Source organism: Peromyscus maniculatus, chromosome 3, assembly GCF_049852395.1.
Source record: "Peromyscus maniculatus bairdii isolate BWxNUB_F1_BW_parent chromosome 3, HU_Pman_BW_mat_3.1, whole genome shotgun sequence".
Classification (NCBI taxonomy): domain Eukaryota; kingdom Metazoa; phylum Chordata; class Mammalia; order Rodentia; family Cricetidae; genus Peromyscus; species Peromyscus maniculatus.
Window position 1 is genome coordinate 90,921,849 of NC_134854.1, and position 72,089 is coordinate 90,993,937.

The 72,089-nt window shown below is 38.4% G+C and overlaps 1 long non-coding RNA gene across 4 annotated transcripts; it reads left to right on the top strand.

Annotated features, from left to right (window-relative positions):
* Positions 1-10,937: 10,937 nt before the first annotated feature.
* LOC143272168 (uncharacterized) lies at positions 10,938-48,053 on the top strand. 4 transcript variants are annotated; one of them, XR_013049604.1, is made up of 4 exons: positions 10,938-11,018; positions 12,206-12,476; positions 15,188-15,273; positions 17,277-17,413. It is a non-coding gene; the product is annotated as an uncharacterized LOC143272168 (long non-coding RNA). The 4 variants fall into 4 exon arrangements; XR_013049606.1 differs by lacking the exon at positions 17,277-17,413 and adding exons at positions 18,728-18,840; positions 47,677-48,053 and having other exon boundaries at positions 10,971-12,476; XR_013049605.1 differs by having other exon boundaries at positions 10,982-11,111.
* Positions 48,054-72,089: the final 24,036 nt, after the last annotated feature.

Here is a 72,089-nt window from a genome sequence, read left to right on the forward strand (position 1 = left end):
CAGGCCCAAGCCTCTTCCCCTGGACCAAGCCTGTGTAAGGTGTCCCACCATAGGCAGTAGCCTCCAAAAAGCCCACTCATGCACTATGAATGGATCCTGATCCCACTTCCAGGTGTCCCCTTAAGCAAATCAAGCTTTATAACTGTCTTGCCTATTCAGAGGGCCTAGTCCAGTCCCATGGAGGCTCCAAGGCTATTGGAGACCCCCAAGACAGATGCATAGATCACCCTGGGTAGGAGAAATGGATGAGATTTCCATAAGTAGACCAGGAGTGAGGGAGGCAATGGAGGGTAAAGAATGGGGGATGAGAACATAAAGGAACAGAATGGTCAAGCTGAAACAGGGTTGGGATGGAAGAGCAATGGAAGAAATACCATGATAGAGGAAGATACCTTGGGAATAGGAAGAAACTGGGTGCTAAGAAAGTTCCCAGAAATCCACAAGGATGACCCCACCTTAGACTACTATCTATAGTAGAGGGTGCCTGAACTAGCCTATCCCAGTAATGAGATTAGTGAATATCCTAATTGACATCATAGAACATCTATCCAATAACTGATAGAATCAGATATAGATATCCACAGCCAAACACCAGGCTTAGCTCCAGAAGTCCTCTCAAAGAGAGAGAAGAGCAATTCTATGAGCAAGTGGCACCAAGATCAAGATGGGGAAACATACAGAGACAACCAAACCAAACTAGGCAGAACTATATAAAGCTTTTATTCAACAGAAATGTGTAAAATCCCCCATTCTACCTCAGATTCACTTAACCCAGTGATTGCCTTCAAGTACCTGCACAGATACTCTTCCATTGCATGAAGTTCATGACTGAACATTAGCCATTCTTTCACTGGAATGCTTCTGATTTTGGTTCTCTAAATTTGAGTTAGTCATGTAGAATAGGACATGAAGATGAGAAAATGCTCATGCATACTGAAGAAATTTTTATTACTTACATTTAGATATTACTACTGCTATCTCCAAGTAAATTAAGATGTCCATTGTATCTGCTAGAGTCCAATGCTAAAACAACTACTTCCTTAATAAAACGGACCACTGTTCATTCCAATAAAACTCTCAACATGAGTAAGTCTAACATCCCCAGTTATTTCTGAGCTAGGATATACTTAAGGAAAGATCACAAACATATTTAACTGAACTCTAAGGCTGAAAGCTGCTTTTATTTTACAGTGAGGAGCTATTGGTTCGTGTTTTATGAGAATGACACAGTATTGCTCTAAAATTGCAACAAGTGGTATTGTGACTCTTAAGGAACTTCACACAGAACAGACTTTTCTATATATTATCCTTACTTAAAAAATATGCTCAAGGCTGATTAATGACTCAAGTGAAATTCACATACACAAAACTTAAACCTGCTGAATTGACAGCTCCCAATTTAAGTTGAATCATAATCAGGTCTTCTAGGTAATGTGACATATCAATCAGTTAAGTCCTACATTAGGTGTGCATACTCAGTACTCTGAATAATTCTCAGTTGTAAGATATGCAAAATATAACACACACAGAGATACACACACACACACACACACACACACACACAAATCTAGAAGAAGATAAAGGGACATTTTGATATCCAGTCTTCTGAAATTCTTCTTCAAAGGGACAAGCCTAAGGAATTTACATTGTTAATCAACCCCTAAAGGATGTAAGTCTATGACATCTGAGGCCTTTCACTTTTTTAATTCATCAAGTTAAAATTACATAATTGTCATCATCATGGTATATGGTGGGATACAATATGGAATGCTCAGATGAGATTTATCAGCATTTTGTGTGAGAAACAGCAAGGGATTCTACATAACTCTTTATCAAAAAAGAATGTGGGGTGCTGTGCTTTCAGACAGCTGCAACATTATCAAACAACTGCATTAGATTGTTCTCACTACTCAACTTGTGTAAAGAAAAGCATGCTCAGATGTTCCTTAAGCATAAACAGTTCTTCAGGTAACCAGCAGAGGGAGACACAATAAACTCAGAGAAAGGCCAGCCATCCAGGCAGTCTACACACCTGACATTCTGATTACTAAAAGCAAATGAACTCAGGGAATGCTGGAGAACAGGGGGGATGAATGATTGTAGGAGCCAGAGAGGACAAGGACACAAAGAGAACATATCTCAGAGAATCAACTGAGCAGGGCTCATAGGGGCTCAGAGACTAAGCAGCAATTCCAGAGCCTACATGGGTCTGCTAGGACCTCTACATACATGTTGTGTTTGTTTAGATTGAGTTTTCTATGGGAATCCTAACTGTGGGAATGGGAGTGTCTTTGACTGTTTTGCCTGGTCTTGGGACCTTTTACCTTCTACTGGGATGATTATCTAGCTTGATATAAGGGTTTGTTCCTAGTCTTTTCCAGCTTGTTATGACATTTTCAGTTGATATCCCTGTGAGGACTACTTTTTTTTCTAGAAGAAAACAAAGGAGCAGTGGATCTAGGAGAGATGGAAAGGGTGAGAGAGGAATGGGAGGAGAGGAAGAAGGAGAAACAGATTGGTATGTATGGTTGCAGAGATGAATAAATAAAAATAAAAAATAAGACAAATGAATTCAAAATCATGTAAATAAGATGTTGGAAACTCAGGACAAGCATTTGCAGCTGAAGGCTCTGGACCACAAGTGTTCTCTCAAATGTCACCCATTCCCACCCACATCAGTTACAACAGCCTTAATATTCCTTCTAGAAGAGGTTGATGGTGTGTAAGAGTCTCTAAGCAAACAGGACCAACTGAAGGAAAAGTTGAATCACAGTTTATGCCCATCCAACATGCCTCACTTTCTCAAAGTTATTCACCATCAGAGTCAAGGAACTGAGAAATGTGTTCTGGTTAAATTCATCCATTTACTGTTATGTATTGGCCCTATTTGTCTCTAATTTGAGGTTATTTTAATTCATTCAGCAAATTTACTAGTATATATTCAGCTGCCTCTTCTTTTCTATTTTCATCTTCTTCAAACTTTCATACTCTTGTGTCTTTTTCAATCACTCCAGGGCTCTAACCCCTAGTTAAGAGTAAAAATCTTGTGTGGACTCTGTATACACAGATCATAATTCTATAATTACTGAATCAAAGATTGTCACATGGAAAATTAAGTTTTAATATGTTTCATCTTCATGATTGTTTTGTTTCAAACTACCTAACAAATATTTGCTCCACCCCTCTACTTTCTATTTAAGCTAAAGTCGAAGAACAAAACTATTTGAAAAGAGGTAAAGTGACTTAAATCCTTTAGAGCAACAGTGTCCTTTACCTTCAGCTGCAAAACACAAGCTCTGTGGTGCTGTTGATTATAAATACAGAGAATCTCTCCTAACATGTGTGTATTAATTGTTTATGTATCTCAGTTACAAAATTACCAAAGAGAAAAAAAGACTAAAAGATTTATTGATTCCTGCATACATTCTCGTAGTATGCTTCCACTCCAAACCATATCAGGCTGCCTGACTCTGATACTGACATAATCAGCATAAGACTACATAGAATTTGCCTAAGTTTGAAGGTCTCTCAAGGGAGGAGAAATACATCCTACTGTTGAGAACTGGATATATGTCAGCTTCATCCAGGTACTAGCAGGTTGTTGGTTGCACTTTTCAGTGTAGAGGATATGCCTATGGAACATTCAGAAACCATTAAGATCATTTATTTGTAGGAATGTCTGTCTCCAAACACTGATACTGAAACGTGGCCAACTTCACAGATGTTCAAGTTCTCACAAAGACTTACATGGGAAGTATCTTAAATGGGAAGTTATGTTTTCTGTCCCTGTGAAGAGACACCATGGCCACAGCAACTCTTAATTCATTATCATCATGGTGGATAATTATAGCATGCAGGCAGACATGCTGCTGGAAAAAAAGCTTAATGTTCTACAGAATGATGTGCAGGTAACACGACATGGTCTGAGACACTAGGCATAGCTTGAGCATATATTAAGACTTCCATAGTGGCAGCCCTTTCTCTACCATGACCATTCCCATTCCAACAAATCCATAACTCTTAATAGTGTCACTCTCTTTTGGGGCCATTTTCTTTTAAACAACCACATTCCACTCACTAGCCCCTAAATGCTTATAGCCATATCATAATGCAAAAATGCATTCAGTCATATTCAAAAGTCTCTATAGTCTAACTGTTTTGAGCCTACAGAGGTTTCCTAGTGAGATCTGAGCTTGCTTTACCCAGCAGGGTATCATAAGGAGATAGATTGACCTCAGCCATGGTTACCAGGTATTTGGAAGGGTGGGCACTTGGCTGTACTAGGGGGAGGTCTTTTGCTCCACCCCTTGACATTCCTTTTTAAAAGCCCTTTCGAAGAGACAGGAGGTGCCAGTAGATTAGGATACAGGCCCTCCCGACTCTACCCTGTGTTTATCTGTCTTTCTCTCTCCCCTCTCTATTTCAATTTAAATCTCTTATCTGTCACTCCTCAAGAGTACCTTAGGGGTGGGGGGGAGGAGGGGATGGGCCCCTGACTGTCCCAAATTTATATTAAAAATCTAAAGTTCAAACAGTCTTCTGAGATTCATGCAATAGTCTCCCTATAAAGTCAAAATCAGAAAGCAGGACACATACTTCTAGCAAACATGGTACAAGATATATATTACTATTCCAAGATGTAGGACTGGAAGCATAGTGAGGAAACACTGGACAAGAGAAAACTGTAACCTCCAAATACTGAATCTCCATGTGTGATTTCAAAGTGCTCTTCAGATTTCCAATTCCTTTCAGCTTTGTTGACTACAACATACTTATTTCTCTTGGGCTGGTTACATTCCATGTTAGCAGCTCTCTTGGGCAGATATCCCACAACACTGGCACCTCCAACACCTTTGGGTCTCCAAGACAATCCTAACTTTACTTTCACAGGTTCACAAAATGGTTCTCTAGACACCCATTCAGGAACAGCCCTGAAACATAACTGGCTCAGCAGCTTTCCTTAGTCACAGAATGACATTCCATAACTTATTTCTTCTCTCTCTCACTCTAAATCCAGAACCAAGTGGCTGATGCTGCCAAGTTCTGCTACTTGTGGGGATTGGAACATGCCCTGCTCCTTGTTCAATTACATCTTCACCAGCTTTCTGTTTTTTATGTTTCCTTCACTGTGTAAACTGGGCTGTCCTGGAACATGCTCTGTGGATCAGGTTAGCCTCAAACTCAGATAAGTGCCACCTCAGCCTTTGGAGAACTGGGATTAAAGTTGTTCACCATCACATCTGGCTCTAAGCTTATCTTTAATTCCTATTCACAATTTGAAAAAAGCTGGATGGGCTCTTATCCTGAGGTCACCACTAATTTCTTTAATTTTTTAATCTGTTTTTCTCCTTGAAAACAGGACATAGCTTCACTTCAATTACTGGTACTCCTTTTTCTCCTCAAGAACATTTCTTTAGAATGTTTAAGTTTTAAACATAAACACTTACAATTACAACTCAAAATTTAGAGAAAATTTTGCAAGACAATAACGTATGAACTATGAAAATTACTTGTTCAAAGACATAAATATAAAAATATGAGTTTAGAATAGAAGAAAAATGAAATATAGAATGAGTGGAGTGAAAAAAAACTGAGAGAGAAAGAGAAAGGAAAAGAGAACAAAGAGTTCTGTTACAGCTAAATTAAAAATAAACTAGGAAAGACACAAGGAAAACCAAGAAATATATTGAAGACCTGACAGGATTTACTAAATATTAAAAGTTGATGTGCTGGTTTCCTCTGGTAGTAACAGCAATGAAGAAGCTGAGGTGGAAGACTGCTGACTCAGGGTCTACCTGGGCACTAAAGTGAAAGCTTATATTTAAAGTTTTTCTCTAGTTTTGAGGTTCCTAAATGTACACAGCAAAATATTGTCACATCTACCCCCATTTCATCCCACTGTTCATCTCTCTATAACACAAGCCCCTTCCCAAATTTCTCTTTATAATCTACCAAGTTCAGTTAGTGTTGTCCATCTGTGCAAGGAAGTGGGGCCATCTGCTGGAGCATGGTAATCCTCCCAGGGGCCAAATCCACTAAAAGGATGATTCTGCCTTTCCAGCATCTACCTCACTGAAAAATGCCCAGTGTAGCATTTGTCCTGGGGATTATCCCCCTGTTCCACATCTATGATAGTGTTTGTATGTCATGAATTTGTGTAGGGCTTATGAGATGAGCACGGCTACCATGAGGTCATGATTGCAATAGCCACATCCTGTCCAGAAATAACATTTCACAGTACTCCTCTCATTGTTTTACCTTTTATATTTGTTCTACCCCTATTCCAAGGCAGTGATTGAGCCTTGGGGGTGGGAGGCTTTAAATTAGATGTTTCATTTTTACCCAAGCACTTAGTTTCTTAGTCTACTCATCATTCTCACTGTCACATATTTTTCCACTGACTTATGTCCAATGCAGAAAGGAGCTTCATTGACCAAAGTAGACAGACACAGGCAAACGACATGCCTGGAGAGTTATATATTTACACATATATAATGTTTTCCCTCATCACACACCAAAAGGGTATTTTATATAGCTATAGTCCTTCACTAGAAGATACTTGGTTCATACCACCTGGATTTCTTCATGTCCTGTTTCCAAAGTATATATTGTATTCATCAATAAGGTCCTAGTCCCAAGTTCTATTGGGAATCCAAGATCAGTAGCAATAGCATTTAATATTTGGAAAGTTTCCATGTTCAGATTATTTTACAGTTAACACAGATTCTGTAAAGTACATATATAACAGGATAATAAGCTCTAGGACACTTCTGTCAGCTTCTGTGAGAAGAAAACTCAAGAAACCATTTTTTCAATTTCAAGCTTCCTTTGAGCTAAAGGGAAGCAGAAAGCTGAAAATTGAAAAATAATATCCTGTGTTGTTGACTGCATGATATTGGATAACCAATTGGTGTATATATGGGGGATCTACTCCGGTTAAGACCTTTTCTCCCACTCTCAGAATTCCCCCAGTTACCCATAGTTTTTTATTTAGAATGGAGTCCCCTCAAGATATCCCAGTTCCATAATTTGTATGTCTGCTGGAGTCATCCTTGTTGAGTCCTATTTAGTCAAGACCCCACTAGACCTCATGGATTCAACCTCCCTGACATTTCTAGGAAACACAGTCTCAGAGACAACTTTTAGTTCCTCTGGATCTTACAATCCTTCTACCTGGTCCAGAGTAATCCCTGAGCTACAGGTGCAGAAATTGTGTTGAAGATGGATCATTTGGGATTACTTCCCACATGATCTCCTGATCTCTGCATTTTGATCAGTTGTGGTTTTCTATCTTTGTCTCTATCTGTTGCAAAGAGAGATTGCATATTTTAAATCCAGCAGTATATGAATTGAACAAGTTGTGCTTATGTATTTAGAAATATAAGAAAAAAAGGTGTCTATAAATCTGAGAAAGAGCAAGGAGGGTACATGGAAGGTTTAAAGGAAGAAAAAAGAAGTGGTAAAATCATTTGAATATGTCATAATTTCAAAACCTAAAAATGACTATATAAGAACACAACCTACATCTTACATCCTACTCAAGATCAAAGAGAGGACAAGTATTACCAATAAAATAATTAAAGAGGTCCATATTTTAATACAAAAAAACTATATGGATTGTGAGCCTTTATCCATTTGGCATTCTATCTCCCTTCTGGGAATCCAAAAATATCAGATATCCTAGGTGGAGGAATCTCAGGGAGGGCTATACAGAACATGTTCTTTTAGAGTTGAATGAGAGATATATTTAGCAGAGATATTCTGTTTCCACTCTTATTCATGTGTCAATTCAGTGCCCAGAAGTCTCTGGAACAAAACAGTAAAGCTTATAGGATGACTGTCTTCTTCCTTATCTCATGCTTGCTACTAAGAATTGGGTGCCAATTAAATCCAGGATGTCAGTTCATTTAAACAACTAATGAACATGGCCTTACATCTTTAGAGCAATTATTCACTCATTTACTCATAAATCCTTGAATATCTTAGAGCAAAGATGCTGTGCAAGCTGCAACAACTCATATGTCATTTTCAATAAAAGTCCTCAACATTTTTCTCACAACAACCTTTTTCTTGCTGTCCTCTCTTATTTCATGGACCTCAACTTACTGGTGCTACATTCTTTGGTTCACCTACATAATATTTTGTATTACAAGGCCTGCAAAATAATGCATTTTCAATTGCAATCTGATTTCAAATATTAACTAGTTAATATACCATGGTGTGTTGTATCACTTGTTTCTGAGCAGCAGCAGCAATCTACAACTCAAAGGCAGCTACATAATCATAAGAGGAAACAATGTCTTCTCAATGTGCCATATTTCTAAAACTACATAGGATATTCTACAATTATTTATGTTGTTTTATTAAATGACTAGTACCAGTGTCACCATTAGTAAGTTCTACATTATTTTAGCTATGTGTAACCTCACTGTAACACAGGGACTATGTAGTATCTATGAATACAGACTTAATGTGCTCTTAATATCTCATACACTTGAGATACTTTAACACTGTGTCTAACACTTTCCCATTAATGTTTCTTATTTCATGATGGAACAAGTAGGAAGATATCTGTGTATGTGTCTGTCTGTATAAACATTATTCATCATTATGCCTCTAAACACCAGAAGTAAAGAATAGCCCCAATCTTGGCTTTTCAAAGGCATTTTTTTCCAAGCACACTATTATTTGACACTGATCACTGTAAATGACTTTTCCTCTTCACTCCAAATTGATTATTGCCCCACCCTGCATTCATTTTGGACATCTTAACAGTAGAGAACACTGGCACACATCTACTCACTCAAAATCACCAGCCTTATATCTGTAATCATTGTATCACAAGAAAACAAAAACTCCCAAGGCTCTTGATCCACTTGGCACCCAGAAAAATATCCAAGTCTCTGCTTCTTTCATTGACAGCAGTCAAGGTACTGACAAAACCAACAGTAATTTCATTGAATGTGGTGAACCAACAAGTCCACTGTCTTCAGAAGTAGTGACCAAACCTCTTCCAGAACTCTGGATTCTAGCAACATTCTTCCCTGGTTCAGTAAGACTCACCTCTGTTGGAAGTTTTTTGTAGTCATCATACCAAAGCTGAAAGAAGGAACTGAATTGCCACATAGGAAAGATTGGATATCTCTGAGGAATCAAGAGATGATTCAGCATATAAGCCCATTTGTTGCTCTTACAGCAGACCTGGGTTCAATTGTCAATATTCACATGGCAGCGCACTGTGGGGGTGACCAAAGCAGCTTGACCACACAGCTTCCATGACAGGGTTAGAAGTCCAGACTCAGTTTCTGGCAGGCAACACCTGGACCTATGAAAAACCATAAGCTGACTCCACCCAGGGAGGAACTGCATCTTAGGGGAAATATCTGACCTTCCAAACATTCCCTATACCCTAAACAAATGCCAACCAATCAGGGTCCTGAAGCCTGAAATCCTCTCACCCCAACCTCTGCTATGATAAAAATACCACTCTGCCTGGGCTTGGAGCTTTCTGTTCTTATTTCTACTTCAGACAGAGAATTCAAGCACCAAGCCTAAAATTTTTATTTATTTATTTATTTATTTATTTATTTATTTATTTATTTATTTATACAGGATTTGTTCTCTCTGGTGGACTTTTGGGGGTCCTGCAATCTGGGCATAACTTTTGGGGGTTCATCCTGGCATCCCTCAAACCCCCTGGTACTACTGCACTTAGAGCCTGAAGCAGGCTGTTAAGTATCTGTCCTATTTGTCTGTGTTCAGTTTCATTTCTGTGGCATGGCTAATTTGGTCATTGTGATCAGAAATGGGTAAGGGCTGACACACTGGAGGACCATGATCACAGGGTGCTGAAAGATGTTCCAGACCCTGGTAGTAGGGTTGGAGAGCCCCACATCTGTTTGATTGAGGACAGCAAGCCTCAGATCTGGGTTTGAATTTGATTTGTTTAGACAACTCAGGTTGCTATCTCATTACTGGCATGAGGCCAGCATCTTCATTTTGGGATGGTCTCCAGGCATCAGGAGAGCTGTTTTGCTGTCTTGTGTATTGTAATTTTGTTCTTTTCCTGACTTACAAAAACTGTAGACTCTTATTTTAGGGTTTTTGAGTTGCTTAGTTGACACTGTTTCCTTGAGAAAAAGTCCTGTTTGCCTTTCTGTTGGAATGTCCTGCTTATATGAATGTATAAGTGTGTGAGAAATGTAGCCACAAATATGTGTGTGTATTTTATGCCTGGGCTTGTGTGTGTGTTGACACTCATGATAGAAACTGTACATGGAGAGCCTTTTGTGCCAGATAGCCAAGAGAAGGGACAGAGGGTCCCTTTAGTTGAACTAGGACAGACTAAGAGTACTCCTATCCAAAATGCTTTTCTCTGACAGGGAGCACAGGCAGCAGTGGGCAGAGGAGGACACTATTGTGATGTACCGTGGAGGGCAGTGGCCAGGGGCCTCGGGGGCTGTTAAGGGTAATCAGCATGGCTGAGTGCTAGGGCAGGGCATGAGCACAGTATGGACTGAGATACAGTGGATTTGAGGCCAGAACCCTGCACAGGGAGCCAAAGGGTGGAGATTTTGTGGCAAGGCACAGAGCATGCATGGCCTCATGTAGCAAAGAGCACATCTGACCCAGGTGCACCATAGAATTTAGGGCTAATGGAGAACAGCCCCCTCGGGGGTCATAGTCAAGGAGTGGCCTACAGTGTCTCTCCCCCAGAGGGGCCCATTCAGGGCATGGAGTAGCTCACAGTCTGCCACTATCCTGCACGTTAGAATATGAGGTTAACAACAATCTTTTGTTCCCATGCTGCACCTTCCATGCTCATGGGAGAGGCTCCTAAGACCTGTCCTGGGAGCTGCCTACTAAACCTGACCAAGACCGACTCCAAGGAAACAATGGAATGTCACTGCCTATGGTTGCTAAGCTATGGTAGCTATGTTATAATGCTGTAGCCAAGGCTGCTTTGATCATTCAGATCCAGTAGATTCTTTGTGTTGGTTCAGTGAAAGTTAATTCTGGTTGGTTTTCATTTTTAAGCTAGCTGATGATTCTTCACTGCAAAATGTTTATGTTAAAAATGAAGATATGCACATGTGTATGTATGTGGACATGTATGTGACTTGAATTTAACTCTATATGTATGCTAGCTTTAACTGTATGTATATGTATGTAACTTAGATCCAACTGTGTGTATGTGTGCAAGTAATTATTGTTTAGAAAAACATGTTTTAAACAGCAACCATGTGGCTTTCCTCCATTTTGGTTGGTGACATCATGATATAGACAGCCACATGGCTGGCAGCCATCTTTTACTAAGGTTATAAAGATCTTTTCAGATTAATAAAAGCTCACTTAGAAATTTACACATAAGTACTTATGTCTTTGACAAGTATTCAACAGCAAGCTTATAGAGAATTTAAATAGATGACTAGATGTGATTAATAAATAAGGTATTTGATAAATATTAAAGCTGCACCTCCATGTGTTTATATTCAAGAATGTACCTTGCTCTGGCAGCTAATCTTTGTACTTTAAGTGTCATCCAGGCAATATTCACCAGAAAATGAGATGTTCATTTCTTGTGATGCAGCAAGACAATACCTGGGCAAAGGCTTTGGAACAGCTTCTGATTCATTGAGTCTTGACCCTTTAGGGGTGAAAAAAAGACAAAAAACAAAACAACCCCCCAACTTTTTACAGGGGTAGCTTAGGACTACCTGTATGTCAGATGTTTACATTGAGAAATGAATAGCATTGGGAAAGTGGAGAACTAGTGGCTTGGAGAATGTTTCTCCTTACTCAAGGTCAATTCAGGCTTATTAATGTATGTCTAGCCTCTTTGTCTTTGCTAAATTTGTTAAGCTTAAGCTATTTGGATAAACTGAGTGATATAAATATTTTATATTGATACTAAAAGGAACTTAGTGCCCTCCCTTTAACATATGGCTATTTTGTTTTGATTTCTTTACTGAACCCATATTTGATACTAGAAGAGTTTCAATTCAACATCATTGTTTTTAAGGCTACTTACTGCAGACTGAGAACACAAGTAAATAATCATCTTATAAATAATCAAGTTCTTTAATTGTAGACATGCTAAGTACTGATGTAATTAATTACAGGGATAAGCTTTACTTAGTCCCTTGTATATGTTTTCAAGGTTGAACTTAAAACAAGTAACTAGAAATAAAGTTTGTTTTTTCAGATATACCTGGACAGCCCTCATACCACAGAGATCTGCAGAATATGGCATTTAAAATGTTTAACTAATAGCTTATTATATCAGACATACTCCCAGATCCTAGTAGTGACCCAAGGTTTCCAAAGAAGATTATGGGGTACAACAATGTCTCCACCTGGATTACGGCATGCTGACCACTGAGCAAGATGCCCTACCTGCTGCCAGGAACTGGCCCAGACTGTGAAAAGGCAACAGGACACTGAAGAATTGATTGTACTCCTTTTGCCTAGACAAAGTAAGATCAGTCTCTCCTGTGACCTTCTTCCACAGGAAAAATTCTCCTTTATGTGCCTGAAGGCCAAAGATTGATGCTGTTGTGATACTTGTGCCTCTAATGCTATAGAGACCTGCGTATGGACTGGGACCTGTCATTTATAGAATCAGAACCTGCTCAGTCTACACTTAAATTTTTTTCTTCTAGGATCTCTGATAGTACTGATGGCTAGGCTAGCTATTACTTTCTCAGCTTGGCAGAACTAGATAATCAGATCCTACAGGTCTTTCACTTGCTTAGATTTACCCCAAGGTATTTTATATTATTTGTGGCTATTGTAAAGGGTGATGTTTCTCTGATTTCTTTCTCAGCCCCTTTTTCATTTATATATAGGAGGGCTACTGATTGTTTTGAGTTAATCTTGTATCATGCCACTTTACTGAAAGAGTTTAGCAGCTGTAGGAGTTCCCTGGTAGAATTTTTGGGGTCACTTATGTATACTATCATGTCATCTACAAATAATGCAAGTTTGACTTCTTCCTTTCTAATTTGTATCCCCTTGATCTCCTTTTGTTATCTTATTGCTATAGCTAGAAATTCAAGTACTATATTGAATAAGTATGGGGAGAGTGGACAACCTTGTCTTGTTCCTGATTTTAGTGAAATCACTTTTAGTTTCTCTCCATATAATTTGATGTTGGCTGTTGGCTTGCTGTAAATTGCCTTTATTATGTTTAGGTATGTTACCTGTATTCCTGATTGCTCCAAGACCTTTATCATGAAGGGGTGTTGGATTTTGTCAAAGGCTTTCTCAGCATCTAATGAGATGATCGTTTGTGTCTTTTTTTTCTTTCAGTTTGTTTATATGGTGTATTACATTGAGAGATTTTCATATGTTGAATCATCCTTGGAACCCTGGGATAAAGCCTACTTGGTCATGGTGGAAAATTGTTTTGATGTGTTCCTGGATTCGGTTAGCCAGTATTTTATTGAGTATTTTTGCATTAATGTTCATGAGGGAAATTGGTCTGTAGTTCTCTTTCTTTGTTGCATTTTTGTGTGGTTTGGGTATCAGTGTAACTGTGGCCTCATAAAAAGAATTTGGTGGGGTTGGGGATTTAGCACAGTGGTAGAATGCTTGCCTAGCAAGCACAAGGCCCTGGGTTCAGTCCTCAGCTCCAATAAAAAAAAGAATTTGGTAATGTTCCTTCTGTTTCTATGGTGTGGAACACTTTGAAGAGTATTGGTATTAGCTCTTCTTTGAAAATCTGGTAGAATTCTGTGCTGAAACCATATAGTCCTGTGCTTTTTTTTGGGGGGGTGTTGGTAGACTTTTAATGACTGATTCTATTTCCTTAGGGGTTATTGGTCTATTTAAATAGTTTATCTGGTCTTGATTTAATTTTGGTATGGGGTGCCTATCCAGAAAGTCATCCATTTCTTTCAGATTTTCCAATTTTGTGGAGTACAGGTTTTTTGAAGTATGACCTGATGATTCTCTGGATTTCCTCATTGTCTGTTGTTATGTCCCCCTTTTCACTTCAGATTTTGTTAATTTAGATGTTCTCTCTCTGCTTTTTGTTTAATTTGGATAAGGGCCTATGTATCTTGTTGATTTTCTCAAAGAACCAACTCTTTGTTTCATTGATTCTTTGTATTGTTCTGTTAGTTTCTATTTCATTGATTTCAGACCTCAATTTGATTGTTTCTTGGCATCTGTTTCTCCTGGATGTGTTTACTTGTTCTTGTTCTAGAGCTTTCAGTTGTGCTGTTAAGTCACTAGTGTGAGATTTCTCTAACTTCTTTATGTGGGCATTTAGAGCTATGAATTTCCCTCTTAGCATTGCTTTCATGGTGTCCCATAAGTTTGGGAATAAGCTATAGCCAGCTGGTTAACTCATTTTTAAGAAAAAGTTTGCATAAGTCACAAAGTTTTAAATGTGGGTCGGAGAAAATGTCTGAAGATATGAAAGTCTATGCAAGCTTTGAGGATCTAGAATTTTTTAAGATATATAAAGGTCTGAGGATATGAAAGCTTATAATCTTTGAGGATCTTGGAAAATATTTTCACATATAGATGCAAGTTGTGAAGATACAAATAAATGATTTAGATTATGAGAAATGTTTTGGATTTCTCTCCACCTCTATGATATAAAAGTTCAGAGCCTAACATTTAATAAAGTTCTAATAAGCAGGTAGAGCAATAACTACTTACTGTTCAGCCACAAGCTCAATTTTTTAGATTTATTTTGGTTGTCATCTAAATAGAAACTTAAAAGTGCTTCTCATCAGTCCAAAACAAAATATCTCTGGACAATTTATACCTGGCTTTCTAGACAGAAGGAAAATGCACAGGTTTTTATCACAAATCTGTAGTTCATCTAGCACTCAAAGGTATGAATTCACTTCACCTGCCTTATCTATGATGTGGATTTCAGTACAGATTGGTAATACTAATGTATCTAACTTTTATGTCATTTTGTAAGCTAATTCATACAGGCCTCAGAGGATTAAAAGAGTTATAAAACTTGGATCCACTTCGCAGAGGTCAGAAGGATTCCAGATACGCACAGCTCAAATTTTACCCACTTGTCTATCCCTAAGAATGGTATTTTTCACTCTCCTGTTCTTAGGAGTCCAGCCCTTCCCAATTACTAAGAATTTGGGCCTAAAAGTTCCAAAAAAGTTCATAAATTTTAACTTCTCATCCTACTTTAAATTTGTCTCACCAGGTTTCTACTTGGCTGGCAGACAACTCCAAGCTTCAGTTCATGACTACACTGCTCTAGATGACTATGAGCTCTGGACTTGCTAAAAGGTGATGTGGATTATGGTTATAATTTACTTTGCTGAAATGTGATTTTATTTATATATTAACAAATAAAGTTACCTGGGGGTCAGAGCTAATAGCAAGCCATAGCAGAATCCAGGTGGTTGTGGCACACACTTTAATCCCAATCACATGACAGGCAGATCTTTTGTGTTCAAGAGTACAGATAGCATGGAGACACATGCCTTTAATATCAATACCAACCATGGAGGACCTGAAGTTCTGTATAGACAAGCAGTGACTTGGAGGTTATGTGGTTGGGTTTACAACCAATGAGAAGGCAGAAGAGAAAGGCAATAAAAAGACAGACACACAGGAAGTAGGTCTCCTTCTCAGGGGAAGGACAGCAGTGGCAGTGGGTGGTAAGTAGATGGTTTTAGTCTCAGCACTTGGCTACCTCTCTGACCTCTTGTGCTTTTAACTCTACAAGTAAATGCTGAAAGATCAGAGAGTGTTTCTTATTTAATAAGACCATTACAGCTACAGTATGGTATGCAATATTTATATTATTAAAATAGAATTTAAATGAAAACCATTAAATGTGGCAAATAAAATGATTATATCATGTGGTGGTTTGAATGAGAATGCCCCCCATAGGATCATAAATTTCAATGCTTAGGCGTCAGGGAGTAGCACTATTTGAAATTAGGAAATGTGGCCTTGTGGGAAGAACTATGACTGGAACTGGGCTTTGAGCTTCAAAAAGCCCAAATCAGTCCAAATGGATTGCTCTTCTTGCTGCCTACAGATGAGTATGTAGAATTCTCAGCTACTGGCCCAGCCCATATCTTCCTGTATGCCACTACCCTTCCCTCCCTTACAAAGGACTAAACCTGTGAAATTCTAAACAAACACTGTTTGAATGCTTTTTTTACAAGAGTTGCCATAGTCATGGTGTCTCTTCACAGCAATAGAACATTGACTAAGAAATATAGTAAAGGAGACAGTTTAATAGAAGAATATGTATCAGTTCCTGACTGCTTCAATGGATAATTTTCAGTCAAAAAGGCAGAGGAGTTCTGCAGAATCAAAATAGGTTTTCATTCATCTTTAACACCATTATTACTGGTTGAAGAGAACGTTATGTTCACCATTTTCCTCACATTGCAGTATCATTGTTATTGCAGCTGACGGAGCCAGAAATCCATGACCAGTGAGGTGTAGCCATGGTACTCATGCTCCAAGGCCCTCAGCTGCAACAAATAATGAGTTCCTCAGCATTTCTCTCTCACAGACATGTTACAGGTTTGGCAGCTGGGTCACTCCAAGTAAAGATGTTTTTGTTAGGGTGTGAATCACTGTGGGAGGAGCATATGAACCTTGCATGCAGTAATATACTCCCAAATCCTCAGGCTCCACTCTGCTGATCTTGAGTGTGAAGTCTGTGCCTGACCCACTGCCACTGAACCTGTCTGGGACTCCAGAAAATCTGTTGGAAACCTCGTATATCAGGAGCTGTGGGGGCTGGCCTGGCTTCTGCAGGTACCAGTCCAAATAGGTGTATCCATCACTAAGTACAAGGCTCTGAATAGACCTGCAAGTGATAGAGGCTTTATCTCCAAGGCTGACAGGCAGGGAGAGTGGAGTTTGAGTCAAAACAACATCCCCTCTGGAAGCTGAAATAAATACAGACAAGAATAAAGTCATGGACAAACTAAGTTGATTTTTTTAAAAATTCATTTCAGTTTAGATGTTTATATTATATAAAATGTTTTATACACTAAATTTGCTTTTTAACAGAACAAGTGAACTAACAGCCCTGAGAGGCTTCTAGCTGTTATTTAGACCGGCCCAGTCCATCTGTATCATAATCTTCATTGTAATACAGATTCCTTCCCATCTGGGTCCTCCCTCTCACAGATGTAATTCTCACAGGCCCCATCCTGGAGGATAACATCCATCTTCCCTACATGGACAGAACCCATGCAATCAGCAGTGAGACTCAGGACTCATCCCCACTACCCATCCTCAATTCTCATTGTTCTTACCAGGAATCCTGAACACCAGCAACACCAACATCATAACAGGCAACTTCATTTTGAGGAGGCAGTCTGAGGAGACTGATCAGTCACTACAAGAAGACTACTTTTATCTCAGACTAAGAAGGGTGGGTCCTCCCTAGGGAGCAATATGCAAAGGCCTGGGTTAGTGCTGCAGTACAGGCAGAGGGAAGAGTTATGAGGATTTTCATGATGGCTCCTCCTTCTTTACCAGTGTCAGAACAAATAGATAAAAAGAAGCAAAGCTCTTTCGATGCCCAAGAGGGGCCTCCGTTGCTTTTCTAGTGAAGGAGGCTGAAGATGGTCTGGTTTACACTGGTCTCCACAGTCCAGCATAAAGACTCAGAGGCATGAATAACAGAAATTCATGTTGTTACTCTGTAGGGGGCTTGAAGGTCCAAGATCAAGTACCAGGATATATTCATTGCACCCTGTCTTTCAGAATGTACTTCTAGTTGGCCCCTTCCATGTCTGGCTCTCACAGAACTTGTCCTGAAAGGATTTTTTGAGTGTGTATTCTTCTTTCAAAACATTCTTTTCTAACAATTAACCATCTACCTGAAAATATAGTTTATCTCATTTTATAAATTTAATTTATATTTTGTCATGCTGTTATAACAGGGATATAGAGGTGGCTTTTGCTAAACACATTGAATTTTCACTTATGATTTCAGGTGCCCAAAATGTGTTACTGTTAACAAGACAAAGCCTGTAATCTGTACTTTTATTTTATGTAGATCTTTTTACTTTTTCTTCAGAGTACTGTTCAATTTTGCATATAAGCATGTCAGTCAGTAGAGGATTATATGATAAATCAGGTAGCACAAGGTTGATTGGTCTTAAATTTACTTAACCTATTTTTTTCCACTTTAGAATTGATGAAACTACTAGGATATTTTATTGTTGTCTTAGTTAGGGTTTTTAATTGCTGTGAAGAGACATCATGACTATGGCAACTCTTTTTTTTTTTTAAGAATCATTTTTTTTTTTATTTTACAACACAATTCAGTTCAACATAATAGCCACAGATTCCCCTGTTCTCCCCCTCTCGCCCCCCTCCCCCCAGGCCACCCCCCATTCCCACCTCCTCCAGATCAAGGTCTCTCCCGAGGACTGGGATCGACCTGGTAGACTTAGTCCAGGCAGGTCCATTCCCCCCGCTCCCAGACCGAGCCAAGTGTCCCTGCATAAGTCCCAGGATTCAAACAGCCAACTCATGCAACGAGCCCAGGACCTGGCACCAATGCACAGCTGCCTCCCAAACAGATCAAGCCAAATGACTGTCTCACGCATTCAGGGGGCCTGATCCAGTTGGGGGCCCCTCAGCCTTTGGTTCATAGATCCTGTGCTTCCATTCATTTGGTTATTTGTCCCGGTGCTTTATCCAACCTTGGCTTCAACAATTCTCGCTCATATACACCCTCATCTTTCTCACTAATTAGACTCCCAGTGCTCCACCAGGGGCCCAGCCGTGGATGTCTGCATTCAGATTCCTCAGTCTTTGGATGGGGTTTATGGAACAACTATCAGGATGTCTGGCCATCCCATTACCAGAGTAAGTCAGTTCCTGCCGTCTCGCGACCATTGCCAGCAGTCTTTTGCGGGAATATCTTTGTGGATCTCCGTGGGCCTCCCTAGCTCTCTGCTTCCTCCCCTTCTCACCTTCTCCTGTGGTCTTCATTTACCATGGTCTTCTATTCCTTGTTCTCCCTCTCTTTTCTTGATCCAGCTAGGATCTCCCACTCTCTTTCCCTCGACCGTCGCCCTTCATTGTTCCCACTCATGACCAAGCTGTTCATGTAGATCTCATCCATTTCTCCGTGTCTTTTTTGGGGGTCCCGTTTTCCAGGTAGCCTCACTGGTGATGTGAGTAGCAGTCCAGTCATCCTTGTTCCACATCTAGCATCTTGCTATGAGTGAGTACATACCATATCTGTCTTTCTGAGTCTGGGTTACCTCACTCAGGATGATTTTTTCTAGATCCATCCATTTGCCTGCAAACCTCATTATGTCATTGTTTTTCTCTGCTGAGTAGTATTCCATTGTGTATATGTGCCATAATTTATTTATCCATTCTTCAGTTGAAGGGCATCTAGGTTGTTTCCAGGTTTTGGCTATTACAAACAATGCTGATATGAACATAGCTGAGCAAGTGCTCTTGTGGTATGATTGAGCATTTCTTGGGTATATGCCCAGGAGTGGTATAGCTGGATCTTGGGGGAGATTGATTCCCAATTTTCTAAGAAAGTGCCATATTGATTTCCAAAGTGGTTGTACAAGCTTGCATTCCCACCAGCAGTGGAGGAGAGTACCCCTAGTTTCAAATCCTCTCTAGCATAAAGTGTCTTCAGTGTTTTGGATCTTAGCCACTCTGACAGGCGTAAGGTGGTATCTCAGAGTTGTCTTGATTTGCAGTTCCCTGATGATTAGGGATGTTGAGCAATTTCTTAAATGTCTTTCAGCCATTTGGGTTTCCTCTGTTGAGAATTCTCTGTTTAGTTCTAAAGCCCATTTCTCAATTGGACTGTTGGTTGTTTTGATGTCTAATTTCTTGAGTTCCTTATATATTCTGGATATCAGTCCTCTGTCACATGTGGGGTTTGTGAAGATCTTTTCCCATTCTGTAGGCTGTCGCTTTGCCTTGTTGACTGTATCCTTTGCTCTACAAAAGCTTCTCAGTTTCAAGTGGTCCCATTGATTGATTGTTTGTCTCAGTGTCTGCGCTACTGGTGTCATATTTAGGAAGTGATCTCCTATGCCAATGCGTTCAAGACTATTTCCTACTTTCTCTTCTAGCAGGTTCAGAGTAGCTGGATTTATGTTGAGGTCTTTGATCCACTTGGACTTAAGTTTTGTGCACGGTGACAGATATGGATTTATTTGCAGGCTTCTACATGTTGATATCCAGTAATGCCAGCACCATTTGTTGAAGATGCTTTCTTTTTTCCATTGTACACTTTTGGCTTCTTTGTCAAAAATTATATGTCCATAGGTGTGTGGGTTAATGTCAGGGTCTTCAATTTGATTCCATTGGTCCACATGTCGGTTTTTATGCCAATACCAAGCTGTTTTTATTACTGTAGCTCTATAGTAGAGCTTGAAGTCAGGGATTGTGATGCCTCCAGAAGTTGTTTTATTGTACAGGTTTCTTTCCCAGGGATGCAAGGGTGGTTCAACATATGAAAGTCCATCAATGTAATACACCATATAAACAAACTCAAAGAAAAAACCACATGATCATCTCACTAGATGCAAAAATGGCATTTGACAAAATCCAACACCCCTTCATGATAAAAGTCTTGGAGCGATCAGGAATACAGGGAACATACCTAAACATAATAAAAGCATTATATAGCAAACCAACAGCCAGCATCAAATTAAATGGAGAGAAACTCAAAGCAATTCCACTAAAATCAGGAACGAGACAAGGCTGTCCACTCTCCCCATACTTATTCAATATAGTACTTGAAGTTCTAGCCAGAGCAATAAGACAACATAAGGAGATTAAGGGGATTCAAATTGGAAAGGAAGAAGTCAAGCTTATCCTATTTGCAGATGACATGATAGTATACTTGAGTGACCCCAAAGATTCCACCCAGGAATTGATAAAGCTTATAAACACCTACAGCAACATAGCAGGATACAAGATCAACTCAAAAAAATCAGTAGCTCTCCTATATACAATGGACAAAGAAGCTGAGAAGGCAATTAGAGATAAATCACCATTTACAACAGCCAAAAATGACATAAAATACCTTGGGGTAACACTAACCAAGCAAGTGAAGGACCTACATGACAAGAACTTTAAGTCCCTGAAAAAAGAAATTGAAGAAGATGTTAGAAAATGGAAAGATCTCCCATGCTCATGGATAGGCAGGGTTAACATAGTAAAAATGGCATCTTACCAAAAGCAATTTACAGATTCAATGCAATTCCCATTAAAATACCAACACAATTCTTCACAGACCTGGAAAGAATAATACTCAACTTCATATGGAAAAGACTATGGCAACTCTTATAAAAAATAATTTAATAGAGGTGGTTTGCTTACAGTGTCAATAGTTTAGTCCATTATGATTATGAAGGGGAGGGTGGCAGTGAGCACGCAGCTGCTGTGGGGGAGCTGAGAATGCTAAATCATACAGGCAACAGGAAGTCAACTGACAGACAAACTGGGAGGTATCCTGAGTATGACACCTCAAAGCCCACCCCCACAGTGACACACTTCCTGCAACAATGCCATATGCACTCAAAAAAAACCACACCTCCTAATAATGCCACTCTATATGAGAATATGGGATTATGGGGGCCAATTACTTTCAAACTAGTACAACTGTTATCCTTTACACAGTTTGTTCCTGATTCTGCAAATGCTTCTTAAGTCTCTATTACCGCTTTAACACCCTGGTCATCTTGGACTTTAGAAACAATTAACATTTCAGGAAGATCAACTCATGATGGAAAAATGCCAACTCTAAGAGGGAGAAATTGCCTGATTTTGGGATGTGAGGTTGCCTATGAATTTCCTGAGCAATTATGAGCACTCATCTCATCATAGACAAATACATCTACATATGATTACAGCAATGGTTTCTCTAGAGTCTAGAATTAAGAAAATGAGCACTCAGACGTTTAACTGAGACTTTATAGCTACACACAGTTCTTAACCCTTACCTTAGTTCTTTTCTTTTCAACACTAACATGCATGTACCAATATAGACAATGATTATACTTCTGTCACCATTTGCAATGCCAGTGCAGTTGTATTGACATAACTCTTGTTTAACTTTCAACATTTATTCACTTGGCTTCTATTTCAAGTACATTATATAATTTCTTTGAACCTCTGAAAACAAGTCCCCTATTGGATAACACTCCAGTAACATTACCAAATGCCAAAGGTAAAGTGCTATATATATTGAATGAATAAATATTCTTTAAAAAAAATCTTACTGGGCTAGAGAGATGGGTCAGCAGTTAAGAACACTGGCTGCTCTTCCAGAGTATCTGGTTAAATTTCCACCACAGGTGTAGTAGCTCACAGCTATCTGTAACTCCAGTTCTAAAGTATCCAACACCTTCTTCTGGTCTCCATATATGCCAGGCACTTACTGGTAGACAAAACACTCAAATACAAAAAATAAAATTAAATTTAACATAATATTCTTGTTTATTTAAAAAAAACTATCTGAAAGTACCTGCATTTATGTTTTATTACTGGGATATAGAAATGACATTGATGACAAGCAGTCATTTGATCATGGTATCACCATAATTTATTCAGGTTTCCCCTCCCATTTCTTTTCACACTATGGGAGAAAATGTCATATGGACTTACCAAAGTTTCTTGTGCCTAATGTTTTGCAAGATAATATAAGCAAAAGCTTGTGTTTCTATAGTATAATTACATATATATATATATATATATATATATATATATATATATATATATATCTCCAGGTAAAACTAGGATATAGAGGATCATGATTAATGTGCTTTTAACACAGTGCTTGAGAAAATGTAAATAAAATATTTTAATTTTCAATCAGCTGTGCGAAATGAAGAGTAGATGATATAATGTTCTAAAGTGGAGGTTTCTGTGGGTGACATCAGATTATGTATCATCTTACTCACAATTGAATTAGATAAATTTAAGTGTCTAAAGGGATTTTGGTTTGTCCAAGGAAGAAGGACACTACTGGAAAAAGCTTCTAATTGAGCTTTGACAATGTATATACTTTCCTCAAATTTCTGGTTGTAGTTCTTTGTCCAGTGACTGAGATCTTATGAGCCAGCCAATGTTAGAGTGCTGTTTGTTGTACTCCTTTTTCAGGTTTTGTTTAGGCAGCCAAATTGGTGAGATATATTAGGTGTAACTTCTGACTTAGACACTTGAGAAATGCTGAGAACAGGAGAAATAATCTTCTTCAGGAAAAGCATGCCAATTGGTTATGCAAAAGTAAATGGTCAGCCCTGAAACTGGATAAACATAAGCAGCATCATATGGTCTGATCAGATTGTACTTATGTATTTAGGATTAAATAAATATTATTTATACATGTGCTTATATTTATATATACATGTCTATGCTTCCACATGTGCATGTGTATATATTATCCCTACATATACACATATACTTGTATATATCTAAACATGTATTTATACCCACACATATATACATAGATGTGCTACAACAATTTACAAAGTGACCATGAACTTGAAAGAAAGCAAGAAGATCAAGTGCCAGGATATATTCATTGCACCCTATCTTTCAGAATGTACTTCTAGTTGGCCCCTTCCATGTCTGGCTCTCACAGAACTTTTCCTAAAATGACTTTTTGAGTGTGTATTCTTCTTTCAAAACATTATTTCCTAACAATTAACCATCTATCTGAAAATGTAGTTTATCTCATTTTGTAAATATAATTTATATTTTGTCATGATGTTTTAGCAGAGATATAGAGGTGGCTTTTGCTAAACACATTGGATTTTCACTTATAATTTCAGGTGCCCAAAAAGTGTTGCTGTTAACAAGACAAAGCCTGTTATCTGTACTTTTGTTTTATGTAGCTCTTTTTACTTTTTCTTCAGAGTTCTGCTCAATGTTGCATATAAGCATGTCAGTCAGTAGAGGATTATATGATAAATCAGGTAGCACAAGGTTGATTGGTCTTAAATTTATTTAACCTATTTTTTCCACTTTAGGATTGATGAAACTAATAGGATATTTTATTGTTGTCTTAGTTAGGGTTTTTAATTGCTGTGAAGAGACATCATGACTATGGCAACTCTTATAAAAAATAATTTAATAGAGGTGGCTTGCCTACAGTTTCAATGGTTCAGTCCATTATGATCATGAAGGAGAGGATGGCAGTGAGCAGGCAGCTGTGGTGGGGGAACTGAGAATGCTAAATCATACAGGCAACAGGAAGTCAACTGACAGATACACTGGGTTGTATCCTGAGTATGACACCTCAAAGCCCACCCCCACAGTGACACACTTCCTGCAACAATGCCATATGCACTCAAAAAAAAAAACACACCTCCTAATAATGCCACTCTATTTGATAATATAGGATTATGGGTGCCAATTACTTTCAAACTAGTACAACTGTTATCCTTTACACAGTTTGTTCCTGATTCTGCAAATGCTTCTTAAGTCTCTATTGCCGCTTTAACACCCTGGTCATCTTGGACTTTAGAAACAATTAACATTTCAGAAAGATCAACTCATGATGGAAAAATGCCAACTCTAAGAGGGAGAAATTGCCTGATTTTGGAATGTGAGGCTGCCCATGAATTTCCTGAGCAATTATGAGCACTCATCTCATCATAGACAAATACATCTACATATGATTACAGCAATGGTTTCTCTAGAGTCTAGAATTAAGAAAATGAGCACTCAGACCTTTAACTGAGACTTTATAGTTACACACAGTTCTTAACCCTTACCTTAGTTCTTTTCTTTTCAACACTAACATGCATGTACCAATATAGACAATGATTATACTTCCGTCTCCTTTTGCATTGCCAGTGCAGTTGTATTGACATAACTCTTGTTTAACTTTCAACATTTATTCACTTGACTTTTATTTCAAGTACATTATATAATTTCTGTGAACCGCTAAAAACAAGTCCCCTATTGTTACTCTAGTAACATTACCAAACGCCAAAGGTAAAATGCTATGGATATTGAATGAATAAATATTCTTTAAAAAAATCTTACTGGGCTAGAGAGATGGGTCAGCAGTTAAGAACACTGGCTGCTCTTCCAGAGTAACTGGTTAAATTTCCACCACAGGTGTAGTAGCTCACAGCTATCTGTAACTCCAGTTCTAAAGTATCCAACACCTTCTTCTGGCCTCCATATATGTCAGGCACTTACTGGTAGACAAAACACTCAAATACATAAAATAACATTAAATTTAACTTAATTTTCTTGTTTATTTAAAAAACTATCTGAAAGTACCTGCATTTATGATTTATTACTGGGATATAGAAATCACATTGATGAAAAGCAGTCATTTGATCATGGTATCATCATAATTTATTCAGGTTCCCCCCCCCCATTTCTTTTCAAACTATGAGACAAAATGTCAAATGGACTTACCAAAGTTTCTTGTGCCTAATGTTTTGCAAGATAATATAAGCAAAAGCTTGTGTTTCTATAGTATAATTTTATTAAAAATATGCATATGTACAGGTAAAATTAGGATGTAGAGGATCATGATTAATGTGCTTTTAACACAGTGCTTGAGAAAATGTAAATAAAATAATATTTTAGTTTTCAAACAGCTGTAGGAAATGAAGAGTAGATGACATAATGTTCCAAAGTGGAGGTTTCTGTGGGTGACATCAGTTTGTGTATCATCTTGCTCGCAATTTAATTAGATAAATTTAAGTGTCTAAAGGGATGTTGGTTTGTCCAAGGAAGAAGGACACTACTGGAAAAAGCTTCTAATTGAGCTTTGGCAATGTATATACTTTCCTCAAATTTCTGGTTGCAGTTCTTTGTCCAGGGACTGAGGTCTTATGAACCAGCCCATGTTAGAGTGCTCTTTGTTGTTCTCCTTTTTCAGGTTTTGTTTAGGCAGCCACATTGGTGAGATATATTAGATGTAGCTTCTGACTTAGACACTTGAGAAATGCTGAGAACAGGAGAAATAATCTTCTTCAGGAAAGGCATGCCAATTGGTTATGCAAAAGTAAATGGTCAGCCCTGAAACTGGATAAACATAAGCAACATCATATGGTCTGATCAGATTGTACTTATGTATTTAGGATTACACAAATATAATATATATATATATATATATATATATATATATATATATATATATATATATATGTGTGTGTGTGTGTGTGTGTGCTTATATTTATATATACATGTCTATGCTTCCACATGTGCATGTGTATATATTATTCCTACATATACACATATACTTGTATATATCTAAACATATATTTATACCCACACATATATACATATATGTGCTACAACAATTTACAAACTGACCATGAACTTGAAAGAAAGCAAGAAGTATGTAGGAGGGTTTGGAGGGGGAAAGGGAAGTGGTAAACGATATAATTATGTTATAATCTCCTACAAATTGATCCTTTTATTAAATAATGCATTTAAGCTAAACTCTTAATAGCAGGCATGGTTTTCCTTGGAAAATTTGCTGAGATAATCTCTAAGAAATGTGATGAAGTAGATTGGCTCCAAATTCTGAGGGAAACTACAATCTTCTTAGGATTTACCCCTTCCACCCACATCGATGCACTGATTCTTCTTTTTTCATTTTTCTTTATTAAGCAATTTTCTACTCATGCCATATATTAGCGACAAATCCCCCCTCCTCTCTCCTCCCACCCCCAATCCCTCCTTCCAAAACCATACCATGTCCCCACATTCCCCAAATCGAGGTGTTCCGTGGGGAGTCAGCAGAGCCCAGGACATTGAGCCTAGGCAGGTCCAAGCTCCTTCCCACTGCCCCAAGGCTGGATGCACTAATCCTTTATATTTATTTGAGACATGAACCTTGAGCAATAATGCACCAACCCTCCTGGGCTTAAATATTCTTTCTGATACTCTTATCTTAAATACAAGGACTCTCTAGAGTGATTCTTTTCTCTCAAGTCATTGCCTTGTTTGTGGTAGGGACAAAAATGAACCTCAAGTGTTCATGTATGTTCTCCTCAAATGATTAAGAATGTGTTAAGTGCCCTAAGGTACATTTGGATTGGAATTCTATTAACCGTCAACTCATTAAATATTTATAATCATCCTTGAACCGTGCTCCTCACTGAGCTTTAAATTTGAAATGAAGAAATCAACTCTATGATTCATTCTAAGGAATACATCTCAGTTTCTATGTGGGTTGCTAGCTCAATCCTAACTCCACCAAATCCCCAGCCTAACTATTGTATGAATGCCAGCATTCTGTCATGTACCTTTTCATGTTCCTACACTTCACACCACCTAAGCTCAACAGTAAGATTCATACCTCCCTTCTAGAAGGTGAGGGAAATACATACAATATTTTCTTATCCCTTTTTCATTGAAATCCTTTAGCTGAAAGTTCTCCTGTGTCCCACATTGTCTGCAGCCACTCAGACCCAAGTAAAAACAGAGAGGCTTGTATTAATTAAAACTGCTCAGCCATTAGCTTAGGCTAACTACTGACTAGCTCTTACACTTAAACTCAGCCAATTTTTGTTAATCTATATGTTGCCACGTGTTCCATGGCATTACCAGTGTGCCATTATATGCTGCTCCTTGGACAGAAGGCTGACATCTCCTGACTCAGCCTTCATCTTCCCAGAATTCTCCTTGTCTGCTTATCCTGCCTATATTTTCTGCCTGGCTAGTGGCCAATCAGCATTTTATTAAACCAGTGTATAAAAGCATTATCCCACAGCATTTCTCCTTTTCTGTTTAATTAAAAAGGAAGGTTTTAACCTTAACATAGTAAAGCTACATATAAAAAACAAGAATTAGTTACAATATCTAGTCTATTTGTATTTTGTAAAATTAAAGAAAATATTCTATTTATCCTATATTTGTGAGTCTAAAATTTTATATCTACTTATCTTTTATCATAACTAAAGAAAATTATAATTATAACTTTCTAGTCTTCAACTACACCAAATACCTCAGAAGGATATAATATTACCTAAGTAAACAGGAAGTGCATTGTAAGCAGCTTCCAAAAATCTAGAAATGACAGAGACAGCTGCCTGCCTAGACAGTTACCCAAAGCTCCTCTGCAACACTGGGGCATCCATCTTCTGACCACAGGCCTAGAATCTCTCAGCTGCTTCTTTATGTGTCCTGTAGAATGTCTGGCACTTTCTTCTGAGAAGCAGGACCCTTAAGGACAATCTTGCCTTTCAAGTTCAGTGGTCACCTTCCTATGGGTCCTGCATGTCCAGTTTATGCAACATATTATCAAACAGTCTACACAAGGGCACGTTTTTTGCCCAGTGCCAAAAGTTTCCCACAAAGAAAGCAAACTCCATAATGAGTTTCTTCAACACCCACTATCTTCTCTGAAGTAAATTGGTCTTGCTGGGAGCAGACATGTTTCAATGTCCAAAAAGACAAAGTCTTTAAGACATTTTAAATGCCATATTCTGTAGATCTTTGAAGTGTTTGAAGATTACCTGTCTAATTGAATTATATCTATGTAAACCTAGAAAACTTAACATGACTATAAGTTTGACTATAATAGAAGACTAATTATTAATCTGTACTTCTAATTATTTATTGCAATTTAAATGAGTTGCGGAAACATAATACCTTAAACAAGAGTGGAAATATACATACAGTATAACAAAATTAACTTTAAATTTGTATCAATAAACTAAATCTATAGCAAATTAAAACAAGTGGCTCTTTAAAAGTTGATTCAGCCAGGTGGTGGTGGCGCACGCCTTTAATCCCAGCACTCGGGAGGCAGATCTAGGTGGATCTCTGTGAGTTCGAGGCCAGCCTGGGCTACCAAGTGAGTTCCAGGAGAGGCACAAAGCTACACAGAGAAACCCTGTCTTGGAAAACAAAACAAAACAAAATTATTTAAGCCGGGCGGTGGTGGCGCACGCCTTTAATCCCAGCACTCGGGAGGCAGAGCCAGGTGGATCTCTGTGAGTTCGAGGCCAGCCTGGGCTACCAAGTGAGTTCCAGGAAAGGCGCAAAGCTACACAGAGAAACCCTGTCTCGAAAAACCAAAAAAAAAAAAAAAAAAAAGTTGATTCATCTATCCTTTCATCCTATCAAAACTATATCCTATCCCACATATTTCTTTAGAAAGAGATTGTGTTTATAATCAACCTGATTTGAATAAAAATAAACATTTATAAACAGTATTTTTGAAATTTGGGCAAAGCTTCTCATACTACTTTCTGCTGGTAGGGGCACTGATAATCTTATGGGGATCCTGAAAAATTAAGAATTATGGTCAAGTCCTGATTGGAGTAGTCTTTGAGGCTGCGTTGTCTCAGCCAGTTGCTTTGAAGCTGTTTTCGATGTTGAGCCATAGCTATCATTAGAGACCTTTCAGGGTCTTACTTGATCCATCCATATTATCCTGGAAGCAATTCAAAGGTTCTCATCTTCTGTGAAAACAATAGCAGAACCACTTTTCAAAAGCAATGTATCCTTGGACATAAATTTTGAAATTGAGATACCTTTAAAATATACACTTTGATTTAACTCAGCAGTTTTTATAATCAAATAACTTTCCACAGTTAAAAATATCAAAGACAACACAATCTAGATTCTCTGTGTAATATCCATCTTTATGTGGCTTATTTTTATGCTACATTTACTGTGTCTTTAAAAGACTACTTTTTAAAACTATTTCTTTTTATAACTGTCTATATTCATTTTCTTCTCTCTTCTAAGCCTACATACATTTTTACACACACTGTAAACCATTTAAAGTCTTATTCCATCTGAAACTGCTTTATTGTGAATCCATTGCTTTAAACTGTAGTGGCTAGTACTGAAGCATGCTAGGAGCCATTCTGTCTGCTGACTCTGCTAGGCAGTGGGTCCATACCTTATCCAGCTGCTTGTAGCTCAGAAACCTCTTCTCTTTTTTTTGTATTAGCAAAATCTAAATCCACCATGCATCAGCATAGTGTTCAGCTTGGAGATGCCTCTGTGTACCAGTGCCGGATTCCATCATGCTTCAGGTCAAGCCCACATGGTGGGAACCAAGCATAGAGTCACTCACCTACCATAGAGTATCTCAAGCCCGCAGGCTATAGCTGTCCTGAGAGACACACTAGGAAGCTGTTCTTAGCTCCCTTTTAGATTCTTTTTTAAAGCTTTCTTGGCTTTTAGGTAGAAACTATTGCCACCATGTCTGGGTGCCAATTGTAGTTGAAGTTTTCCTGGTCCTACCTGGCTCAAAGTCAGGACAAATCTCTCTCACCCACCAGTCCCACAGCTGCTTAGATGCAAATAAACACACAGAGGCTTATATTCATTATAATAGCTTGGCCATTAGATCAGGCTTATTACTAGCTCTTATACATAAATTTCACCCATTTCTGTTTATCTATATGTTGCCACATGTTCCGTGGCTTTACCTGCGTGCCATTAAATGCTGCTTCCTGGATGGCAGGCTGGCTAATCCTTCCTCTTTCCGGAATTTTCCTTGCCTGCTTATCCTACCTATACTTCATACCTGACTACTGGCCAAGAAGCATTTTATTAAACCAGTGTAGAGAAGCATTATCCCACAGCAGAGGAATGCTTAGCTCTTGGTCAGTTTAGCTGAAAAATATCCAATTCTCATGTAGAGTTTTTGGACTCATTGTAAGGTGTGTTTCACCACATTTAAAGTACACAGCTCTGGAGTGATTCTAAAATCCAATAAGATAGCATTTGGCTAAATAATAGGAGTGTCACTGCTGTGCAGGGGGGCACATGTCATCAGTCAGTTCATCATAGTAGACCATTGGGTTCCTGCAAGTTTGCAATCACCAGTGTCTTCTCTCTCCCAGCAAACTTCATAGCATCTTACAGAACTATCAAAGCTACCTAGCCATATAATAGCTTCCAGCTCATTTCAACCTTCATTTCTCTATATTGTGCAATCAAAGTACATGGTATCATCATTAATGTGGCTGTATCATCTAGATCTTGTGGACAAGAGATAAACTCTGTATTGTTTGGTGACTTCTGTGTCCCCCCTCACCAACAAATCACAGTGATATAGTCATGCCTGCGTTAGAGTTTTGTATAATAATGTAGCTCTGGGGACAGCATTTTCTAGGTATACCTGATATTGCCATTTAAACATTTTTTAAATTTAATAAATTATATTTTTGTGGGGTACAAGATCTTGTGGTTCCTTCATATCTCTAGCACATTTTATTGGGTTGGTGTCTATAGAGTTTATTTTTTGAATTCTTTGGGTACTCTGAATATCAATCATCTGTCAGATGTACAGCTGACAAAGAATTTTTCCCTTTCCATGAACTAGCTCTTCAGTCAATTTACCGTTCCCTTTGCTCTATAGAAGACTTTTAGTGTGAAAACATCCCATCTGTCAATTGTTGGCCTTATTTCTAGAATGAAATTCAGAACAGAAGATCCAGATTTTAAGTCCATACAGACATATTCAATTCATTCCTGTTTAGAACATTCTCACCTATGTCTGTATGTTGTAGAACATTTGCTAAATTCCACTCCTGGAAATTTCTGAGTCTCTAGAGTTATTTTCAGTCCTTTTGCTGTCTTTAATGCATGTGTAGTTGATTTCAGTGCAATGTGTGAGACAGGATTCTAGTTTCATTCTTCTATATGTGGGTATTCCATCCAATGTTTAATCACTATTTGTTGATATTTGTATTTCATCTTCCTTACAGTTGGAGTGTGTGTGTGTGTGTGTGTGTGTGTGTGTGTGTGTGTGTGTGTACGAATGTGTTCACAATATAAAAAGAAACAAAGTGGGTATATTTTTGTGGACTTAAAATCTGGATCTTCTATTCTGTTTCATTGATGTACATGTGTATATTTTTGTCAGCACCATGCTGTTTCTATCATTATTGTTCCCCACTATAAACGAGATTATGTATAGAAGTGGATACAGTATTATACTTTATTCTCGGCTTCTATGTAACTTTTAAGATTGTTCCTTTTTCCCTAGCTATGAAGAATGACATTGGGATTGGACTGAATCTACAAAGCACTTTTGATGACATGGTAATTCTCACAACATTAATTCTAGACACCAATGAGCATGGGGAATCTTTCAATTTTTTAGTGTTACTACTGTTTCTTTTCTGAAACAGTTAAAGAAAATTTTAAATATCCACTTCGAAGTTCCATTGACAGTTGGTCTTCAAGAATGGACCATTTTAACATGTATATCTTTGCATAATTTAAAAATTGCTTCAGGTTAATATTGACTTTTTATTCAGAATTATGTAAAACAATTTCTATTTTTAACATTCATTTTATATTTTGTGGCTTAACATATCCCATCTTTTAAAGATGGTTCCCTGCACTAATGAGAATAATATACATATTATGAGCCTGACAAAAATACATTTTCATTATCCATATATGAGTTCATTGACATCTAGGGTATTTCCATGCCCTAGCTATTGTGAACTGAGCAACACTGAACACAGATGAGCATGTGCCTCATGGTTGGAAACAGAGTCCTTTGGGCATGTGTCCAGGAGTAGCATAGCTGGGTCCTGTGGTAGATCTAATTCTAGGTTTTTCAGAAACTGCCAAAAGGATTTCCATAATGGCAGTACCAATTGCAACCCCACCAACAGAGTATGATTACTTTCCATGCCCCATGTCCTTACCAGCATTTCATGTCTTTTGTTTTCTTAAATAGTCATTCTGACTGGGGTAAGATAAAATATCAAAGCAGTTTTAATTTGCATTTCTATGATGGCTAAGGATGGTGATTCCTTTTAAAATATCTTGTATCCATTTGCACTTCCTCTGACAATCTTCTGTACAGTTCTATGCTCTACTTTCTAACGGGTTGTTTGTCATCTTGGTATTGGTCTTCATGAGTTCTTTGTATATTATTGTCTTTGTTAGGGTTTCTAATGTAATGATAAACACCATGACCAAAGCAATTTGAGGAGAAAATGGTTTATTTCAACTTACATCTCTCAGATTACAGTCACTGAGGGGATCCATGGCCGAAACTGAAGCAGGGAAGTATCCGGTGTCAGGTGTTTCAGCAGAGGCCACCGAGAAATCTGCTCACTAGCTAGCTCCTCAGAGCTTGCTCAACTTCTTTTCTTTTCTTTTTTGTAGGGAGCCTAGCGTTTAATGGCTGAGCCATCTTTCCAGCCCTCATCCTCTTTTCTTATAGCACCCAAGACCACCTGCCCAAGGGTGGCACCACCCATAGTGTCTTGGGCCCTCCCACAATCATCCTTATTCCAGGCAATAGAACACCTTCTTGCCTACAGGCCAGTCTTATGGAGCCATTTTCTCAGTTGTGGTTTCCTTTTCACAGAAAACTCTAGCTTGTATAAAGTAAAGTAGACATAAAACTAGTCAACACAATTCTAGACACTAATCATCTGTCATATCTATAAGTGGTAAATATTTTTGTCATTCTTTAGGTTACCTCCTTATTCAACTAACAAAATCTCATCCTTGTATTTCTCCACAGGTGTTGCAATACCATTTTCACATTGAAACCTCATTTGCACATAAAAAAAACTTTACAGAATATTTTTGAAAGAATAAATTTACCTGTAATTAATAATTTCTGGATTAAGCCTGAAATTTTCCATTAATTAGTGAATGAATATAATGTAATGTAACGAGCCATGGCATATCTTTCAGAACAAAAAAGAATCAAGGAGTTGATTTCATGCAACAGGAGTCTGAGAAACACCTATGAATTTATTTGAAAGCTTTTAATATCATAAACATTATTACTGGAAACACTGGATTCCTTGGTGCAGTTTTGAAGTTAGAGCTCTATGTCATGAAGTTATAAGCCACCTAACTATGCTGTATTTTGACCTCCTCAGGCAATCCTATATTGTTCCTTGTGTTGCAAATATACAGCCAACTGTGGCTAAGTCATACAATTTTCAGAGTGTTGATTCTTGGGTTTATGTTTAAACTATGTATGTACAAACTTTGAAGTATCCTCAGCACAGTTTAGAAAAATAAAAAGGGTAACTTCGTAGAGCCATCCAGAATATAGAAAATGGGTAATTGCATTAACTATGCAGGAGCCTCTGTGAATTTAATGACTAAATTGATTAAGGGAAAAATGGAGATATAATTCTCTTTTATTTTAATAGAAGAATGGTTTATTGTGATCCATGTTGTAACAAGGCATCAAGGATTTTATTTGGACTTAAAGTGAACTGCAGGACAGGTAAAATGCAACAGAACAGAAGTTACTAATTGAACTTTATTCAATAGATAATTTTAGGAGCTTCTGTTTGTCATCCAGAAGAAGAAGGTGTTTTATGCCCAGGGGTCCAATGTGTATGATTTTCTATTTGGATTGATATGCTTAACTCAATGCACATGTTTTTTCCTGTGATGCATCTGATGGTAATCATATACATGGTAGATCATGCATAAGTGTAAGAAAATAAACAGAACATTTTCCACAAAATGTTATTTTAAGGGCACCATTTACTGTGCAAAGTCAGTTGTAGGCTGGATTGGTTGATGTTCTCTATTTCATCATATCTCTCTCAGTTTACTTAGCCATACTTGAAGGTATTGTGAAGGCATGGGTTGGAATGAGTTGATAGCTCTGTTTGAAGAGTAGTGAGCATGCAGCTTGATGAAGTTCCTCTACTCCCAGTTCTCTCTCTGTCTCCTACTTGCAGTTAAAGATCAAAGCTCTTAGCTACTTCTCCAGGGCCATACCTGTTTGCCTGCTGCCATGCTTCCCACCACACTGGACTTGGACAACATTATAGAACCATCAGGCCCCAATTTCATACTTTCTTTTATAAATTACTTTGGTCATGATGTTTTGTTGTAACAACCGAAAAGTAACCAAGAAACTTGACCTCTGTGTAAGAAGCAAAATGAACAAGCACAAATGGAGGAAATCTTCCTACCTTCCATGCATATAATATGGGAGTTCACATTCTCACTGAGGACCATACGGTCAGGAATCCTCACTTTCATTTAAAAATGGATTCTAGATTATGAGAAAAATCTCTTCCCAGTATGAATTTTTCTGAAATATTTAAGATTTAATTATTTTTTAATTTATTTGTACTGGTGTTTTCCCAGCATATTTGTCCTCGAATCATGTGAGCACAATGCCCTTAAAGGCCAGATGAGGGGCTCATATACACTGGAACTGGAGTTAGAGACAGGAGCTAGCAGTCATCTATGCTGGGAATCAAACACAAGTCCTCTAAAAGAGAATTCAGTCCTCCTAAAAATTAAACCAGAGATTCTCAACCGTGTGTTGTGATGACTTTTGCAAACCTTATCTCGAAAATTATTTACATTATGATTCATATCAGTAACCAAAGTTACAGGTATAAATTAGCAAGGAAAATTATTTTATGGTTGAGGGGTCAGCACAAATGAGGAACTGTAGTAAAGGGTAGCAGCATTCGGAAGGTGAAAACCACTGTACTAAGTCATCTCTCGAGCCTGATTCCTCAAGATTTTAATGCTATGAAAATTAGACAATTTTCCTGTAGAAATAACTGTTTTGTTGTAAATCAATTTGTACGTGTGTGTGTGTGTGTGTGTGTGTGTGTGTGTGTGTGTGTTGATATCTAAGTTGTATTAATTTTAGCTGTTGCCCAAACACTGCAAGTTAGGATAAGTTATTTTTTTCATGTAAATCATGAGACATATTCTATTTTGAAACCTGGACTAAGTTTCTCTGACAAAAATACAAAAATATCAGTTTGACATTTAAATCCTAGCAAAGAGAAACACTCTCAGCAGCTGAAGAACCTAGAATAAGCAGTTGGGGCAGCCTAGGCTGTCACTTCTGCTTCCCTTGGTGTTTTATGTTACGACTTGAATCACTGTGAGAGGGGTACTTCAACCCTGTTGACAGTAATAAGTTGCAACATCTTCAGCCTGCAGGCTGCTGATCTTTAGGGAATACTGTGTGCCAGATCCACTGCCACTGAATCTTGATGGAACCCCATCTTCCAAGATATTTGCACTGTAGATCAGGAGCTTAGGAGGTTTCCCTGGTTTCTGCTGATACCATGCTAAAGCACTGTAAATGCCCCCACTTGCTCGGCACGTGATGGTGACACTGTCTCCCAGAGGTGTAGACAGGGAGGCTGGAGACTGGGTCATCTGGATGTCACATCTGGCACCTAAGAGTGGAAAATTGAAAACAAATTCCCACACAATTAATCATGTTAGATGTGAAGATTTTCCCAGAGATCAGGCAACACTGATCACATTCAGATGAACACATTTCCAAGGCTGTCTTCCTTACCTGTAAGCCAAAGCAGCAGCAACCCCAGGAGCTGAGTGGGGACCCTCATGTCTGTGCTGTGACCTGTGTGAGGCTGACTCCAGCACAGGGTGTGACCTGACTATGAAGAAGTCCTCAGGGCAGTGGGCTGTGCTCTGGGCATATGCAAATCAGCAATGGCTGGGCACGGTCACAGGCCTGGTCAAACCATTAAGTCATTACAGGTCTGTTATCCTCTTATAATAGAGTACAGGTTTATTTGTAGAGAATGTCCTCCTCTTTGAACAACAAAGAACACAGCAGTCTCTGAGTTGCACATCATTTTGATTTCTGTCATGTTCAAAGTACAATTTCCTTGTTATATTTCCCTCTACTCCAGAAGCTTTTAGATGATGTACATTTCTAGAAAGAACATAAATATTTACAAGGTACTTTCATAGGTATTTGTAGATGTTATAATATGAATATATTTAGTCCATATAACATTACTTGTATGCATGTTTTCAGGGTTGAACATTTGACACCGAACAATCAATTGCGTGCTCTTCCCTGGCTAACACCACCTTTCCTGTTTTCAGATTTACTCAGTTTCCTGCAATTCTTTGCTTAGAATTAAGGCATTGTGGACTTGTGCCCATCCAGTTTGGAATGTTCTCCAGTGTCTCTCTGTTCAGCTCACATTTGGGTAGTCATGTTGGTGGGCTTCTATAGGCACAGCTTCTGATATTGCTCAGAGACACAGTCTCATGCAAACTCCCTGATCCTGTGGTTGTTAAAATATCCCCACTCCATTTTGCAAAATGTTCCCTGAGCCTTAGTTATGGGAACATTTTGTAGATGGATCCATGGGGAATGAGCTCCACAATATACATGTAGCTTCTTGCTCACAATGATTCCCAGAAGTGTAATAAGATAATGCTGGGAGACATGGTTACTAAGGAAGGGCAGATTCTCACATAACTAGCCCCCATTCTACCTCAAATTCACTTAACCCAGTGAGTGCCTTCAGGTAACTGCACATATACTCGTCTACTGCAGGAAGGTCAAGACTGAACAATAGCGATTCATTTGCTGGAATACTTTAGAATTTTATAACTCTAAATTTGTGTTCGTTATCTAGGATAGGACATGACAATTAGAAAATGTTAATGCATACTGAGGAAATTTTTTTACTTACACTTAGATACAACTACTGATATCTCCAAGTAAATTAAGATGCCCATTGTATCTGCTAGTGTCCAATGCTAAACTTACTACTTCCTTAATAAAATGGACCACTGTTCAGTCCAATAAAATTCTCAGCTATCCCCAGTTTTTTTTCTGAGCTAGTACATAATTAAGTCAAGTTCACAAACATATTTAACAGGACTGCAAGGCTGAAAGCTGCTTTTATTTCACGGTTAGGAGCTATTGGTTAGGGTTTTATGACAATGACACAGTATTGATCTAAAATTGCAACTGGTGGTATTGTGACTCTTAAGGAACTTCACACAGTACAGACCTTTTCTATACATTATCCTTACTTAAAAATATGCTCTAGGCTGATTAATGGCTCAAGTGAAATGTTGCATATTCAAAAGTTAAACCTGCTGAATTGATATCTCCTGATTTAAGCTGAATCATAATCAGGTCTTCTAGGTAATGTGACACATCAATCAGTTATGTCCTTGGTAAGGGGTGCATACTCAATACTCTGAATAATTCCCAGTGGTAAGGTATGCAAAATATAACACACACACACACACACACACACACACACACACACACACACACACACACACATAATCTGGAAGAAGATAAAGGGACATTTTGACATCCAGTCCTCTGAAATTCTTCTTTAATTAGACAAGATTATGGAATTTACATTCTGTACCACACACTAAAGGATATAAGTCTATGGCATCTGAGGCCTTTCACTTTTTTAATTCATCAAGTTAAAATTACATAATTATCATTTTCATGTTATATGGTGGGATACAATACGGAATGCTCAGATAATAAAGATTTATCAGCATTTTGTGTAAGAAACAGCAAGGGATTCTACATAATTCTTTACCAAGAGAAAAAAAAGTGCTTTCAGACAGCTGCAACATTATCAAAGAAATGCATTAGATTGTTCACGGTACTAAACTTGTGTAAAGAAAAACATGCTCAGATGTTCCCTAAGAATGAACAGTTTATCCCTGTACTTTATCCAACCTTGGTTTCAACAATTCTTGCTCATATAAACCCTCCTCTTTCTCACTAATTAGACTCCCAGAGCTCCACCCAGGGCCTAGCCATGGATCTCTGCATCCAGATCCCTCAGTTGTTGCATGGGGTTTCTTGCACCTGGACAATTAGGGTGTTTGTCCTTCCCATCACCAGAGTAAGTCAGTCCCGGCTGTCTCTCGACCATTGCCAGCAATCTATTGTGGGGGTACCTTTGTGGATATCTGTGGGCCTCTCTAGCACTTTGCTTCTTCCTCTTCTCATGTGGTCTTCATTTACCATGGTCTCCCATTCCTTGTTCTCCCTCTCTGTTCTTGATCTAGCTGGGATCTCCTGAGCCAAACAAATGGAAACACATGAACTACGAACCAATGGCTGAGGGCCCCCCAACTGGATCAGGCCCTCTGAATGGGTGAGACAGTTGATTGGCTTGATCTGTTTGGTAGGCATCCAGGCAGTGGGACCAGGTCCTGTGCTCATTGCATGAGTTGGCTATTTGAAACCTGGGGCTTATGCAGGGTCACTTGGCTCAGACGGGGAGGAGGGGACTGGACCTGCCTGGACTGAGTCTACCAGGTTGATCTCAGTCCTCGAGTCAGGCTTTGCTCTGGAGCAGGTGGGAATGGGGGGGGGTGTTGGGGGAAAGGGGAGGTGGGCGGGGGGGGGCAGGAATAAGGGAATCCGTGGCTGATATGTAGAACTGAATTTTATGGTAAAATAAAATAAAATGAAATAATTAAAAAAATGAACAGTTATCAGGTAACCAGCAGAGGGAGACACAATAAATGCAGAGAAAGGCCAACCAGCCAGGCAGTCTACACACCTGACATTCTGATTACTAAAAGCAAATGAACTCATGGAATACTGGAGAACAGGGGGAGGAAGGATTGTAGGAGCCAGAGAGGGCAAGGACACAAAGAGAACACATCTCAGAGAATCAACTAAGCAGGGCTCATAGGGGCTCAGAGACTAAGCAGCCATTCCAGAGCCTACATGGTTCTGCCAAGCCCTCTAAATACTTGTTGTGTTTGTTTAGATTGAGGTTTCTGTGGGAATCCTAACTGTGGGAGTGGGAGTGTCTCTGACTGTTTTGCCTGGTCCTGGGACCTTCTACCTTCTACTGGGATGCTTGTCTAGCTGGATATAAGGGTTTGTTCCTAGTCTTTTGCAGCTTGCTATGCCATTTTCAGTTGATATCCCTGCGAGGACTACATTTTTCTAAAAGGAAACAAAGGAGCAGTGGATCTAGGAGAGATGGGAAGGGTTAGAGGGGAATGGGAGGAGAGGAAGAAGGGGAAACTGAGATTGGTGTGTGTGGTTGCAGAGATGAATAAATAAAAATAGAAAATAAGACAAATGAACTCAAGCTCATTTGAATAAGATGTTGGAAACTCAGGACAAGAATTTGCAGCTGATGGCTCTGGACCAAAAGTGTTCTCTCAAGTGCCACTCATTCCCACCCACATCAGTTACAATAGCCTTAGCATTCCTTCTACAACAGGATGATGGTGTGTGAGGGCCTCTCAGCAAACAGGACCAACTGAAGGAAAAGTTGAATCACAGTTTATGCCCATCCAACATGCCTCACATTCCCAAAGTTATTCAGCATCAGAACAAGGAACTGATAAATGTGTTCTGGTTAAATTCACCCCTTTACTGTAATGTATTGGCACCACTTGTCTCTAATTTGAGGTTATTTTAATTCATTCAGCAAATATACTAGTATATATTCAGCTGCCTCTTCTTTTCTATTTTCATCTTCTCCAAACTTTCATACTCTTGTGTCTTTTTCAATCTCTCCAGGGCTCTAACCCCTAGTTAAGAGTAAAAATCTTGTGTGGACTCTGTATACACAGATCGTATTTCTATAATTATTGAAGCAAAGATTGTAACATGGAAAGTTAAGTTTTAATGTTTCATCTTCATGATCTCATTTGTTTCAAACCACCTAACAGATATTTGCTCCAATGTTACACTCTCCATTCAAGCTAAAGTCAAAGCACAAAACAATTTGAAATGAGGCAAAGTGATGTAAACCCTTTAGAGCAATAGTGTCCTTTACCTTTAGTTACAAAACACAAGCTCTGTGGTGCTGTTGATTATAAATACAGGTAATCTCCCCCAACATATGTATAATAATTGTTTATGTATCTAAGTTACAAAATTACCAAAGAAAAAAGAAACTAAATGATTTATTGATTCCTGCACAGGTTTTTGTAGTATGCATTCTCTCCAAACCGTATCATGCTGCCTGACTCTGATACTGACATAATCAGGGTAAGACTGCATAGAATTTGCCTAAGTTTGAAGGTCTTTCAAGGGAGGAGAAATACATCCTACTGTTGAGAACTGGATATATGTCAGCTTCATCTGGGTGCTAGTAGGTTGTTAGTTGCGCTTTTTAATGTAGAGTATATGCCTATGGAACATTCAGAAACCATTAAGATCATTTATTTGCTGAAATGTCTGTCTCCAAAGACTGATACTGAAATGTGGCCAGCTTCACAGATGTTCAAGTTCTCAGAAAGACTTACATGGGAAGTATCTTAAATGAGAAGTTAGGTTTTCTGTCCCTATGAAGAGACACCATGGCCACAGCAACTCTTAATTCATTATCATCATGGTGGGAAATTATAGCATGGAGGCAGACATGGTGCTAGAGAAAGAGCTTAATGTTTTACAGAATGATGTGTAGGTAACAAGAAATACTCTGAGACACTAGGCCTAGCTTGTGCATATATTGAGACTTCAGTGCCTACTTCCAGAGTGACAGACCTTTCTCTACCAAGACCATACTCATTCCAACAAATCCATAACTCTTAATAGTGTCACTCTTTTGGGGCCATTTTTTCAAACAACTACATTTCACTCACTAGTCCCTAAATGCTTATAGCCATATCATAATGCAAAAATGAATTCAGTCAAATTCAAAACTCTCTATGTTCTGTAACTGTTTTGAGCCCACAGAGGTTTCCTAGTGAGATATGAGCTTGTTTTAGCCAGCAGGGGTTCATAAGTGGATGGATTATCCTCAACCATGGTTACCAGGTATTTGGAAGAGTCTGCACTTGGCTATGATAGGGGGAGGTCTTTTGCTCCACCCCTTGGTATTCCTTTTTCTAAAAAGCCCTTTAGAAGAGACAGAAGGGCCCAGTAGATTAGGATCCAGGACCTCCAGAGTCTATCCTGTGTTTCTATCTGTCTTTCTCACTCCCCTCAATATTTCCATTTGAATCATTTTTCCATCACTTCTCAAGTGTACCCTGGGGGGAGAAAGGTGGGGATGGGCCTCAAATTTATTTTACATGTCCAAAGTTCAAAGATTCTTCTGAGAGTCATGAACTATTCCCCTATAAAGTCAAAATCAGAAAACAGGATGCATACTTCTAGCACTAATGGTACAAGACATACATTATTATTCCAAGATGTAGGAAAGGGAGGATAGTGAGGAAACACTGAACCAAAGAACACTGGAAGCTAGCTGGGCAAACTCCAAACACTGAATTTCCATGTGTGATTTCAAAGTGCTCTTCAGATCTCCAATTCCTTTCAGCTTTGTTGACTGCAACACACTTATTTCTCTTGGGCTGGTTACATTCCATGTTAGCAGCTCTCCTGGGCAGGTATCCCACAATGCTGGCAACTCCAACATCTTTAAGTCTCCAAGCCAATCCACCCTTTACTTTCACAGGTTCACAAAATGGCCTCTCTAGACACCCATTCAGGAACACCCCTGAAACATAACTAGCTCAGCAGCTTTCCGAAGTCACAGAATGTGATTCCATAACTTATTTCTTCTATCTTTCACCCTAAACCCAGAACCATGTGGCCAATGCTGCTAAGCTTTGCTACTTATGGGGGTCAGAATATGCTCTGCTTCTTGTTCAATTACATCTTCACCAGCTTTCTGGTTTTTGTGGTTTCCTTCATTCCATGAACTGGGCTATCCTGCAACATGCTCTATAGACCAGGTTTGCCTCAAACTCAGATATGTGCCAGTCTCAGCCTTTAGAGTACTGGGATTAAAGATGTTCACCACCACACCTGGCTCTAAGCTTATCTTTAATTCCTTTACACAATTTGAAAACAGCTGGATGGGATCTTACCCTGAGGTCACCACAACCTTTATTTCATTTCTTAATCTCCTTTTCTCCTTGAGGACAGGACTTAGCTCCACTTCAATTACTGGTACTCCCTTTTTTCCTCAAACTTTTCATTGTGTAATTTACCCTGTTCACTTTGCTCCTTTTCTTTATGAAACTTCATTAGAGTTACCACTAATAACCACAGGACAGATTTTGATATTAGGCTGTTTTGAGATTTCATGGGCCAGTGGAATTAATCCAAAGCTCCTCATTTTAGCCTCAGACAGACCCTTCCAGTAAAAGCAAAAGTAGCCACATTGTTCATCAAAATATCATAAGACCCGTCTCTAGGCCACATATTATTTATTAGACTTCTCTGAAACCTCTTGAGCCAGGCACCTCCAGTTTAAATCACACTCAGCACCACCATGTTCTACTAGAATATCACATTAAGCAGCACATGAAGTGTTCAACTCTTTCCTAATCCACAGTCCCAAGGTTCATATTCTTCAACTAAAAGCATGGTCAGTGCTATCACAGTAATACTTAAGTCCCTGATACCAAATTCTGTCTTAGCTAGGGTTTTTGTTACTGTTAGGAAATACCATTACCATGGCCACTCTTATAAAGAAAAATATTAAGTGGGGTGGCTTACAGTTCAGAGATTCAGTCCATTATCTTCATGGCAATATGCAGGCAGACATAGTGCTGAAGAATGAGCTGAGAGTTTTACATCTTGATATGCAGGCAACAGGAAGTAGTCTGAACCATGGAATATGGTTTGAGCGTATATGAAACCCCAATGCTCATTTCCACAGTGACAGCCCTTCCTCCAATAAGGCCACACCTATTCCAACAAAGCCACACCTCCTATTAGTACCAGTCTCTTTCAAGGCTATTTTCTTTCAAACCACCACAGGAAGCATAATCACTTATAATCACAACTCAAAAATTAGAAAAAATATGCAAATTAATAATGTATTAACTATTAATACTCCTTGTTCAAAGATTATAGAAATGGGGAAAATGATAAGCTTTGATTAAAAGATACAGAAAACAGACTTAGGGGAGTGAATAGTATAGTGACAGTGGAAATGAGAAAGAATAAGAGAACAAAGGTTTCTGCTACAAAGTAAGAATAAATAAGGAAAGACACCATAAAAACAAAGAAATACAATGAAGACCTGAGAGGATCTGTTAACTGTTCAATGTTGGTTCTTGGTTTCTTTATGTAGTAACAGCAACGAAGAGGCTGGGTGGAGGAGACTGCTGACTTAGAGTCAACCTGGGCACTAGATTGAAAGCTTATTTTTAAAGTTTTACTTTTTTTTAGTTTCACACATATACACAGCAAAATTTTATCATACCTTCCCTCATTTCTTCCCTCTTTTGATATGCCTATAATACAACCACCCTCCCAAATTTCCTCTCCCCTTTCTCTTATGACCCACTAAGTCCAGTTAGTGTGTCCACATGTGCATGGAGGTGGGGCCATCTGCTGGAACATGAGAATCCTCCCATTCACCATATCCTATAAAAAGAACTGTTCTGCCTTTCCAGCAACTACCACACCAGTACCTGCTCAGTACAGTGTGAGATCCCCAGGATTTTTGACTGCTACGATCTTCTGTAGGCCTTGTGCAGATAACCATGGCTACCATGAGTTCATGATTGTGATGGCCATGTCATGTCTAGAATACAGCACTTCACAGCACTGCTTCCAATTTCTGGCTTTTGCATTTGTTCTGTCCCTACTCTATGACAGTGTCTGAGCCTTGGGGTGGGGGCTTACTTTAGATGCCCCATTTGATCTTAGACCTCCATTTCTTGTTCCTGTCATTCTGACAAATCACATATTTCTCCACCAACTTCTGTCCAAAACAAAAAGGTGCTTCATTGACCAAAGCAGACAAGACACAAACAAACAACAGTTGTATATTTACATGTACATATTCTTTTCCTTATCAGAGATTCTTCACATGTTATGAAATGCTATCACACCATAGAAAGTGTGTTGTATACAGCTGCAGTCCTTCGCTAGAAGCTATTTGGTTCATACCAACTAGGTTTCTTCGTGTCCTATTTCCAAAGTGTGTATTGCATTCATCAATATGGTCTTACTATCAATCCAAGAGCAATAGTAATAGTATTAATTGTTTTGAAGGTCTCCATGTTCATATGATTATACAGTTAACACAGATTCTATAAGGAACATATATAGCAGAGTGAGAAGCTTTGGGATCCATCTGGCACCTTCCATGAAAGAAAACTCAGGAGAACATTTACTCACTCCTAACTTCCTTTGAGGTAAAGAGAAGCAGAAAGCACAAAATTGAAAACTAAGATCAGATCATGTGTTGTTGACTATTCTATATTGGATAACAAACTGGTGTGTGTGTGTGTGTGTGTGTGTGTGTGTGTGTGTGTGTGTGTGTGTGTTTATGAGTGTCTACTCCAGGTAAGACCTCTTCTTGCACTCTCAGAGTTCCCCCCAGTTACCCATGGTTATTTATCTAGGATGGAATCCTCTCAAGATTTCCAAGTTCTATAATTTGCATGTCTGCTGGAGTCACCTGCTTCAGGTCTTTTTAGGCAAGACCTCATTAGACCTCATAGATATAGCCTCTCTGGCATTTACAGAAGACACAATCTCAGAGAAAAAGTTTAGTTCCTTTCACTCTTACAATCTTTCTAACCACACTGCAATCATCCCTGAGCTACAGGATCAGAAATTGTGTTGTAGATGGATCATTTCGGACTGGTTACCACATGATCACCTGATCTCTGTGTTTTGATCATTGGTGGTTTTCTGTAATGATATCTACTTGTTTCAAAGAGAAGTTACATATTATATGGCTTGAGCAGGTTGTATTTATGTATGTAGAAATATAAGGAAAAAATGGTCCATGAATCTGAGAAAGAGCAAGGAGGGAACATGTTGATGTTTGAAGGGAGAAAAAGGAAGTGGTAAAATTAAGTGATTATATTACAATTTCAACACATAAATTTATTGTAAAAAAATCTACACTAATCTTTACACCCTACTCAAAATCAAAGAGATGACAAAAATTACCATTAAAATAGTAAATGAGATCCATATTTCAGTATGAAAAAACTTGTATTGATTGTGAGCCATAATCCCTTTGTCAATCTGTCTCCTTTCTGGGAATCTAAAAATATCAGCTATACTACATGGAGTATCTCAGGGAGGGCTATACAGAGCATGTTCTGTTGGATTGAAATCATAGAGATATTCAGCAGAGACATTCTGTTTTCATTTTTCTTTATGTGACAATTCAGTGCCCAGAAGTCTGTGGAATGAAACAACAAAGCTTAAAGTATGACTTTATTCTTCATTATCTTATCCTTGATACTAAGACTTGAGTGCTAGTTAAATCCAGGATATCATCTGGTTTAAACAGATGATCCACATGGCCTTACATCTTCAGAGCAATTATTCACTCATCCATTCCTCCATCCTAAATGTCTTAGAATGAAGATGCTTTGTAAGCTACAATAACTTACATGTAATTTTCAATAAAAATCATCAACATTTGTCTCACAATAATACATGTCTTTCTGCCCTCTATGATTTCATAGTCTTCAAGTTACAGATGCTACATTCCGTTGTTCAGCTACATAAATTTTGCATTTTTAAGGCCCCCAAATAATGCATTTTCAATAGAAACCTGATATAAATTTCAAGTATTTACCATTTTCCATACCATGGTGTGTGCAATCATAACTCTCCCTTGATTCTGAGCAGCAGCAGCAATGTACAACTCAAAGGCAGCTACATAATCACAAGAGGAAACAATGACATCACACTATGCCATGCTTCTAAAATTACATAGGTTATTCTACAATTGGATATATTATGGCTCTTTAATTAAATGACTTGAAACCATTGTTACCATAAGTAATTTCTACATTATTTTAGCTATTTGTATCCTCACTATATAACAAGCAGTATGTAGTATCTATGAATATGGACTTAATGTGCTTCTAAAATCTCATATACTTTAGTCACTTGTCCACCTGTGTTTAACACATTCCTATTTATTTCATGATGGTATGAATAAGAGTGTATTTTTTACATGTGTCTGACTATATGGACATTATTTATCATTATGTCTCTGACCATCAGAAGAAAAGAATAGCTGGAGTCTTTGCTTTTCAAAGGCATTATTTTTCTAAGCACACTAGTATTTGGCACTGATCACTGATCACTTTTCCCTTAGACTCCAAAACAGATATGACTCAGCCCTATCTTCATTTTGTCCATCTTAACAGTAGGGAGCAGCACTAACACATATCTATCTAATCAGTCAAAACCACCAGCCTTAGAGCTGCAATCACCATAAAAATAGAAAACAAGAAGTGCCCAGGCTCCTGATCAACATGCCACTCTGAAAAATATCCAAATCTCTGCTTAATTCATTGACAGTCCTCATGGTACAGGCCACACTCACCATCATCACACTGAACCTGGTATAACAAGTCCACTGTCTCCAAAGAGGGAACTAAGTCTCTTCCAGAACTCTGTCTCTAGCTACAGTCTTCCCTGGTTCAGTAAGATTCATTTCTATTATAAGTTTATCATAGTCATAGTACCAAACCTTATTGGAGGTAAATGAACTGCCATGAAGTTGTGATTGGATGACTCTGGGGATCACTAGATGACCCAGGAGTTAAACATGTTTGTTTCTCTTTCAGAAGACATCAGTTCAATTGGCAATTTACATGGTGACCCATAATCATTCATAGCTTCAGTTCCAAGGTGGAGTTTTGATGCCCTCTTTTTACTTCCTTGGATACCAAACATTCATGTTATACACATAAATACATGTAGGTGAAAAACACATAATAAAATAAATATATCTAAAAAGGTTGAAAGATTAGATGTCTTTTGCCCTCAGTAAGATGAAATATTATTTTTATTGCCTTTATTGTTATTCTCTCTGTGGTTTCTTGAATATCCAACATTAAATTAACAATTGACATGATGGAGATATCCTTTCTTTATTCATAATGAGGCTTATTGACCAATGTGCTGATTTGTTTGTTTGTATAAAACCAAAGATGCTTCATTCAGTGCCCTTACAAGTAAAATATGAAAACTATCTACACAAAAATAATGGAATATTTCTCATTCTGAAGGAACAAGAATAACACTAGCAACTAACTACCAAACATAAAATATGGAAGACAAGACCATGGGTTATCTTGAAGAAAAAACAACCATTTACCTAGAATTGAGTGCTTTAAAATTCATTTGAATTCAGCAGTTCTGAGGTTAGTATCTCTCAGAATGCTTTATTCACAGTGTATCTAGATTATTTTTTCTAATCACTGATACAGACTTAAAGAAGTATTTTATGGAGGGAGTAACAAGGGAGCCACGCTTAAGGAAGATCTAGAGATACCCAGGATGACTTAAGGGCTCTAGTTAGCTTCAAGGTTTATAAGAACATTTTTGAAGTTTGCTGTAAGATAATGTAAAACTTTTGATCAAACTTAGACATGAATTTCCAGATCAAGGAGCTGTCACTATTTAAAAGTATCAGGTAGTTTATTTGAAAACTGTGCTCAGATATTCCTAGACTATATGATATGTACTAAACAGTAACAGAGCATAGTACATATTGAAATAGTGGTTATTCAGATAAGTGCATCTTCATGAACCCCTAGGCCAGGTTTCTCTTAAATCCGGCATGGACTAAAGTTCAGATCAAATGATAGCTGCTACAAAATTGGTACCTGCCTTTCCATCCATTTCAATGGGAGATTTTTTTCCATTCTCCAGAGGATGGCTTAGGTGCTTGACTATTGCAGAAAAGGCACAAAGCAAACGTAGGTTCCAAATCACACACTTAGATAATGGATTTCCTAGTTGTTGGTAAGCATGGTCATCTGACAAGGCGGGAATGGGTGAGTGACATCTCAGTTGAGCTACTAACAAGAAGACAGGAATCAGATAAGGATGCTAAAAGTTCTCTGAGAACATTATAGACAGGCATCCTCAACACAGCTTTATCATGGGAGAAATATGCCTCCAACCACTCAGTAGAGCTTGCCTCACTGAGTAGATCAAATTATGCTAGTCTTCACAGAGATACATGGGTAAAACTCTAAGATAGAGGTATGCACCATGAAGGAGAAAAAGAAAAACAGAGATTTCCTTCCTTATCAGTATATTGTCTACAAATAAGTAGGTATTTTCCTAGATTAACCAAGTTTGCTATACTTAACAGACCACAGGAATTTATAAGCCAACTGCAAGACTATAACATGTTATTTGCATATTTCATCCTCTGAAACCACAAATGATTCACAGTTGTTTTAAAGAGATGTACTGATGAGAAGAGCAGTAATAAGCCTGAGACTGAAATTAGAAAGCACAATGGATTTTCTGGTGCAGATTTTCAGCTTCCTACTAGTCAGTGTCACAGGTAACAGAGGGAAGGACATTTGAGTTCAGAAACTACAGTTCTTTTCCCTAGAGAAGCTTGAGTCTAAGATAACATTTTTCATTTTCTTTCTACTGACTATCAGGTGGTATAAAGTTATTTTTATATGTCTATGTCTACTAACATCTCATTCTTTTCACTGTCTTCCCCTGCTCACAGTGTCCAGTGGACAAATGGTTCTCACCCAGTCTCCAGCATTCGTGGTTGCATCTCAAGGAGACAGGGTCACCCTTACCTGCATAACCAGCTCAAGTGTAAGCTCCAGTTACTTCAACTGGTACCAGCAGAAGCCAGGAACATCCCCTAAGCTCCTGATTTATAAAGCATCCACTCTGGCTTCTGGAGTCCTAGCTCGCTTCAGTGGCAGTGGGTCTGGGACCTCTTACTCTCTCACAATCAGCAGCATGGAGGCTGAAGATGCTGCCACTTACTACTGTCAGCAGTGGAGTAGTTCTCCCTTCACACAGTGATACAGACTGGAACAAAAACCCTTTATCTCCCTAGGGCCCAACAGCTTCGTCCTAGTGGTGAAATGTGGCCAAGGGTTTCGTGGCAATAATCCACACAGGGTGCTTTATGCCCTGCTTTACAAGGACATTTGCATCTTTGGGTAACTTCGTGTCTCCATAATACCCCACTGTACTTCAGTGCTGTTCTCAAGTTTGTTCATTGTTTGTTTATTCTCTATTTTTGGTTCTGTTTGTTGAAGGAAAGTGTAGTAGAAACTTTTCAACTATTTTACTGGAGTTCCTCAGAAGCCTTCATACCTTGATTCTTCTCCCAGCACTGATCACAGGATCTTCTCTGGCATTTTTCCTTCAGGACAGTCATTTATTAAAAGTACACTGCCTCTGTTATGATAGTAAAAGTAGGATCCATCTTTATCTTCTGATTTTCATTAACAAACTGTCTTTCCCACTGAAAGTGTCTTGTCAATTTATGCTTGAAGTGATTTTCTCCTCCCCAAAATAATTCATGACAATCTTATATGGTATTATCTTTCTAGTCTCAATATAAATCACTGAAACAATCCACTAACAAAGAAATCAAATAGGCATCAGAGAACTAATAAAAGGTCAATAAAATGTTTCCTTTAATTTTATTATTTATTGTTATTTATTTCTGCTGTGGGTGTGTACATGTGCATGCACACATGCACGCATGCACACACGCATACACGCATGCAAATACGTGTGTATGTATAGAAAAACATTCTGGAGTCATCTCTCCCCTTTCACCATGTGTGTCACAGCCATTGACCTTAGATTGTCTGGCTTCACTGCAAGGATCTTTACCTACTGAGTCATCTGTATCACCCGTAAAATATTTCTTTTAAATTCTGAAAAAGTAAATCAAAGATAACACTAAAGTATAGAAAAGCTGTACATACACATTAGGTAACAGAATTGAATATGAACATGATCGTTCTACCAAAAACAACATGTAGATACAATGAAACAATGACAACATCTTCACAGACAGAAAAAGGTAAATATTAATATGGAAACTGAGTCTAAAAAATATTGCTGGGAGGCACTACCATAACTAATCTTAAGTAATATAATAAAGCAAAAGTAGTAAACAGTCTGAAATTAACAGAGAAAAACTCATAGATAATTGAAACAGATCTGAATGCCCAGATTATGTCAAAGCTACTAGAGCCAACTGCTTGACAAATGGAAACACTCAAACTCACAAACAAATGAGCACAGTAGAAAAGACAGTAACATCAACAGATGATGTTTAAAAAATGAATGTACACATATAGAATATGAATCTAGACCCCTATCTCTCATTAATAAAAAAGTAAATTCCCAAAGGTTCAAATAACTCAATGTAAAACCTGAAACTGAAAAATCTGGAAGTTACAGAACATGTTCTGTTAGGGAGTATGCCAAAGCATGTAGAAGTAGGTAAGAACTCACTACACAGGACTAGGACTGAGTTGCTTTGAATGAGACTGGCCTCTATAGGCTCATAAATTTGCTGCTTATTCCCAAGTTAATGAGCTGTCAGCATCCCATTAGGAGGTTTAGCCTTGTTGTGAGTAGTTGTGGCCTTGATGTAGCAGACGTGGCCTTGTTGGAGGAGGCATGTAATTAGTGTTTAGCTTTAAGTTTTCCAACCCCGTGTCAGGCCCATTGTTGTTCTCTCTCTCTCTCTCTCTCTCTCTCTCTCTCTCTCTCTCTCTCTCTCTCTCTCCCTGCTGCATGTAGATCATGATATTCAGCTCTCAGCCCCATGCTTGACACCATACTCCCTGCCATGATGAAAATGGAAAAACCCTATGAAAGTGTAAGCAAGCCCTGAATTAAATATTTTCTTTTATAAGAGTTGCTTTGGATTTCATATATCTTTACAGCATTGGAAAAGTAACAAAGACGGTGATCTTCAAGAAATACAGCCTACAATTGACAAGTAGGACCTCCTGAATCTAATAAAATCTGCTCAGCAATAGGAACAATCAATTTTCTGAAAAATAAGTCTGTAGAATGGGAGAATGTCTTTGTGTACTGTGTATCAGAAAAAAAGTATTAATAACTAGAATACATAAGGAACTCAAAAAATATCAAGAAAACAAAACACCCTTCTTGGCAAAAAATAGCCATTTAGGCAAGAAACTGTAATTGCCTAGACTGCTTGACAAAATGGTATATCAATTGGACATGCTGTAGCCATAGAAATGTGACCACTGAACTTTGCAAGGGGAAATGCTACATCAGGTTCCTGTTACGTAGAAGAGACTAGAGATATTCTACAGGACACAGAGAAAAAAATAACTGAGTGACTAGTCCTATGGGCTGAAGATGGATGCCCCAGTGTTACAGAGAAACTTTGGTTAACTGTCCAGGTAGGCAACTGTTTTGGTCATTTCCAGAATTTTGGAAGTTGCTTACAGTACATTTCCTGTTTACTTAGGTAATATATTATTCTGGGGTCTTTGATGTAATGTGTTGTGGGATGTTCTGTATGTCCTGTGGGAGCCTGTTCTCGGGTTCCTCGTGGCTTTACACAGATGGTCCTCATAGAGGATGATTAGGACCACGGGCCTGAGTGCAGGTGTCTGAGAGGGTCTACACTTGGCTGTGCTGTGGGATGGTCTATATGTCAAGTTGCTCTGATTGGTCAATAAATAAAGCCTAATTGGCCATGGCTTGGCAGGAAGTATAGGCGGGACTAACAGAGAGGAGAAATAAAAGAACAGGAATGCAGAAGGGGTCACTGCCAGCCACCGCCAGGACAAGCAGCATGTGAAAATGATGGTAAGCCAGGAACCGCGTGGCAGGGTATAGATTTGTGGAAATGGATTAATTTAAGCTATAAGAACAGTTAGCAAGAAGCCTTCCACAGGCATACAGTTTGTAAGCAAAATAAGTCTCTGTGTTTACTTGTTTGTGTCTGAGTGGCTGTGGGACTGGCGGGTGACAAAGATTTGTCCTGACTGTGGGCAAGGCAGGAAAACTCTAGCTACAGTAGTTGAAGACTAGATAGTCATAATTATAATTTTCCCTGGTTATGATAAAAGATAAATTAGTTATGAAACCTTAGACTCACAAATATAGGATAAATAGAAAATTTTTCTTTAATTTTACAAAATACAAATACACTAGAGATTATAACTGTAATTCTTGCTTGAGAACTGTTTTGTTACATGTAATATTAATAGGTTAAAGTTAAAACCTTCCTTTTGTTTAGACAGAAAAAGGGAAGTGATGGGGGAATGTCTTTCTGTATGCTGCAAATATGTGTTGCTCTGAGTGGATGTCAAATAAAGCCATTTGGCCTATGGCAAGGCAGTTTAGAGGTAGGTTGAAAATTCAAAGAAAGAGACCTGAAGAAGGCAGGGGGCAACATCCCAAGTAGCTGCCCAAGGAGCAACATGTAATGGGACTCAGGTAAAGCCGTGGGACATGTGCAAATACATAGATTAATAGTTATGAGCTAATTCAAGATCTAAGAGCTAGATTGCAAAAGGCTTGAGCCATGGCCATGCAGTTATAACTAATGTAAGCCTCTGTGTGTTTACTTGGGGAACTTGAGTGGGAGAGATTAGTCGCAACCACAGGCAGGCCAGTACATAGGAAATATTCTGACTACAAAGGAATACTGAAGAAGACTTGTAGGAAAAATTTTATGAGCCAGAGGGATTAAAGACAGGAAGAGAACATATCCCACAGAATCAAGTAAACAGGGATCATAGCAGTTCACAGAGCCTGAAGCAGCAATCACAGAGACTGCATGTGTCTGCTAGGCCCTCTGCATGTATTTTTGGTTGTTTAGATTGAGGTTTCTAAGAGAATTCTAACTGTGGGAGTTGAGGTGTCTCTGCTTTACCTCTTCTTGGGACATTCTTCCTCCTACTGGGTTGCCTTGTCCAGCCTTGATACATGGGTTTCTGCCTAGTCCTTTGCATCTTGTTATGCCAGGATCAGTTGATATCTCTAGAAAGACTTTTTTTCTCAAAGGAAACAGAGGAACAGTGGATCTAGGAGAAATAGGAGGTGTGAGAGGAGAATAGGATGAGGGAAAGAAGGGGGAAATGAGGTTGTGATATATGGTAAGAGAGATGAATAAATAAAAATTTAAAAATAAAAATAAAACCAATGAGCTCAGGATCATTTACATAAGACTCAAGTCATATAATTCAAGAAAAATTATAGATGGCAGAGTAACACCATAATACACAATGCCTCCCCCTCAGCCTATAGTAAATATTGTATGTATGTATGTTAAACATCCTAATTATATGAAAAATTTAGATAGTTTAATGCATATTCATTGCTCTCATAGATGAAGTCTGTACATAAAAAACAGTTTGTGAAAAATAAATAAATAAATAAATAATAAATAAATAAAGCAGTAATGCAATGAAAGATCATCTTAGCACCATTGGAGGGTTAGATTTTTGTCCTGGTATTTTAGTTAATGACTAATTTTTGTCTAATTTATTTTAACATTTCTTTGAGTCCAATTTAGTTGACAAACATTTCCTTCTACAGGACAGCATGATGTATTATATGACCCTTCTTATTTGAGAAAGATATTTTAGCATTTCTTAAATATTGTTTTCTCTGTGATATGCAATAGTCTAGGCTTTACCTAAAAACCTATTATTCTAGTTATCAATAGTATAGTTGACACAGTAGCATGGGATGCCTTGGTGACTCAGTAAAACTTAGAGTCCCTTTAGAGTCTAATTTACTGTTCTGATGAAAATATATTTGGTGTTTGAGACTGGGGGATTGGATTCATGGGAACAGATGGAGAGCCAGTAGCATTATTTCTACGGTATTGCATCTTTATGTCCATAGGCCATTCTCTTTAAAAATACCTATTTCAGTGTCTGTATGTAAGCATATGTGCAGATACTGACTATGGTGCATGGATGCCCAAAGGACAAATGGGGTGATTGATTTTGTTAGTTGTGTTGATCAAATAAAGGTGCTGAGGATTGGAGGCAATCGCTTTTGCCAGCTGAGACACACTGACTGCCCCATCACATGGAATTCTTCATACTTTGAATTATATGGCATACACATACAATGAGAATTTGTAATAGTAGATTTAATAGTAATAAATTATGTAAATTTCAATGAGGAATTTTCATATTTTTACTCTTTGGGAAAAGGTTTTCATCATGTGTACCTGGTACCTTCTACAATGACCATTATTCAGAATCCTCCAATTATACTACCACTCAATACTTTTTATTTTAATACATTTAACCCAGACATACAAGATGTGTTTTTTTGTTGTTTTGTTGTTATTTTTTCAAGATAAGAGTGCTCCTGTACTAACTAGGGGATTTGCATACTACTCCCAAAGGAGAACCTTCCATTGCAGGTCTTAGATAAAAGCTCAGCTGTACTGTTGCCTTGACTTATCTCCCTCTTCTATTCTCCTTCTCAGTGAGGTTCTGCATTTAGCTACAGGGGGTACTAATGATTTGGTTTTCTTGTAAGCAAAGGGAGATGAGAAGGGATAATGGGACAAAATGTGAACACTGGGCTTCTCTGTCCTCATATAAGACAAGATGTCAGTTCTTCTCCTTCAAGATGGACCTGAGAAATTTAGATATATCCTGCCCTCCCTCCCTTCCTCCTCCCCGCTCTCTCTCTCTCTCTCTCTCTCTCTCTCTCTCTCTCTCTCTCTCTGTGTGTGTGTGTATGTGTGTGTGTGTGTGTGTGTGTGTCTGTGTGTGTACAGGGGGAATTTTCACACAATAGCATCAGATGGTGTAGGTGTTATGGTGATATCTAGATACACTTTAGTTTCTTAAATTTATTATTTTGATAAAAATATATTTGGTGTAAAAACAAAAGGTAGTAATCCAAAATACAAAGATCCTGATCAAAATAAAATAGAGAAAATCATAGATTAGTCATAATCTATGATTTGTACAATAATAATAATCTAAAATTTGTACATAACTTTGTACTTTCTGACAAAAGCAAAAGGTAGCCACATTCTTCACCAAAATATCATAAAAACCTGTCTCTAAGCCACATATTATTAGACTTCTCCTTGGAAACCACGTGAGCAAGGCACCTCCAGTAAAATGGTACTCAGCACCACCAACTTTCATGTTCTACTAGAATGCCACATTGAGCAGCACAGTCCCAAGGGCCATATTTTTTAAAGAAAAGCATGGTCAGGCCTCTCACTGCAATACTCTAGTCCCTGATAATAACTTCAATCTTAGTTAGGGTTTCTATTGCTGTGAAGAGACACCATGAGCATGGCAACTCTTATAAAGGAAAATATTTAATGAGGTGACTTACAGTTCAGAGATTCAGTCCATTATCATCATGAAAGCATGCAGGCACACATGGTACTGGAGCAGGAGCTGAGAGTTTTACACTTGATTGATATTCAGGTAAGAGGAAGTAGTCTGAACCACTGAGTGTGGCTTGAGCATATATTGGACCTCAAAGCCTACCTCTATAGTGACAGCCCTTTCTCCAACAAGGCCACATGAACTCTAACAAAGCAGGTCCTCCTAATATTGCCACTCCTTTGGGGGCTATTTTCTTTAGAACATTTCTTTAGAATGTTTAAGTTTTAAACATAAACACAATTACAACTCAAAACCTAGAGAAAATTTTGCAAAACAATGATGAACGAACTATGAAAAGAACTTGTTCAAATACAGAAATGTAAAACATATGAGTTTAGAATAGAAGAAATATGAGACATAGAATAAGTGGAGTGAAAAGTAAACTGGGAGGGGAAATGAGAAAGAAAAAGAGAACAAAGATTTCTGCTGCAGCTAAATTAAAAATAAACTAGGAAAGACACAAGGAAAACAAGGAAATATATTGAAGACCTGAGAGGATTTATTAAACATTACAAGTTGAAGTGCTGGTTTCCTCTGGTAGTAACAGCAGTGAAGAAGCAGAGGGGGGATGACTGCTAAGTCAGGGTCTAACTGGGAACTAAAGTGAAAGCTTATATTTAAAGTTTTTCTCTAGTTTTGAGATTCCTACATCTACACAGCCAAATATTGTCACATCTACCCCCATTTCATCCCACTGTTCATCTCTCTATAACACAACCTCCCTCCCAAATTCCTCTTTATAATCCACCAAGTTCAGTTAGTGCTGTTCATCTGTGCAAGGAAGTGGGGCCATCTGCTGGAGCATGGTAATCCTCCCAGGGGCCAAATCCTCTAAAAGGATGATTCTGCCTTTCCAGCATCTACCTCACTGACAAATGCTCAGTGTAGAGTTAGTCCTAGGGATTATCCCCCTCTTCCACATCTATGACAGTGTTTTGTATGTCATGAATTTGTGTAGGGCTTGTGAGATAAGCATGACCAAACACCCTAATAGTTGTGCCAGAACCCCCATCCAAGGACTGAGGAATCTGGATGCAGACATCCATGGCTAGGCCCCTGGTGGAGCACTGGGAGTCTAATTAGTGAAAAAGAGGAGGATCAATATGAGCAAGAATTGTTGAAACCAAGGTTGGATAAAGCACAGGGACAAATAACCAAATGAATGGAAACACATGAACTATGAACCAATGTTTTATTTGAAGTAAAAGTACTTGATAATTTTACATCTTAAAACTGACTAACAAATTTTGAGTAATTCTTGTAACATGGCCAACAACATTACCTCACAAGAATTTAAAAACCTTTTTGCCTGTATGATGAATGACATTCTCCTGGAAATATATGACCTTTCTGAGGCATATTTGGCTTGTACCATTTTGGCATTCATCGTAATAATTCACACAGTGTTCAAACACTGGTTTAATAATAAGAACAAAGATGAGTCATTATTGGGACTGATACAGGCTTTAAAAGATAGCAATGAAGGCTTACAGAAAAAGATTCTCTTTCTGGAATCTGCTTTAAAAGATAGCAATGAAGGCTTACAGGAAAAGATTCTTTCTCTAGAATGTGCAAATCAGGATTTACAAAATAGGCTTGTATCCAAAATTGATTTTATTGATAATAAATATGAATATCTAATGGATAGAACACTAACTCTCCAGAGTGAAGTTATGGCTACTCAGACACTACATAAGGAAGAAAGATTGTCATTAATTGGTAAGATAAGGTCCATGGAATCATGTGTTTCTGAGGAAAATAAAAATATCTATGATTTCATGAGAAATCTGGAGTCCCTTGCAAGAGAGGAGGTTCACTCCCTAGAACAGACCCTAGGTGCTCATTTGCAAGCCCTAGAAGAAACTCTCAGTAAACATGAAAAGGGAACTAGTAAGCAGAAGTTCAAGACCATAGAGGTTGTAACATCTCCAAATGGCACTCATACAATGGCTTACCCTGTTATCGTCCATGAGAAGCCAGCAGATGACACACACCCTGAGCCATATATGACATATATATTACAAACAATTTCAACAAGGGACATTAAAAATATAAAGGAAGCAGTAGTTACATATGGCATACACTCCACATACATAAGACAGATTTTAAATTCATGGTCTACCTCACATAGATTCAACCCAGATGTCTGGCATCAGTTAATTTCAGCTGTTCTACAATATAGCCAACAGCTACAGTGGAAAAGCTGGTTGAGAGAAGAGGTAAAAATTTAGAACAACAAGGTAAACTCAAAGGTTTTGTGATCTCCCAAGATCAAATACTTGGTGAGGGATGTTTCTCTGACAGGAATGTGCAAGCCACTTATGATGAGCATACAATATCCCTATGTCATACAGCAGCTCTAAATGCTTAGGAAAAAATTCCAGAACCTTGAAAAACAACTGAAGTATACACAAAAATATTTCAGGGACCACACGAACCCTTCACTAATTTTTTACAAAGGCTGAACACAGCTATAACAAAAGCTGTATCAGATAAAGAATTAAGAAAAGTATTAACTGAGTCCTTGGTGTTCAACAATGCTAATGCAGAATGCAGAAGAATACTTACACCACTAAAGATCAGATCAGCTCCTTTGGAAGAATGGATTCAGTACAGTAATGGTGTTGAGTCTCTTAACTACAGTAATGAGGCTTGGATAGGAGAGATAACTCCCAGAGATGAAAGAAGGCCCAGTGTTACCAAATGTTTTAAGTGTAGTACACCAGGTCGTATAAGAAAAAACTGCATGTGGGGTACTCCTAGAAGTAATACTCCTTTTAGGAATAGCCTAAACAGGAGACCCCAACCACCTCCTGGATTATGCAGAAGGTGTGTCAAAGGCCGACATTGGACCAGTGAGTGCAGATCAAAAATAGATATACGAGGCAACCCTTTACTTGGGGGAAATGCCTCAAGGGGCCTCTTGCAGGCCCCCAAATCAAATGTAGTACGAACATCCCTAGCCACTGTGGAAAAAATTCCTCTCCAGGAAAACTGAATAAACCAAAGCCTAAGGTAAAAACCTATACTGCAATGGATGATAAAATAGCCCTGATAGATGGATAACACTTTACAAAGAACACTATAAAACAAATATTTTGGCAGGCTTCCATAAATGAACAAAGACCAAAGCTTAGAATTCAAATTAATGGCCTGGTTCTGGAGGGCCTGGTAGACACTGGTGCAGATGTGACTATAATTACACCAAATTCATGGCATCCGAATTGGCCTCTTCAAGAGGTAGATGTCCAACTGTTAGGGACTGGCACCCTATCTCAGATAAAACAGAGTTCGAGATGGGTTGAATGCATTGGGCCAGAAGGACAGAGAGGAAGCCTGAAGCCATATGTAGCAAATGTAGCAGTAAATCTTTGGGGCCGAGATCTGTTACAACAGTGGAATACCCAGATTAAAATTCCTACACTCTCAGAAAAGGAATACAGACCAATACATGTATCTAAGAATAATATCATAGCATGCTATGAAAAATAGTCACCAACCATTCAGGCTGTATACAAACAGCACAACTGCTGCTGAACTCTCAGAAGTACCAACTGCCTTACCTTTAAAATGGCAAACTAAACTAATAATCCTGTCTGGGTTGGACAATGGCCTTTGACAAAAGAGAAGCTACAAGCTTTAGAACAGCTGGTTCAAGAGCAGTTAAATGCTCAACATATTGAAGAATCTACCAGCCCTTGGGATTCTCCTGTATTTGTCATTTAAAAAAATCTGGTAATTGGAGAATGCTGACAGATCTGAGGGCTATTAAGAAAGTAATTCAGCCAATGGTCTCTCTAAAGACTGGGATACCCTTGCCCTCTCTGCTACCCAAAGAATGGCCTATAATCATTATTGACTTAAAAGACTGCTTCTTTACAATACCCTTACAAGAAATGGATAGAGAAAAATTTGCCTTCACAGTACCTAATTATAATAATTCTCAGCCAGTCAAGAGATATGAATGGAAGGTCCTCCCACAGGGAATGTTAAACAGCCCAACTTTGTGCCAATACTTTGTGCAGAAACTATTGAAGATAATTCCTATAAAGTTTCCACAATCCATAATTTATCACTATATGGATGATATCCTATCAACTGATCCAAAGTTAGATACATTAGAAGCCATGTTTGAAGAAGTAAAAAAAGTTTTGCCTCACTGGGGACTGCAAATTGTTCCCGAAAAAATACAAAGTGGAGATTCTATTAATTACTTAGGATATAAGATAGAGCTACAAAATATGAGACCCCAAAAGGTACAACTAAGGAGAGATCAATTGAAGACACTTAATAATTTTCAAAAGCTATTAGGAAGCATTTCCAACTTACTGGGTATCATGGGAATACCCAAAGATGGACTACAAAATTTGGCTAATACTCTAGAAGGAGACAAAGAATTAAATAGTCCAAGAGAATTATCAGCTAAAGCTGAGAAGGAATTGTATCTAGTAGAAAAGACAATTGGAGAAACACATGTGGATCGTGTGGATCCAGATCTTAAATGCATTCTTGTCATATTGCCCGCCAGACATTTCCCAACAGGTATTTTGATGCAGAAGGAAGATATTATATTGGAATGGATATTCCTACCACGTAAAACAAATAAGAAATTAAAGACTTATATAGAAAAAAAATGTCTCTGATTTGATTCAAAAAGGTAAATTAAGATTTCGCCAGTTGACAGGAATGGACCCAGCAGAAACTTTAGTACCTTTAACTAATGAGGAAATTTCATCACTATGGAAAGATAATGAATACTGGCAGAGAGCCTGCAGTAACTTTTTGGGAGGGATTAACAACCACTATCCCAAAAGCAAGAGAATAGAATTCATAAAGAAGACTGAAGGGGTCCTTCCTCACATTGTACGACAAAAGCCAATTTCTGGTGTCCTCACATTTTATACTGATGCAAATAAATCAGGCAAAGCAGTATATAAATCAGGAGACTTAAGTAAAGTGGTACAAAGTCCATACAACTTTGTATAAAAGGCAGAACTGTATGCCATTCTTATGGTACTGATGGACTTCACAGAACCCACTCAATATAGTCACTGACTCTCAATATGCAGAGAGAGTTGTTTTACATATTGAAACTGCTGAATTTATTCCTGATAATACAGAATTAACATCATTATTCATACAATTGCAGGAAATCATCAGAAAAAGGGAACATCATATATATATATATATATATATATATATATATATATATATATATATATATCACATATCAGATCCCATACAGGTCTGCCAGGACCTCTAGTACAAGGTAACAATGAGATTGATCAGTTACTAATAGTTAATGTGCTAGAAGCCTCAGAATTTCATAAGAAATACTATGTAAATAGCAAAGGTTTGAAGAAGGATTTCTATATCACTTGGCAACAGGCTAAGGATATTGTGAAAAAATATCCTACTTGTTCTATCTATAACCAAACTCCATTACCTGCAGGGAGCAATCCAAAAAGTATACAAAGAAATGAAATTTGGCAAATAGATGTGTTTTATTTTGCAGAATTTGGAAGATTAAAATATGTACATCACACCATTGACACCTATTCAGGATTTCAATGGGCAACTCCTATGAGTTCTGAAAAGGCTGATTCTGTGATCACACACCTATTAGAAGTTATGGCCATCATGGGAATACGTGTACAAATTAAGACAGACAATGCCCCAGCATATGTCTCCAATAAAATGAGACACTTCTTTGTTTATTACAATATAAAGCACGTTACAAGTATACCACACAATCCCACAGGGCAAGCAGTCATAGAAAGATTTAATTGAACCTTAAAGAATATGCTAAAAAAAAGCAACAAGTAACAATGACTCCTAGAAATAGACTGCATAGTGCTTTATTAACCTTGAATTTTCTCAATGCTGATGAGAAAGGAACAACAGCTGCGGATAGACATTGGACGACAGACAAAACTCCTGAGCTAAACCAACCAGTTTATTTCAAGAATGTGCTGACCTCAGAATCTAAACCTGCATATGTTCTATTTTGGGGAAGGGGTTTTGCCTTTGTTTCTGCAGGAGAAGAAAAGCTATGGGTACCAACAAAATTAATAAAAATTCAATTCGAACAAGTAAAACCCCTTGATGAAGAGAAGTAAAAAATCATCCACCAATGTGACATCTCTACAAGTTGTAAGAAAATTTTAACAATCAAAGGGTGGGATAGGGTTCTGTTTTTGTCTTTCCAGGATAATGGAAATACCCATCTTCCAAAAATCATAAGGCCTTGGATATCCGGATGTTTACAGCAGAAAGGAAGAATCTATTGGAACCAATCTACACACGGTAAAATCTCACTGTCTAACGTCTATCTCTCTATCAATCTAGTAAAGTTGTGGTTCCAATTCAATTATAAACCAAGCTGGCTTTGGAGATGGAATTGGCTCACTCCTTCTCTAAACCCAAGTATATTGCTAAAAGAACAGTTTGAGAGATTCTTCAGTCCTGTATCAGAAGAGCCATCTGGTGTGGGGCAGAGGGAAACCAATAAAAAGGAACCATTGTCTTCTAAATTCTAATTCTCTCCATGCTTACTCTTGATTTCTCAGAATCCTTTCTTACATGCTATGTCCTCTTTAAATCCAAACCTTCCATTTTGGATAACAAATAAGTGTTTCCAATAGCAGTCTCAGAAGTCTCCAGAAGGAAGATGGGGCCCCAACAACAACAACTCTACCCAATCCAGAATGATGCCATGGTAATCATCATCATACTACACTTCTTGCCAGAATTTCAGACAATCTTACCCATTACTCAAAGACTTGCTCGAGAACCTACAGTTAGTCTAACTGAGATTTAACTATCTGAGTTTTCTCACAGTACCCAACAGAGAAAACATCACCCCCTAAACAGGAGGAAGCAATTCTAAGAAAATGATGCTTCTTCTCCCTTAGGTTTCATATTTCTCAGGGTTATGGATGATGGTTATAGGGTTGGGGGTGGAAGAAAATACTAAACTCAGTATTCTCCTTTAAAAAAAAGGAAAAAGAAGAAATGGAATGGATAGTTATAAAATATTATGGTAGATCATTGTATATACTAGTAAAAAAATTTAGTAAAATAGCAACCTTAGATAATTTGCACTATAACTTGTACTGTTATTGATTCTTATATGTTGATACAAATGTAAACTATTTTTATATTCCTGTTTAAGATAATTTGCATATTGATACAAATACAGAACTATATTTGCTATAATGTACATATATTTCTACTCTTTGAAATATTTTATATTGATACAAATGTAAATTTATATCTGTCATATTTTATGTATGTTCTACTTCTGTTTACAATATTCAGTATATTGATATATATTTAAGATTATTGTCATATTGCATATTGCACTATATATTCCTACCTCTGTTATAAATATCTTGTGTATTGTCACAATTTTGAAGTCATCGTTCTTCCCCATACATTTGCTTATAGACTGTTTACCTTGTTTACATGAAGCCTTAGTCCTTAAGTTATTTCTGCACATAAGACTGATAGACAGGCATAGTCACCTATGCCTGTCAACTCTGTAGTTACATTAGTTAGGTTATCCAGATTTACAGATACATAGGTCAGATGGACAGGTAATCTTCAAACACTACATATACCTAGAGAATATGGCATTAAATAACTTAGAATTCTGTTGATATGAGACTCAATTGCTCCTGGCTGCGCCAATTTGATCCCGAGAGAATGTTGGGCTTCTAAGACATTTCCATTTGGAAGTTTGTCTTCTTGCAACAAAATGGCCTACTGGGCAAAGAACTGCCCTTGCCTTGATGGCTGACAGTACGAATGCAATGCTGTCCTTTCTGGACAAGTGGGACACAAGGAAAGCGACCACTGTACTCTGCCAAGACAGGGTAAGATGGTCTTTCAGAATTCCTGATTCTGAAAATGGTCTGTCAGATACTCTAGGTCTGTAGCCAATTTGAATGCACCAACAATGCTGAGAAACATTAGGCTGCCAGCTGTCTCTGTCTACTCTTGCAAGACTCCCGAAAGTTGCTTGAATCCATCTTCCATTTCTCAGGTAACATTATGTTCCTTCTCAGGTCTTTGATGAGATTGAAGATTAGCAGTTATAGTTACAACATAGTATATATAATATCTTAGAACATATTAAGTATTAGATTCAGGTTCTTTAGGCTAGGACACCTTTTGGAATGATCTTTATAACATGCCATTTACCTATGCTCTATAATTCTCTGGATTTTAGTATGTGTTTCTTGCTTGATATTGTTTGCATTGGTTGTAGTCCCATCTTATCTAGGTCATTATCCCTCATTATTGATGGACAATATTTGATAACCATTCCTTTGTATATAGTCTTGTACTAGTTGAGAACCTTCTTATTTAGACAAAAAAGGGTAGATGTAGTCGGTAGCCATTCCAGCTTGTATCTGGAAGTTCCAACCCCCATTGAGACTCTGGCAACTGTCAAACCTATGAGGCAGGGCCAGGGGAGGCGTCTGGTGACCTGGGACCTGGATGGGCGAGCTCTCTCTCTGTTCCTGGACCCTAGATGGTGGAGGTTGACTGAGCCAAGCTCCAGAGAACACCCTTGGACTGTGATACACCTTCCCCAGACCCCACAATCTACCTATCCCTTCATTTGTAAGTTACCCACTAAATAAATTTTCCTTTTAACTATGTGGAGTGGCCTTAAAAATTTCACCAATAAGGAAGTCATGTGGTTGGGTTTACAGCCAATGAGAGGGCAGAACAGAAAGGCAATAGAATGGACAGGACACAGAAGAAGGTCTCTCTCTCAGGGAAAGGACAGTAGGGAATGGTAAGATAAGGAGTTCTAGGTGCTGTGTGATGTTCTGTATGTCCTGTGGGAGCCCATTCTCGGGTTCCTCTCCTCTTGGCTTTACCTAGCAGGTCTGCATAGAGGATGATTAGGACCACAGGACAGAGTGCAGGTATCTGAGATGGTCTGTATTTGGCTGTGCTATGGAATGGCCTGTATGTCAAGTTGCTCTGATTGGTCAATAAATAAAACACTGATTGGCCCGTGGCTAGGCAGGAATTATAGGCAGGACTAACAGAGAGGAGAAATAAAAGAACAGGAAGGCAGAAGGAGTCATTCATTACCAGCTGCCACCCTGACAAGCAGCATGAAAAGATGCTGGTAAGCCATGAGCCGCATGGCAGGGTATAGATTTGTGGAAATGGATTAATTTAAGCTATAAGAACAGTTAGTAAGAAGCCTGACATGGCCATGCAGTTGGTAATCACTATATGTCTCTGTGTTTACTTGGTTGGGTCTGAGCAGCTGTGGGACTGGCGGGTGACAAAGATTTGTCCTGACTGTGGGCAAGACAGGAAAACTCTAGCTATAGTCTAGGTTCTTGGCTACTGCTCGATCTCTGAGCTTTTAACTCTTTATTTGACTCTGTGTTTCTTATTTAATATGTCCTTTTAGAATTACATCTATACTTGCTCTCTAGACAGAAGAAAAACGCACAGGTTTTTAACCCAAATCTGTAGTTCTTGCTAGGACTCAAAGGTATGACTTCACTACACCTGCTTTATCTATGATATGGATTTCAGTACAGTTTGGTAATACTAATGTATCTAAACTTGTCATTTTGTAAGCTAATTCATACAGGCCTCAAAGGATTAAAAGATTTATAAAAGTTGGGCCCACTTCACATTGGTCAGAAGGATTACAGATAAGTACAGCTCAAATTTTTCCCACTTGTCTATCCCTAAAGATGGTATTTTTCTCTCTCCTGGACTTGGGACACCAGCCCTTCTGGATTACTAAGACTATGGGCCTGAAAGTTCCAAATAAGTTCATAAATTTTAACATCTCATCCTATTTAAATTTGTCTCACCAGGTTTCTACTTGTCTGGCAGAAAACTCTAAGCTTCCTGACTACACTGCTCTACATGACTATGAGCCCTGGACTTGCTAAAAGCTGATATGGACCAGCTCAGCCAATGTGATTATTCCCTATGTCTATAGCTAGGTCAGATAGCCACATGCTTCTGGGCATTGTTCAGCCTTTGACTAGCCTTTCAGCCATTTTAAGGCCCTGACATTGGCACCCCAATGTCAGCGTGAAGCAGTTCCAGAAGAGAATATATTATCCCATGTTCCCTCCCCAAAATAGGTAGAAATGTTGGTCCAAGGAAACTCCCTAGCATAGGGGACAAAAATGGATAACTATAATGCCCATTGACATACCAGGAAAATAGGTTCAGAGTTGTCAATTAATTCAAAAATCAGAGCTACAGGGCATTAAGAATGGCAATAGATACAGGTTTCTCTGATCTAGAAAAAAATGTTAGCTAATGGTTCTTAGGTCCCAATACCTTAAACCCCCGGGCAGATAGGACTCGTGACTAAGTCCTGTCATTGGTACTTGTGAAGGGGGGAATTTGGGGGGCAGGCAAAACAGCTTTAGCACACAGACTCAAGAAAAGTTCTAAACTGACTCCACCCAGTGGGACCTGCATCTAAGGGTAAATACCTGACATTCCAAATATTCCCTATACCCCTAGACAAATGTCAGCCAATCAGAGTCCTGAGCCCTGGAAATCCCCTCACCCCAACCTCTGTTATGATAAAAACCCCACCCTAATTGGGTTTGGGGCTCTCTGCTCTCACTGGTGACTCAGAGAGTCCTAGCTCCACCCCTAAAGAAAATAAAGGATCTTTGCTTTTATATCTGGGATTTGGTCTCCATGGTTTGGAATTCCCTGCAATCTGAACATAACAACAAAACCATTCAGAACACCAGTTCCAGGGTTCCTGATGCCCACTTTTGACTTCCTTAGATACTAAAAATTCATGTCATGCACAAAAATATATGCAGCCTATACAAAGAGAAAAAAAACTAAAAATAATTAAGATTGGGTTCCTTAAATCTCATAGAGACAATAGTATTGTTATTCTGCTTTTTATGGTTTCATAAGAATCCACTTTTTTCAGAATTGATATGATGGAGACATCCTTTTTGTTATCTACAGTGAGACACATTGTCCAATGGACTGATTTTCTGTCTGATATAACATAACAGCATGGGTATTTTAATGCCTTTACTAGTGAAATATAAAAACTATCTTCTTAAAAATAATGGAAGATTTTTCATTTTGCAGGAACAAGAATAAGACTAGCATCTAACTAATAGATACAAACAATGAAGAACAAGACCATTTGGTTTTCATGAAGGAATAGTAACCATTTACATAAAGTTGAGTGCTAAGAAAAGCATATGTTACAATTCATTTGAATTCAACAATACTTATTTCAGTGTATTCAATATGTGTATATATTCAGTTATTTTTCCTAATCATTGTTACACAATGGAAGAAGTATATTATGAAGTGAGGAATGAGGGACCTATTCATAAAGAGGATCTAGGGAGATACTCTATGCTGCCTCATGGACGCTGGTTAACTTGAAAGTTTATAGGAACATACTTGAAATTTGCTGTACGATAAAGTAAAACTTTCATCAAACTTACACATGAATTTGCAGATTCATGAGATGTCATTCTTTAATAATTAAAATATAATTTATTTGAAAAGTGTGCTCAGATACTTCCAGATAATTATATGACATGAGGTAAAGACAAACAGAGAATGGGACATATTGAAAATGGTGGTTATTCAGATAAGTGACTCTCCATGAACCTCCAACCCAGGTTTATATTAAATCCGCATGAGGTAGTGTCCTGAACAAATAACAGTTGCTACAAAATCAGTTCCTATGTTGCTTTCCATATCAATGGGAGATTTTTTTCCCTTCTCTCCAGGGGATCGTGTAGGTGCTTGAGTATTGCAGAAATGTCACAAAGCAAACATGGCTTCCAGATCGCACACGTGGATGCTGGTTTTCCAAGTGTTTTGTGGGCATGGCCATCTGATTAGACTGGAATGAGTGAGTGAGGTCTCAACGGAGCAACTTCCAGGAAAACAGGAAGCAGAGAATGCTGCTAAAAGATCTCTGAGAATGCTATAAAGAGGTATCCTCAACACAACTTTATCATGGGAGAAATATGCCTCCAACCACTCAGTAGATCATGTCAGTCTTCATAGAGATACATGGGTAAAACTTTAGGTTAGAGGTATGCACCATGAAGGAGAAAAAGAAAGACAGAAATTTCCTTCCATATCAGTGTAATGTCTACAAATAAGTAGGTATTTTCTTGGGTTAACCAGGTTTGTCATACTTAAAAGACCACAGGAATTTATAAACCAAGAACTGCCTAGACTATATCTTGCTATTTGCATAGTTCATCCTCAGAAACCACAAATGTCTCACAGTTGTTTTAAAGAGATGTACTTATGAGAAGAAGGGTAATTATCCTGAGACTGAGATTAGAAATCACAATGGATTTTCTGGTGCAGATTTTCAGCTTTCTACTAATCTACTAATCAGTGTCACAGGTAGGATATGGGAGGGGATTTGAGCTCAGAAACCATAATTCTTTTCCCTAGGAACCTTGAGTCAAAGATAATATTTTTCATTTTCTTCTGAATATCAAGTGGTACAAAGTTATTTTTATATATTCTATGTCTACTAATATCACTTTCTTTTCATTGTCTTCCCCTGTTCAGTGTCCAATGGACAAATTGTTCTCACCCAGTCTCCAGCATCCATGGCTGCATCTCAAGGGGAGAGGGTCTCCATGACCTGCAGTGCCAGCTCAAGTGTAGCCTCCAGTTACTTGAACTGGTACCAGCAGAAACTAGGTGGCTCCCCTAAGCTCCTGATTTCTGGCACATCCAGCCTGGCTTCTGGAGTCCCAGCTCGCTTCAGTGGCAGTGGATCTGGGACCACCTACTCTCTCATAATCAGCAGTATTGAAGCTGAAGATGCTGCCACTTACTACTGTCAACAGTGGGGTAGTGTCCCATGCACACAGTGATACAGATTGAAACAAAAACTCTTTACCTCCCTAAGGCCCAGCTGCTTCCTCCTAGCATTGTACTGTGGCCAATTGTTTCATGTCAATAATTCACAGAGGGAGCTTTATGCCTTGCTTTACATGGACATTTGCATCTTTGGGTGTCTCCATAATATCCCACTGTACTTCAGTGCAGCTCTCAATTTGGCCCGTGTTTGTTTATTCTCTAGTTTGGTTCTGTTTGTTGAAGGAAAGTGTAGTAGGAACTTTTCAGCTATTTTACTGGAGGTCTCCAGAAGCCTTCATACCTTCTTCTCTGGCAGTTTGTCTCCTTCAGGACAGTCACAGTCAGTTACTAAAAGTAAACTGCCTCTGTTATCCTACTAAAATTAGAATCCACCTTGCTCTAGTTTATGATTTTCATTAACAGACCTTATTTCCACTGAAAGTATCCAATTTATGCTTGAAATTATTTTCTCTCCAAAAAATAAATTCATGGCAGTCATATGATGTATTATCTTTCTATTTCTTGAAAAATTGCTGAAACAATCCACTAAAAAAACCAAAAGACAATTGAGAAATAATAAATAGTCATTAAAATGTTTCCTTTAAGTTTATTTATTAATTTATATTTATTTCTGGTGTGTGTGTGTGTGTGTGTGTGTGTGTGTGTGTGTGTGTGTGTGTGTGTAAAAGTCAGAGACAACATTCTGTAGTCAGTACTTCCCCTTACCACATGGGTCACAGGTATTGACTTCAGATTTCCTGGCTTTCTGGCAATTATCTTTACCTGCTGAGACACTACTACCCTTAAAATATTTCTTTTAAATTCTGTAAAAATAAATCAAAGACAACAATAAAATATAGAAAAATTGTACATACTTATTGATTAATAGAATTGATTTTCTGAAAATGATCATTCTAATGAAAACCACTTGAAGATACAATGAAACCATGATCAACATGTTCATGGATAGAAAGTCTCATTATTCATTAGGAAACTGAGTATAAAAGAATAATGCTGGGAGGCAGTACCATAACTAACCATAAGAAATATCACTGAAAAAGAATAATAAATGCTATGAAATTAACACAGAAATACACATAGATAATTGAAACAGATCTGAATACCCAGATTATGTCAAACCAACTAGAGTCAACTGCTTGACCAAACAGAAACACACAAACTCACAAATAAATGAACACAGAAGTAAAGACAGTATCTCAACAAATGGGAAAAATGTATGTACACATAGAGAATATGAAACTACACCCCATCTCTACCAATGCAAAAAAAATTCCCAAATGTTCAAATATCTCAATGTGAAACCTGAAAATAACACATCTGGAAGTTCTGGAATATGTTATGTTAGGGTATTTCTCCAGGTCATTCAGTTCCAGGTAGCAAGTGAAGTCATGCTTGGAAAATTTTCAGTGCAAGCAGTTCTACTACATATATCAATAAAGTGGGGTCAAATACTATATCTTTCCTGCCTTATTATATTTATAAATTACAGGTGTCAAACAAAACTCCATCTATATATGTATGTTTATATACATTGACAATTGGTGCCTAGAGTCTTAATTAGAAATACTTCTTTAGTTCCTGCTGTCTCTCGACCATTGCCAGCCATCTATCGTGTGGGTATCTTTGTGGATTTCTGTGGGCCTCTCTAGAACTTTGTTTCTTCCTTTTCTCATGTGGTTTTCATTTACCATGGTCTCCTATTCCTTGTTCTCCCTCTCTGTTCTTGATCCAGGTGGGATCTCCCACTCCCACAGGCTCTCTTTCCTTCGACCCTTGCCCTTCATTACTCCCTCACATGTCCAGGTTGTTCATGTAGATCTCAGCCATTTCTCTGTCATTGGGTGATCCTCGTGTCATTCTTGGGGTCCTGTTTTCCAGGGAGCCTCCCTGGTGATGTGAGTAGAAGTCTAGTCATCCTTGTTATGCTTCTAGTATCTTCCTATGAGTGAGTACATACCATATTTGTCTTTCTGAGTCTGGGTTACCTCACTCAGGATGATCTTTTCTAGATCTATCTATTTGCTTGCAAACCTCATTATGTCATGGTTTTTCTCTGCTGAGTAGTATTCCATTGTGTATATGTGCCACAATTTATTTATCCATTCTTCAGTTGAAGGGCATCTATGTTGTTTCCAGGATTTGGCTATTACAAACAATGCTGATATGAACATAGCTGAGCAAGTGCTCTTGTGGTATGATTAAGCATTTATTGGGTATTTGCCCAAGAGTGGTATAGCTGGATCTTGGGGGAGATTGATTCCCAATTTTCTAAGAAAGCACCATATTGATTTCCAAAGTAGTTGTACAAGCTTGCATTCACACCAGCAGTGGAAGAGAGTTCCCCTAGTTCCACATCCTCTCCAGCATAAAGTGTCTTCAGTGTTTTTGATCTTAGCCTTTCTGACAGGCATAAGATGGTATCTCAGAGTTGTTTTGATTTGCATTTCCCTGATGATAAGGGATGTTGAGCAATTCCTTAAATGTCTTTCAGCCATTTGAGTTTCCTCTGTTGAGAATTCTCTGTTTAGTTCTATAGCCCATTTCTTAATTGGACTGTTGGTCATTTTGATGTCTAATTTCTGACCTACTCTGGTGATGGGATGGCCAAACACCCTAATAGTCATGCCAGAAACCCTATCCATGGACTGAGGAATCTGGATGCAGAGATCCACGGCTAGGTCCCAGGTGGAGCTCCAGGAGGCCAATTATCGAGAAAGAGAAGGGTTTATATGAGCAATAATTGCTGAAACCAAGGTTGGATAAAGCACAGGGACAAATAGCCAAACGAATGGAAACACATGAACTATGAACCAAAGGCTGAAGGGCCCCCAACTGAATCTGTCCCTCTGAATAGATCTCTGAAGCTTTCGAAGGCCACCTGGCCAAACATCCTAATTGACATGCCAGAAACCCCATCCAATGGCTGAGGGAACCAGATGCAGAGATCCATGGTCAGGCCCCAGGTGGAGCTCCAGGAGTCCAATCGGTGAGAAAGAGGAGGGTTTGTATAAGTGAGAATTGTTGAGACCAAGGTTGGAAAAGCACAGGGACAAATATACAAACGAAAGGAAACACATAAACTATGAACCAATAGCTGAGGAGCCCCCAACTGGATCAGGCCCTCCGGATAAATAAGGCAGTTGATTAGCTTGATCTGCTTGGGAGGCATCCAGACAGTGGGACCAGATCCTGTCCTCAGTGCATGAACTGGCAGTTTGGAACCTGGGGCTTATACAGGCACACTTGGCTCAGCCTGGGAGGAGGGGACTGGACCTGCCTGGACTGAATCTACCAGGTTGAACTCAATCCTCCGGCGGGGTGGGGTCTTTGCCCTGGAGGAGATGGGAATGGGGGGT